The sequence below is a fragment of the Xiphophorus hellerii genome, chromosome 16, assembly GCF_003331165.1.
Source record: "Xiphophorus hellerii strain 12219 chromosome 16, Xiphophorus_hellerii-4.1, whole genome shotgun sequence".
NCBI classification, from domain to species: Eukaryota; Metazoa; Chordata; class Actinopteri; order Cyprinodontiformes; family Poeciliidae; genus Xiphophorus; species Xiphophorus hellerii.
This window is the reverse complement of record NC_045687.1, coordinates 11,670,117-11,740,856: the sequence shown is the minus strand read 5'-3', so window position 1 is coordinate 11,740,856 and position 70,740 is coordinate 11,670,117. Positions and strand designations below refer to the sequence as shown.

General features: G+C 38.2%; 6 protein-coding genes and 1 long non-coding RNA gene across 10 annotated transcripts; 1 reads left to right on the top strand and 6 right to left on the bottom strand.

The window, feature by feature from the left end:
* Positions 1-679: 679 nt before the first annotated feature.
* Positions 680-11,158, bottom strand: LOC116735187 (guanine nucleotide-binding protein G(o) subunit alpha-like). 3 transcript variants are annotated; one of them, XM_032586867.1, is made up of 10 exons: positions 11,051-11,158; positions 10,632-10,767; positions 10,462-10,553; positions 10,267-10,359; positions 9,404-9,564; positions 6,330-6,458; positions 4,663-4,792; positions 4,491-4,562; positions 1,561-1,648; positions 680-1,025 (listed from the first exon to the last, which is right to left on the bottom strand). In XM_032586867.1, exons 1-10 carry the CDS (start codon positions 11,087-11,089, stop codon positions 835-837), a joined length of 1,131 nt encoding a protein of 376 aa, XP_032442758.1. In that variant the 5' UTR covers positions 11,090-11,158; the 3' UTR covers positions 680-834. The 3 variants fall into 3 exon arrangements, with proteins under 3 accessions (XP_032442758.1, XP_032442759.1, XP_032442757.1); XM_032586868.1 differs by having other exon boundaries at positions 845-1,074; XM_032586866.1 differs by having other exon boundaries at positions 845-1,648.
* Positions 11,159-11,744: 586 nt separating this feature from the next.
* Positions 11,745-22,949, bottom strand: LOC116736094 (ethanolamine-phosphate cytidylyltransferase-like). The gene is made up of 14 exons (XM_032588335.1): positions 22,559-22,949; positions 17,589-17,677; positions 15,731-15,892; positions 15,598-15,664; positions 15,421-15,505; positions 15,299-15,340; positions 14,585-14,717; positions 14,007-14,089; positions 13,820-13,897; positions 13,671-13,736; positions 13,528-13,593; positions 13,354-13,442; positions 12,848-12,972; positions 11,745-12,817 (listed from the first exon to the last, which is right to left on the bottom strand). The coding sequence occupies exons 1-13, from the start codon at positions 22,696-22,698 to the stop codon at positions 12,858-12,860; spliced, it is 1,215 nt and encodes a 404-aa protein (XP_032444226.1). The 5' UTR covers positions 22,699-22,949; the 3' UTR covers positions 11,745-12,817; positions 12,848-12,857.
* Positions 22,950-24,098: 1,149 nt separating this feature from the next.
* LOC116735848 (uncharacterized) lies at positions 24,099-24,840 on the top strand. The gene is made up of 3 exons (XR_004342446.1): positions 24,099-24,437; positions 24,506-24,596; positions 24,759-24,840. It is a non-coding gene; the product is annotated as an uncharacterized LOC116735848 (long non-coding RNA).
* A 5,475-nt stretch (positions 24,841-30,315) lies between these two features.
* Positions 30,316-47,792, bottom strand: LOC116735739 (transcription factor MafG-like). The gene is given in 4 exon segments (XM_032587807.1): positions 30,316-35,776; positions 36,784-36,856; positions 47,229-47,266; positions 47,269-47,792. Coding segments are annotated over 4 exon segments (618 nt in total). The 5' UTR covers positions 47,323-47,792; the 3' UTR covers positions 30,316-35,323.
* Positions 47,793-48,544: 752 nt separating this feature from the next.
* pycr1a (pyrroline-5-carboxylate reductase 1a) lies at positions 48,545-53,642 on the bottom strand. Of its 2 annotated transcripts, none has more exons than XM_032588143.1 (8): positions 53,549-53,642; positions 53,235-53,306; positions 53,053-53,123; positions 52,069-52,248; positions 51,756-51,977; positions 51,549-51,641; positions 49,780-49,943; positions 48,545-49,523 (listed from the first exon to the last, which is right to left on the bottom strand). In XM_032588143.1, the coding sequence occupies exons 1-8, from the start codon at positions 53,625-53,627 to the stop codon at positions 49,355-49,357; spliced, it is 1,050 nt and encodes a 349-aa protein (XP_032444034.1). In that variant the 5' UTR covers positions 53,628-53,642; the 3' UTR covers positions 48,545-49,354. The 2 variants fall into 2 exon arrangements, with proteins under 2 accessions (XP_032444034.1, XP_032444035.1); XM_032588144.1 differs by having other exon boundaries at positions 53,512-53,639.
* A 1,624-nt stretch (positions 53,643-55,266) lies between these two features.
* Positions 55,267-57,454, bottom strand: myadml2 (myeloid associated differentiation marker like 2). Its single transcript, XM_032588145.1, has one exon. It carries the CDS (start codon positions 56,689-56,691, stop codon positions 55,780-55,782), a length of 912 nt encoding a protein of 303 aa, XP_032444036.1. The 5' UTR covers positions 56,692-57,454; the 3' UTR covers positions 55,267-55,779.
* A 1,329-nt stretch (positions 57,455-58,783) lies between these two features.
* Positions 58,784-67,766, bottom strand: notum1a (notum, palmitoleoyl-protein carboxylesterase a). The gene is made up of 11 exons (XM_032588576.1): positions 67,042-67,766; positions 64,027-64,079; positions 63,820-63,915; positions 63,466-63,526; positions 63,324-63,382; positions 63,132-63,234; positions 62,858-63,049; positions 62,662-62,759; positions 61,386-61,533; positions 61,250-61,297; positions 58,784-61,162 (listed from the first exon to the last, which is right to left on the bottom strand). The coding sequence occupies exons 1-11, from the start codon at positions 67,380-67,382 to the stop codon at positions 60,859-60,861; spliced, it is 1,503 nt and encodes a 500-aa protein (XP_032444467.1). The 5' UTR covers positions 67,383-67,766; the 3' UTR covers positions 58,784-60,858.
* Positions 67,767-70,740: the final 2,974 nt, after the last annotated feature.

Sequence of the window (70,740 nt, the reverse complement as noted above, 5' to 3'; positions counted from 1 at the left end):
TAGGTTTTCCTGCAGGATTACTTTGCAATAAGCTTCATTCATCTCCCCATCAACTGTGGCCAACTCAGTCAGTATTAAAGCAATGAAAAGCACCTAAAGACAGCCTAAAAATGCTGTCTATAGGCAGCATCATGCTGTAGTGTTTTACGGTGCAGATACTGTGTTCAGGGTGAAGGACAGTGTTCGTTTTCTGCCACAGTGATTAAATTACAAAAACTATTTCAAGATTGATCTAGGAAGGCAATAGGTTGTTCTGGGTTTGATTGCATTTGCTAAAAATATTAATACTAAGTTGCAGTTTTGAAATTTTAGTGTTCATGTACATTTGGAGACTGGCTTTCATTCTTTTCTTTTTGTTACAAACCCAAAGTGTCTTTGGTAAAGTGAACCAACTAATTTTCCTTCCACTGCCCAAATATGCACTGCTTTGGGCTTTTCTATGAGATAAAACTCCCCAAAGATACACACACACAAAGAGAAAAAGACTACCTGAAATTACTGTAAATGTGCAAACTTAAAATATGACTGGATGACCAACAGAAAACTGCAGTGTGAACAGTTATAACATTTATTGGCTTCAATTAATAAATGTTAATTGAAGCCAAGACACTTTGGTAACTCAATAATTGTTTATTTTTCTAGAAAACTTGCATGGACATTAAAGATAGATATGAGATGATCGAGACAAATACTTTATTTAAAATAATTTAGAAATAAAACAGCACCATATATACAGTTGTCTTAGCAAGTCACATGGCCTTTTGTTTTTAAAAGATTAAAACAAAAATATAAAATCACAGTAATCGCCAACTAAAGGCAGAGTGTAGAGGAGACCTACAACAGCTGGACAGCTGATAGGTTCTCCTTGATGATCTGATCGATGACCATGTGGAAGACCTCCTTCATGATTTCAGAGTCGATGGCCGTGCTGAAGTGGTGGTAAACAGGTCTGCTCGAGGCCATGTTACAGGCTGAGAACACGGCAGCAACATGGTGGGCCGCAGCGTCCACATCACAGTCTGCTCCTAGACAGGCAAAGTAAGTTTGTCTCATCTCAAACGGCTTATTCACTTTCTGAAATATAGATGCAACAAGACATTGGCTGACATTTTTTTCATCAAAATCCAAATACACAAAACATAATGCCGACACACAGAACCCCTGGCAATGAGTCTGGAATGATGCATCACCATGACCCAGACCGAATGAATAAAATGAACAATGTATTTCGATCTGTATGCACAAAGATTTCTGTTTACGTCACCAGCAAAGATGATGTTGCAAGAATCCAAAGTGCTGAATTTATAAGCAACTTTCAAATGTTAGATCATTCAACTCTCTCACACCTTTCATTGTTCAGTAACAGACATGGCCAAAGCAGGACTGTGAAGAAACTAGTGTTCTGCTTGTAATCTGCTTTCAATGTGTCACTCATTTTATAAATGGAGACTAGTATGGCAAATTCAAAACACAGTAAAATCAGATGAGATGCTAAAACTGGCTTTGGAATAAGACATTCAGAGAAAATATAAATGATCTGGGTTGTTCTCTCTACTGTACCTTCATAGCTTGAAAGGTAAAATCTCAAGTGTCTCCCAGAGTGCAGGATCTTCCCCCGGAAAAGGTCAGTTTTGTTCAGAAACAAAATCTATAAGACAGAAAAAAAGCAGTAGAAAGACCTGAACATATAAATGGATATTTTCAGTCATAACTTCATAGCAAAAAACAAATGGGTCAGAGTAGAAATGTACTTTTCTTCACTTTCCATCACTTCCATTTGTATTTGTCACTTTATAGCTTCTTGAGTCACGTTTCAAAGCATGAGTTGTGCTAGAAAATCTGTGGACAAAATGTGTAAAGTGAGTTTTTGAGAATGAAATGGCCAGTCAACATTAATGAGTTTCTTGTGGGGACTCTAAGGCTGTTTACTATAATCTCACTTTCTCAAAAGAAATGTGTTGCAAAAGTGCTGAGTGACAGCTCAGGAGAACAGAGTAGAACTAATTGGTCCAATCCCTAAAACAGGTTGAAATAAACAGTAGTTGCCAACTATGGTATTTTGTCAAAAACATTTGACTTAAATTTTATGGATTCCTATTTTTTTATGACATTACATTTCCCTAAATAAACTGACAGGGATAATTTACGGGAAAAAAAATTCTTTAAGAGTAGCCTTCACAACAAAATGTTTAAAATTGATTATTTTAATGCAGAAATGTGTGTTTACCAATTTCGTACAGGTTTTTTTTTTAAATCACTTACAGAGACACACTGGACTGGACACCATTTCCAATTAACCCATCAGTCCAAAGGATTATGACCCTTCCAATCAGAACCAAGGAACGTCTTACTGGTTTATATTATTAAAGGACGTTATGAACAGATAAGAAATGAATTTACTTCAGTTGTAAAAGTAGGTATGAAACATTCCCAGAGCTGATTCATGCTGAGTATACTAAACATTTCATTGTAATGGCATCCTTTTCATACCACAACAAGTCATGAACAGAATGGCCAAAACAACAAAGGCACAAATTGGCAATTGAGCAAAGTGACAAGCACCAAAGAGGATTCAATCATTTGCAACTTCACAAGTCAACAGCACTGCAAAACACAATCAGATCCAACACTAAAAATATGGATGAAAACTTGGTCTCCAGCTGGTGGAGTTTGCATTAGTTTATCAGTGAATTAATAAGGTCTTGTCATTATGCATATGCTGGATAACTGAGGAGAAAAATTGGTGTGTGTGGTTAATCATAATTTTTAAAACTACCTTAGAGAACACTTGTTTGATCATCAAACCCAATAAAATTAATGTTCCTGTTCAAATAGCAGATAAAATATCAAGTAATCTCCAGTCACACCATAGTTCTGTTATTTCCAGCGACCTTATCTGACTTTTTCCCCCACACTAGAGACAAAAGGAAAGGACCACATAGCATTTAGTAGAAAAAAAGAAGCTAGAAAGGCAAAACTCTACCCCATATATCTCAAGATGAACTGCTCAAACAAATGATTTCCATTCATAACCAGAGCAACACATTGTCAGTATGTCAGCAGAAAACAACAGCAGCTATTAAATGTGATGACAGTAAACTAGAATTTGTATGCCAATTATGCTCATCAGATGCAATCAAAGCTTTGTGGGAGCTGTTTACATAGCGTGTAAAATTTCTTTAAAAGCCCATGAGTGCCTCTAGCCTGCTGTCATATTTAGAACAACAGCATGAGAAAAGAGAGGTTAGAAAAGGTAAGGGTGCAAATCATTGTATACCCTTTACACTTCATCTATTTTATGCATATTTTGACAGACACAAAGTAGAAAATTATTGCAAAGTAAAATTAATATGTTGTTTTAAGATATTTTACAAATGGTAGTCTGAAAAATGTAGCATGCATTTGCATAAAACCCCTTGTCAAGCTTTTTTGTAAAACCACCTTTTCCATCAATCTTTGCGTCTCCTCTTCTGCAGATTTTTTGGGCTATGCAGCAGCTCTGCACATCTATGGACTGGTGTTTTCATGCATTCCTTGCAAGATAGCTCAAGTTAAATCAGACTGGATTAATTATGTGTCTGATCAGCAATTTTCAGAGATTCTTAATTGGATTTAGATCATGACTTTGACTGAGCCACTTTTACCAGTACTATGCTTTCATCTAAACCACGTGTTCCCTGGCTCAACACACATAAATAAAATACAGGGCCTTATTACTAGGGTTATTTTGCTGGAAGTTGAACCTCCATCCCAGTACAACGTCCTATGCAGCCTGCAAAAGCCTTTCATCTTCAACATTTCCCATCATCTCTAATCAGGCTCTATGTACGTTGCCACACCATGATGCTGCCAACACCATTTTTTTTTTGCAGTGTGGATGGCATGTTCAGGTTGCTTTGCGGTGTTCATTTTCTGCCACAAATAAAACTTTGCATGTTTCATCAAAGGGTTCCTTTTGGTCTCGTCTGATCAGAGCCCTTTCTCCCACGCGCTTGCAGTGACCTACATATAGTTTGTGGAAAACTGTATGTAATGAAAGCTAGATTTATGGAGTACGTGACTAATCAATGTAATCTCAACTCCCACTTGAGAAAGTGATATCTGCAGCTGAGTTGAAGACAGCCTTGGTTGTTTCTTGATTCCTACTCCACTTGCTTAGTCAGTCATTTTAGTGGAATGTGGTTTTGGTAGGTTAGCTTAAAGACTTAAAAGGCAATAACTTTAAAAGTAACCGTGTGTTAAATTTTTTAACTTTATCCTTGTCGGATGTGTTCTTGGGTCTTCATATTTCTCCTTCATTAATGTTCCTTAAAATTCTGAGGTATTCACTAAGAACATGTGTCATAACATTGCAAAAGAATAAACTATTTACCCTTCAGGCAACTTCTGATATAGTTGTTCACTCTGGATTTTATTTGGATGCATCAAAATGTAGAGGGTTACATTTAAATCTATGTCACACTCTTCAGATTTCACAAAGAAAAACTTACCAGAGAGGTTTTCTTGAAGACTCTGTTTGTGCAGATTGATGAAAAAAATTCAAGGCTTTCCTGAAATCCATTCTAATAAAAGAAAATAAGGGCAGGCAGATAAAGCTATAAAAAGGTTTTAAAAAATCCATACAATTAAATGTTAATATAGTTTAATACTTTAATGACATACCATTGATGGATCCTTAAACGACATCTGATCATAGCTGCTGAGACCCACAACAAACAGTAAGGCATGAATAGAATCAAAGCAGCTCAGCCACTTTCTCCTTTCACTGCGTTGGCCACCAACGTCATACAATCTGCCAACCGACAAGAAATAACATCTAAATCCATTTTTAAAAAAGATAGAAAATTACATGAAACCTTCCAGACATCATCAAAGCATATATAGCTAATCTGCAGAAGAAAAAAAAAGTATTTCTTTACAAAGTAATTTTATTCGTGATCAAGTGCATTAAAGCAATAAAAAAATCTAAACTATTCAAAATACTGAAGACATCTGTTTCAACAGAGTGGCACCAGGTCAACCTTAGGGTCTGGGTGACATGGATAATGAGTTTCAATTTGGACCAAAGAGTCTCCAGGTGCAAGATTGCCGCATGTCACCAGCGACGAGGCATTTATCTTCTGAGTCAGTTGTACCAAGCTGGAGGAGGATAAGTGTTAACTGAACTGACAGCAGCAGCTGAAGTGGTGGAGAAAAGAATAATCACTGCAGCTTTCCTGAGTTACCAGTTTAAAACAGGAGATCCTGTCATTTTATGACAAATTCTATTCAGAATTAATTCAACAAAATGTACAAAATGTGTAACAGTATTTTCATACCAAAATGACAGCAAGGCCGAAATTAGGCATTTGAGTTATTGAGCCGTTTTAACTGCAGAAAGTTTTAATCCAGATATATTAGAAAAAGAGAGTTAGATCCATAAACTATCCTCATCAAGTTTATAGTAAGAGTTCTTACTTATACACACTCACGAGTTCTCTATGAATTCTAACCTGCAGCCCACAGAAACAAATAATGTTATCCAAGAAAGTAAATAAAGAGCACTGTAAAAGGTATCTGAAAAGGAAAGTTTCAGTGGTTTACTGATACACTTCTTCATATTTGTTTGATTTTTTGTGGCTAATTAGAAAGTTTAAGGCTATCAATATTTAATGTCCAATTCACCCCCAGGAAGTTTCCTTCATTCAGTTCGCCACTGAAAGCATCTTCTGTTATCTGTTGAAATGCCTTGAAGGGAAGTCAGAGTCTTCAGAGGTTCAATAACTCAATAAGAGACAACTGGAAGATTATTTCTTATTTTCACTATTGTGGGTATAGATCAAGTTGTCTGTTTAACTGATTCTTTAGGACATTTTAAGTCGGATCACTTGGTCAGGTATTTCTTCAGTTGGCAGACGCTTTTGGACATCTGCTTAGTAGTAATCTTTAAGATGAAAAAAATAACACATGTGCTTATTCTGCGATTCAGACAGTTTTGTTTAGTGCATCATTTTTATTTTGTAAAACAGTGTTGCAGTTAACATTTTGTTGCCATCTCCCCTTGTAAAAAAGTTAAATGACCCTTGCTCAAAATGCTTAGTTAATGTTTAATGTGCTTTCAGGTTTGACAGACATCCCTCCGACACTTCCACCACTGCATTTACTGACAGTACTTGTTTGATTAATAATGCAACTTATAGTTTCCAAATTCTCTTATTCAAGATTATTAAGCGCCCATTTTAGACTCATGATTGCTTGACTCACAATGTAAATTTAGAAGACCGATTTAAAAATACACTCACCTTCAGGTTAAAGCTTTTTTATATATAATATTTATTTCAAAGTCTTACCTAAAGATTGTTTCATCTACTTGAAACTGTGTCTCAATGATTCCACAGGTCCTCACTCTGACTCTCAGGACATCCATCTCCGTGGGAATGTAGTTTGGCGAGATGATTCGACTTATGTTTTCAAAGAAGCTGCAGATGACCAGGAAAAAAGGAAGATATCTGACGATAAATACATAATTGACAAGCTGTTGACTGTGTTTTCTTGTTCTTTTTCCATTGGTTCTAGTATTCTTTATCAATTCTTAATCAGTTCACAAATATACTTTTAGAAATATTTTTTTAAAAAGCATATGAAAGAAAAACAAAGGAAGCTTTAGTATTTAAATACAAGATGGAAAATTACTGTCAGCCAATATTTTTTCAGGACCTTTGTAACAATTGTAATTTCAATCTATAGCAATGTCCTCCAAACTACAGTATAGTCACCAAAAGCAGCAGAAACACTTCCTATACACACTTGGGAACAAAACCAAAAAAAAAAAATCACCTCCCTATGAGTCATGATGGTACTTTCACACTTAACCACAAAACAATTAGTTCTTTTCATACCCAACACAAGTAAATGGGGAAAGCCCTGTAATGTGCTGTAGAACTGAATTTTGAGAATTGCCTTTGATGTATTTAAGCATTAAAAGAAAATGCATTAGAAACTGAAATTTCATCTTATTGAAGCATAAGTGAAAATTGAAATCTTTCAATGAAACTCTGCCTCCAGGTGTCTTATGCGAGTCATGCCATTAATCACTTGATGTGACTTAATATCATAAAGTAATCATTTGTGAAAAGATGAATAAAGGTTTTTCTGGAAATGCTCAAATAAATAAATAAAAAAGCTATTCTGACTATTGAAATTCTGCAAAAATTTAAATTCTGAGAAAGTTTTGCAAGATCCCGTGAAATATTTGAAAAATCCTGAGCAGTTTTGTGTCCTGTTAAAATGAATCAGAAAAAGTTAAAATTCATATATTTGAGGCCAGCTGTGAAATTTGTTCTCTGAATTTTGTTTGCAGAAACAAATTCTGCAAACAAGATTTTTATTTTGTTAGAACTGGCTTCTATATAACTGGGAATGCTTTTGACTTCTTTTTTTTTTCTATAAAGTGCTGTGAAGATGACATTTGCTCTAACACTGCACTATATAAAATGAAATTAACTGATTTTTACAAAGACTCAGAGAAAAAGCTAAACCTGTTCCAAACTGATTGCAATTTAAAACCTCCCAAACGGCTTGGAGGCTTGCATTTATAGTAGGGCTTAATTAGAACGCTTCTCGTAAACACACCTTACAAACACACATAACTTACTGTAACTACATATTTTCCTTTAACAACATTAACCGCTCACTTCAAGCCCACTCTACCATCAGAAGTCATTTTACACATTTGGGTGCCTGGGGAAGTCAAGTGTGTCACGACACAGTCTAATCCAACATTTCTGGAGGGAGAAATCAATGGCGGGTCTAGCAAGGTGAGATCACTGAAAGAGAGACAGGCGAGTCTCATATAATCCCCCAGCAACCAACTTTATCGAGTTCCAGTAATGAAGCTGTCACACCTCCGTCCTTTCTCCGTCTGACCACCCGGAGTAGATTTTATCTTGACTGATCGCCTCCCTGTTGCCTCAAAGATAAGAAGTTCATTCTGCCCACTAGGTCCACATTTATTTAAAAAGACAAATTACTTCTTTTACTTAAAGAAATAATCACAATCCAATATTTAATCATACAGCCACTCGGGTATCCAGCTTATTACCGAATATTGTGTGCACAAGTGCACATTTCGGATTGCTTTTCTGCAAACATATTCCATTCTTTACATAATGACGCAGCACAAAAGCACTCATCAAAAATACTGAACTTAGAGCACAAAGCAGAGAGGTAGGAGTTGATGAAATTTTGAAGGCCGCTGTGCTTTTAAACAACTCTTGAAAGAGCATTATTGCATGATCTAACGATAGAGCGGAGAAAAACAAGTGCTGTTCAGACAAAAACATTTTGGAACAAATGTGGGAAAAATAACAGTATTTTGCAGACGTATTCATAGCACTTTTTCACATTTTGCCATATAGTATGAATATCACAAACTCCAACGTTTTTCACCAGACTTTTATGAGGAAAACCAGCTTGATGTGTGGCAGAGTAAAAACCAAATCTGAAAGATGTGGCATGCACTTGGTTAAAGCCAACTTGCCTCTCAACTTAAGAAGTCCATAGCTCAGGTGAGAGAATATGTTGACAGGAAAACTTCTAATTGTGCATTTATTAAACAGGCTTTTATGAAAATGTGACAAGTAGTTAGATGTTGAAGTCCCAATTGGAGTTGGTCAAAAGGCAAAACAAGAAACTAATGTCAGATGAGACCAAAAATCAACATATCTATACATACAAACTACCATGCATGGCAAATACATAACCCTACAGATGGTGAGTTCTGGCCCAGAACTCACCATCTCCATGATAAAACATGGAGATGCCAACATCAGTCTGTGGGTGTGATTTTCTACAGAAGGGATAAAAAACAGCTAGTTGTAGCTTTCTTAAGACATCCCTCAAGTAAGTAAAATTGATTCCTCCACATTTTTCAGATATCCATTATCTTTCCTTTTAGTTCATAATAATGCAGTAACTTGTCCTGACATTTCACATAAATTATTTGGGTATCATCACTTTTCAGAGCAATGCAAACTTTACAGCCAAGTCATAAACACTTCACTTTACCTCAAGCTACACACAACCCCACACATATGGTGCTATTCTATTCACCTTCTCATTGAACACAAAAAATAGTCTCCGTCATCATGTACGTTTCATGTACTCCATCCCTTCCCCTCCACCTGGACATCTGCAAACAGTTTGTTTTTTTTGACGTGGTTCTAATTAGGCTTCCTATCCCATAAATGTCACGCAAATCATTTCCTGATGCGAGTTATTCTCTGCATTGCTTTTACCATTCGCTCTTTATAGACAAACTGTAACTACACACTTCTTACTGGGCAATTTCCCTTGACATTTCCACTGTCAGTCATAATTGGGAAAGGATTGTGCAATATAAATTGCCTGAGGTTGATGTACTCACTAGAGGGCAGAGTCGTTCAGATTGTACTCGTATCCTCTGGCTGCAGCGGCCCTCACCCCTTGGTCGGCCCAAAGAGCACAGAAGGCTTGAGCCACAAAAGGGAGCAGCTGCTGATCGTCTCCCAAACACTGGCTGCAGGACAGAATGGAGCGTGCCTGGATCTGGTTTAGGTATGGGAACATAATACAGTCAATAGTATAAATGCTCTGATATTATCTTTACAAGACATGCACTGCAGACAGCACAAAAGGGATCAATTAGATTTTATAGTGTATTAAAATCTCAATAATTATCAGAGAGAGGTTAATTTTTGATGTAGTTGTATCAGATACTTATGGTGATTTTTAGCTTACAGCTTATGGAAGCCTCAAAATTAGCTTTACCAAATTAAAGAACACTATATAAGATCAATAAAAAAATGTGTAAAAGAAAAGAAAGAAAAAAATGCTGTAAAGCATAATCACCAAGACTAAGAGATAAATGCTTGATGCTATTTACAACAAATCGATATGAGCTTATTTGCCTAAAGAATTATATTCTAACTTACTTAAATGTAGATCATCTGGATAAAAATAAATACATAAATCGCAAAGCAAACCGCGAAATCTTATCTAGTCTTAATGATTTCTGTTATTACAGACTTTAACACTTGGAAGTCTCACTGAAAGCTAGAACACAACCAAGTGTTGCAACGCACCCTCACTATGGATGCAAATGCTTCTTATCTCTTCGAAAAATCAAATATTATACAAGTACCGCTCATGAGACGCCATGCTTCACATAGGCAGAGAGGGCCCTCTAGTGTAATAAAAAGCAGGTGAAAGATAAACATAAGAGGAGTAACCAAGGTGTCTGTGGCTCACCTTGTTCTTATCATTTGCGAGGTTTATCCGCAGCTTGCCCATTCCTTGTAGAACAATCTTCATAGAGGTTAGAAGGTTATCCAACACTGCAGGCTTTGAAAACATTTGTCCATTTCATTCATCTTTATTCAAGAGTGCAAAAAAAAAAGTATCCGGTATTTAAAAATGTGTGATAATAGTGTGAATGTTTGGTACCTTGAAACTAAGAAGTTCTTGGCTGGAGAAGCCACGGCTGTGTAGTATCTTCATCTGTCTGATTACTGTGCTCTTTCCGCTCTCTGCAACTCCTGCCACACAAACAGCGTTTTGCAAAAAAAATTAACCAAAGTATTTGAGAGCTGCTAAACGATGCAGCATATACACACCAAGCATGAGGATTTTGATGACGTTCCTTTCAGCCCTGGCATGATCACAAAGGTCTTGCTCGATTGTGGAGCTCTTTAGTTGGGCTTTCTTACTTTCCTCTGAGATGTTCTGTTGGAGGCACATTCCCATGCAGATCTAACGGAAACAGCAACAAGTCTGCATTTAAATTCCAGAGATGTTCAAATAACCAAGATAGGGTGATTATTTTTTGCTAAATCTCCAGGAGAAAAAAAAAAAGGAATTAAAAATAATCGTCTACAGACGAATTACGTCCTATTTTTACCAATAGGACTTAATTAGTGCTTAGTTGAAATACGTATTCTGAAACAGTGAGTGGGAGAGCGAAAATAATTTCCTGATTTCAAATTTCAGACAAAACTTTCTGAAGTAGTTTATCAAACAAAGTTTTGCTGCTTACCTTCAGCGACAGAGGAAGCATTTTTAAACAACGAAACATCTCTCTGTTGTTGCTCTTCGTTTCTCAACAGCTTTGTTTTGTTGCTGCTTCTCCTGGCATGAAGCAAGCGTAACTCGGAGGTGATAATTTGCTTAATTAGGACCACACTTGTACCGCATTCTGTCAAAATAAAAGCCTGTGACCCCGGAAAAGGCGAGTCAATAAGAAATAAAGTGAGCATTTTTGTATTGGCCAGTTTTTTTTATGTTCATGTGTAAGATGTTCAACTCATTGATCATTATTTATGACAAATGATGATATCAATAGTCACTGTGGAGATGGTCCAATATTTATATTAAATTATTAATTAGGTGACTCAAGCCAATTCGAAAAGTAGTTTCATCACAATTTCGCAGTATATCAAAAGACATATTACCATATATATATATATATATATATATATATATATATATATATATATATATATATATATATATATATATATATATATATACACACAGTACAGACCAAAAGTTTGGACACACTTTCTCATTGAATTCAATGAGAAAGTGTGTCCAAACTTTTGGTCTGTATTGAGTACAGACCAAAGGTTTGGACACAACTGTGTGTCCAAACTTTTGGTCTGTACTGTATATATAACATATTTGTTCCTACAAATATAATATTGATAAGAATGGAAAAAAGTGAAACCATCCTTCAGAATTTCTTTTTTATTAGGAATAATATAGTGTAAATCCAATCAACTTTATATTATACAGTATGTCCTTTGGGAATGATCGATAACATATAGATAATATGCAACACTATCTACATTTCATTTGACAATAATATGCATTATGCTTTTAAAACATTACGCTACTATGTTTACAGCAGCTAATGGAAAGGAGTAAAATATGCTTCTACAAAAAATATATTATTTGACCCCATTTCATATCCACATGTGTTAGACTTCTCATGATTTAGGAGAAGTATGAACTCCACTTTGTCTTCAAGACAACACAATGTCATTAATTTCCACTCATGCAATGAAAACCAAAGTTTAAGCAGACAGTTCATCATTTCACAAATTTCAGTGGTTATATTTTTTAAAAATGCACGCAAAAGGCAATACCTTCAGGTCTCAACAGTGTGCATTTGTGATTAAAAAACAACAACTCTGTTATTAAAACAGAACATTTCCCATGATTTTTTTGAGCAGTCGGTGCAGAGTGGAACATATGAGGTCCAAAATATTTAAACGGATTAACTGAACAGCAGCACAAGGGTATCTGTCCGCTGATTTCTGCTGTAATTTAAAAATCCTTATGCATTTTGATACAATATATACAGATGATGATTAGTTAGGATTAGGAGTATTGCTGTGCAAAAAGCAGCAACAGCCCAGGGAAGATTTCCAGTTCTGGTTAGATAAATAAATGTTTGTCCAACTTCGCCAGCTTGCACTCTTCTTGTGCTAAAAGCCAAAAATAACTTCAACATTTTTTTCCTTGTTAAAAGGCAATAAAATTACAAAAGTTTAAAATATCCAAATGTATGTATTAGACTTTAGAAGATACAGGTACAGTACACGTTCCTTGTTCCAGCTTATGAGTGATCTTACTGCTCACAAACAGCTAATGATCCCACAGCAGGTTTGTTATCTTTCAACTCTAAAACTGCTGATATGATCCAGAGATGCTATAACACTTATGAAAAGTTGACTTTGTTATACAGAAGTTTATATTTATGTAACTTGCTAATGTTAGGTCAAAACCACAAATGGTGGTTTTGACCTAACATTAGCAAGCTACAAATGATCACAAATGATCTACAGCAGAGCTTGGGATCTTCCTTTAGTCTTTTCCTCTTCTTGTCGCTTCATAGCCTGGATCACAGCAATCTCTTTGGCTTCTTTCTTCTTGTTCCTTGCCTCAAATAGAAGCCTAATTAAACAAAAGGAAACACAAGCAACCAAATAAAGAAGAGAGAATAAATCAGTACGCCCCTTTGATGGAATTCTGCTCAAAAATATGATGTGCAATTTGTTCTCGGAGATTTATATTATTTAAAAAAGACAGTTTAGCCTCATAATGATCTGTAATTAGCAATGATAATTAGTGAAACAACTAATACTAAAAAAATGGCAAAATCTTGTGCAAGACCTATTTATTAATGGATTTGGCTTACTAATGTAAATTAGATTTGGAATCCTAAAATGAGAAAATTGGAAAGCAAACGTGCATAAGCATTAATAAATACATGAAATGTTTAAAAAAAGGACATCTGAGAGAAACCATCAAAGAGGTTGATTAAGTTGTAATCACCTGTTTTTTATTATCCTTTGCACAATTTCATCTGAAGTAAGAGTGTTCCCACTGTCTACAGTTCGTAGCATGCCTCTTCTTCTTGGTTCCTGGAAAATAAGCAACAATGATCATAAAAAATATCACAAATCATCACTGGAGACTGATGAGATGTGACAGGTCACTGAATCTTACAGCATAAGGGTCAGATCCATCCTTGTCCGGGTAGATTTCTGTCTTACCATGGCAAACAAGATCCACCTGAACACACAAAGACACAACAATTATAGAATAAATGATTGAACAGCAAGAATTTGGTGAGGTTTTTTTGCACTTGCCTTAAAATGATCCAGCAGATCTTTTGTGACGGCAAACGGTGCACCAATCACCACTTCCGAAACATACTGTAAAACCACATCAAGTCAACAAATACATGAATATATTTAATGCAGAGGAAATTACTGAATTACAAAGGAGAAGAACCTACTCTGCAAGCCAGAACACTGAGAGTTCTTTCATGGACATTCATGATGGGGTAGTTTTTTCCTTTATAACGATTCACCTCCTGAAACACAAGAAAATGTGTCAGACATGCTAGCGTGTCTTTGAGTAGAATCCAACCGATCCAGATTTTCTCTTAGATTAAAACAAAAGGTCGGTTTAAAAAGTCTCACCTGATCGAAGTGCAGCCCCACTATGATGTACGGCTTTTCGGAAAGCTTATGGACCGCTTCCAGGAAGTCCACATGACCAATGTCTAGCAGGGGTATCATCAAGGATACCATTGGCTCCCATAAAAGCAACTAATGTTTAAGTGACAACATTCAGAACTGTGGCCACAAATTGTATTAATATTAACTGATTACAAAACAAAAATGTAGCAAAAACATAATAAAATAAAGCAGAATATTTATTTATTCTGACATGGATTGTTTTACATGTTATGTTCAGTATTTATTTGTGTTTTTTTTTTCCTGTTGGGCTTAAATTGTCTTTTATCAATTTGATTGTGCTTATGTTCTATTTCCCTTTTCAAATTAGTTATAAGAAGGTTTTTCTCTTGCTGTTTTCTTTTGGTTTTTGTTGTGTGATTTGTGTTTGTGTTTTTTTATTTGGCATTAATTCAGTGCTGTTATTTCAGACTATATTGTCAGAGTGTAATTTTACAAATATTGCATGTGTTTTAGAAACTTAAAAGAGTTAGCATGAAAAGACATATGTGCAGTATCAATTGTAATTTATAAAAAGATACGAAAGAGGTCAAAGGCTCCTGCAACATAGATGATGGTGTCTCCGGGCTGAGGCTCCTGCCCTGAAGCAAACTGAATTATCTTCTGAGAAGTCTGCAGGAACTGAGATACTCCTGTCCAGGGACTGTGGCCCTTCTAAACATATTACCATTAAAAAAAAGCAAAATATGGAGCAGATTTAAATCAGACAAACTTCTGATATACAGCCATATTCAATAAACTAAAATAAGCATTCCAATGAATCCCTCTCTCTTTATTCTGGCATTTAGCAAGTATAAATACATTTGGGGAGTCTAACTAATCTAAAACTAAAATGTTTAATCTGATTTATTGCATTTGCTTTTCTAGAGAGGCAATCTCTATGCAGCATCACTGCCCCCTAGTGGGGAGAGTAGTAAAAGCAACCGGTAAATTTTAAGGTAACAGCGCAAAACTGGGCAACAAATTCAAAATTCATCACTTGCCAAATGACCAACATTGTTCTTCCAGTCAAGAGACCCTTAACTGCCTGTGACTAAAAGCTTTGTGGCTCTTACTTACTCTACTCATTCAGGAACAGAAGTGCTATTCACAGTTTGCTGGCAAGGCCTTCTAAAAGATTAGTAAGCGGGTCTAAAACAAAGCCCTTCATTTAATATCAGCTAACATCTGGTGCAAATGCCAACTACTTTCTGCTTGTATGACAAAACAGTCGAGTGAGCACGGCAAAAAATTACCTTTCCAAAGTTGTCTGTGTGCTGCTGGTAGTCTGAGCTGTCCTGAACATAAAAAATGAAACAAAAAAGTTGGCAAAATTGCTCATGTTGGGGCCTTAAAGAAGAATTTAGTAAAAACCCACAATGTTGCTGTGGTGTGCTTTGGTCATCAGAAGCATCCTGCCAACAAGGTCTGTCGTGGAAACTCCCTGCGTCCGCTTGCACTCTCTGCAACAATCCAGTGTAACATGCAAGTTAATGAAACACACAGAGAAGCCCACCCTGACTTTCTTCTGTGTTTGGCAGGAAAAGAAACTCACCTATAGCGTCCTGACTTCTTTACCTCCTCATATGTATCTTTTCCATCCACAGTTAGTGTTATATCATCTGGAACAAAATGACACAGTCAGGACTATAGCACTGTCCCACATAGCTGAACAGAGTGTTTAGTACCTCCATGAACACAGAAGTCGCAGCTGTACTTGTCGAGCGTCCCGAGGGTCGTGACGTAAGGGGCTCCTTCCACCACTTCGTCCACCCACTTTATGGCCCGTACCATCTTGTACCTTTCTTCCTGAGTGAAGACTGGCGGACCCTTGTGCTTTGAAATCTCACCTTCAAATGATAAAGCAAGAAAATTAAGAAAAACACGAGCCAATACGTCTGGGGTAAGCGAACATGGAAACAGAAATCTCGGTTTTAAGAAGCTGATTACAACAAAATAGAATATTACTGGAAGGTTCATTTATTTCAGTAACTCAATTTACCAAATGAAACACGTTATATAGATATTTTCAATTCTTTATTTGTGTTAATTGTGATTTCCTGCTTACTATTATTAAAAAAATAGAACTTATTTAGGCTAGCATATTACACCAGACCGAGAAAAAATCATATAGAAACGTGGTTTAATGAAAAGTACCCGCCTAAAGGTTATTTCAAAAGGTGCTTTTAATCTCACAAATGAGTCTCAATGGAACACATATTCTAATACATTGAATATAACAGTACATTGCACTTTTCCTACTGTAGGCTGCTAAGAGATTATGTGATAAGTGAAAATAACAATGCAATTTAATGCATGGTATTTCCACAAAGAGTTTAATTGTGCAACACGATCTGAATGTTTTATTGAAAACAGAAATTATTCTTACTGCTGCTACAAAATGTGCCATAGTGACCATTAAACTTAGAATAGTGCAATATACAGTATAACATTTTAGATACAAACATTGTGCTGAATTTTAGACCTTTTTGCCATTATTCTCTTTGTTGCAACCCACAAGTCTGTTGCTGGTCAAGCTGATATTGGTCAGCTATTTCAGTTCTTGACCTACTTGTGTAGGCTCTGGGTCGGTTGGCTCCTTCACTCATTTGCACCTGTATGCTTCCCTCTTTTTGCAATTTGATTCTCACCTGATCCAATTTCATGAACTCATGTATTATTAATGACTGATGAATGACAATATTTTCTTTCATACTCTGTTTGTATTGATTGCAACTCTGATCTCCCTTTGTCCAGATGATTAATAAATATGGCAGATTTATTTAGCCTTGATCAAACCAAGGTAACTCTTGCTGATAGTTATTATTTATTGGATTCATAAGGCCAGAAAGACTATTGAGATAAATCATTATATTGTCAAAATACATACAAAACATTCCCAAGATGGGTACAAACTGATGCAGGGTCAGTACCAGAATTTTGTACCAAAAAAGGTGAAAAAGGTGGAATAAGTTTCTACTTTTCTAGATAAACAGCAATCTGGGTCCCACATTCTTCTCTTCCGATGTTTAAACAGTTGGAGGTGAATGATGGGACCTTTACAGCTCATCAAGAATATTTGCCTTCTTACTTACTGCCCCTTGTTCTAGCAAAGGCCATGACCCAGTGGATGAAATCTTAAACCAAAGGTTAAGAAATTGTCAAAGGGAGACAAATTTTGCAAATACCACGGTGGGCATTAATAAAAACTTTAGGTAACTATTCTGCTTATTTACTGGCTATTGAGTTAAATATGCCATATTTAAGAGGTAACACTGATGTGTCTAAAAGTCAGATGAACCACAATTCAAAAATCCTGAACTATTTCAATGGCTTTCAAGGAAACAACACCAAATTGTACTCTGGGTTTATCACTCATTTTGTGTTATTTGGCGACAGAATGTGGTTTAGTCAGAGGAACTGTTTGTTCTATTCTGGACCAACACGCCTGAGCAGCCACTACAATTGAGGGCTTCATACTTTAGCAGTATGGCATTGTAGTTTTATGCTAAATTAAGTATCTCTGGCATTTGTTTAAGACTTAACTGTCTGTGTGCACTCCAACGATGAGGTAATCTCCCATCGCTTTGGCCTGTCGCAGCTGGTTTGAGTGGCCATAATGCACCATGTCATAGCTAAGGTGGAAAAACAGAAGAAGAAAGGAGTTAGACATGATAGAATTATATGGCAGGACTGGATTTAAAATTTTGGAAGGGAATTAACAAAAAAGACCAGAGTTTCCCCTAAATGTACAGTATATGTCTCTTGAGCACCTTTTTCTTTCTGACTTTTTCCTCTCACTCAACTTTCCAGTAAAACGTTGGATACATTGCCTTGTGAACAGACAGACTCTTTAGCTGATACATTTTGTGCAGAGGTTGTCAGCCATTGTCAGCAGTGGTCCTCATGATTGCGTAACATGATCCCAACTTAACATCTGGATTTAAGAATCATTAGTAATATATAACAGTTCACTTTCCTGATGATTTATTTTTGAACTTCATTAGCTGGAAACCATAACCACGAAAGAAAGAAATGTTTGAAATGTATCACTGTGGAGTTATGATTAATGCACAACTTCAACTTTTTGACTCAAGTAAATTATGTGCACACTTTGCTGGATTACAAAAAGTATCTAAACCCAAACCTGTTTGATGAACTGTCTTCCTTCCATTCTGCTTGTTTATCCTCAGCTATGATAGTGTCTCCAGTTAATTAGATTAGGACAGATAAAAGACCGAGAGTGTAGCACAGTAATCTCACAAAGAAACAGAACAGATGGCTGTTAGCCTCCCTTCAGAGGCTCTTTAAAGCTCTCAGCCTACATCACACTGATATTCATTTTGTCTCTTGTCTCTGGGCGAGGATTTGTGTAGTGGAAATAAAAGAAAAAACAGCAGGATATTTGCACATATTTCGGTCCTCTTGATTTATTTTGGTATACAGTGAACAGCACTATAAATAGCATGCTCAGAAACATCAATAGGAAAACAACACTATTATTATTAGATTACATCCACAGCGCAGGCAGTAAGAGAGCCTTGTGGTGCTTCCAGACCCTGATCCTACTGATGACGGCTGCACCGACTGCTATGACGCCCAGTCCTGCTGCAAACAGACTGAGCTTTGCTTTTTGTAAAGTGCAACAACACTTGAAATGGACTTTTAAATCATAACTTTGGGTGAAAATCAGCTCGTTACCAAGAGTAACAGTGGGAAATGCGCCATGTGTTGTCAAATCATTGGAACGAGATTCAGGAGCTCTAAGGTGACTGAGGGGGCCAAGAGGAATGTAATAAACAGTGTTTGGAGGTGACTGAATGAAAGGCCCTGAGTTACATAAGACCTTTCTGTGTGTGGGGTTTATTCCAGCACCATGCCCAACAAGTGGCCCTCTTCTTCTCTCTGTATTTTTTAGCAGGGAAGCATCATGAGCGTATCACTGTGGGGATGATGAAATTTTAATTAGAGAAGCCTGTTAACAGACACCCAAGTGGCACCTAAGCTTCTCGAGGGCAAAGGCTTTGCAGACATATGTGCACACGGCGGGGGACCATTTGGGCGTGTGTAGGAAACAGCAAACAACAGGATTTTAGTCAGTAAAGTCTAATGTCTCCAATAATCAAAGATAACTGGCTTTGAATCAATAAGCAAAGCGCTGCTTATTGGCTGAGTCTTTACAGTCCTGCGTGTGCACAGCACCATAGCAGATTATGAATTTGGACTTTGCACTCTTGGTTGATGATGCTTCTCTGACAGCAGACCTTTAACCAGGTTGACTAATAGGAACAGAATGTGCCACGTATTGTGGCACATTACGTGGCCACAATACGTAAAAATAAAAACTACGACTTCCTAGGAAATTTCCTTTCAAACCGCCAATGAAGGGATGAGGAAATAGTAAGAGCGAGGCAGGAAGGAGTCAATTTGCTGGGGGGCCTTTGCAGGTGTGCACTGGGAGGTTAATGACATGAGCTCTGTTGACATTGGCTTTCTTTGCATGCTCACCCCACCGGTTAATATTCCGGCATCCCAAATATTCCGCGACATGCCGCCAAAGCGTAGATATGCAGCCACAGGAACAGCAGGAATTCTGCGAGAGAAAGCCACCGTAATCCTGGTCTTCATGCGCAGATATTCAAAACATCTGTTCAGCCGCTGCAGGATGTGTCCATCAGGGGTCAGGTTTTAACATTTTTGGTTCATTTGCAAATGAGTCAATCAGGGGATTTTATTTAAATGCTAGCTTATGCGAAGATTCAGTATTCTTCAACTTTGAATTATCTTTTGTTTTATTTATTAATTTTTTAAAAGTCAATAAAAAGGTAAAGGAACTCGGATGGTTCTTAAACAAACATAGATAGCCGTTCTAGCAGCTGATTTTTAAAGCAAGTGTAAAAGGAAACGAGTTAAAACAAATCAGATCAGATCAAAAAATACTCTTGACTGGTACAGCAACGTCATAATATGTGTTTTCTGTTTCAATTGACGTCAGTATTCAGCTGCTGAGTTGGTTTAATGCAGATGAGTTGTTTAATGCTGCAGTCCATTGTAGTTTTATTTTATTATGTGAAGTTAAACCAGCCTTTTCTCCATCCTGGCAAAACACTTAAAAATAAATCCTTCTGTTAAGAAAGAGAAGGCAAGTGGATTAGTTATTAATTTAGTAGTTTGGCCATATCCTTGTTTTATTCTATTTTCCAAGATGTAGAAATTTGAGTATTTAATGTAGTAAAGGAAACCATGTGATATAGATTTGTGTAATGACAGAGGATGTGGCCTAAGGGGAGCAAACCCTTTCAGGTGAAACCAGATATCTGCATTGACAAAACCATTTGCCTTTACTGTCTGATATTAAATGAGATTTCAGTTTTCCTGTTTTTAGGTTGGAAAAAAGGACCTGAAACAGTTTTAGGATTACCAAACTTATTTCTATTTGCTAAATAGAAGAATAAGGGTGAAATATTTTCAAAGCATTCTTTAAACTCATAAGTTTACATTTCCTTACTTGGTTCATTCCTCCTGACAGAACTGATGTAACTGAATCAGGTTTGTAATCCTAGCGTCAAAACTGTCTGTTCGATAGCAAAACAAATCTGTAAAACACGATGCTGCCATCACCATGCTTTAAATTTGGGAGGATTTTCTCAAGCTTACAAGTTTCCAACTTTTTCCTTCAAATGTAGTGAAGGACCAAGCAGGTTGATTTAAGTTCCAAATCAAAAATCCAGATCTTCGTGTGCATTTGCAAACCGTAATTTGGCTTTTTGTGTTGCTTTGGGACCAATAGCTTCTTCCTGCTGAGTGGCCTTTCAGTCCATGTAGCTGACGGATTTGTTTCCATGGGATAATGACGCTCTCTTAACAGTTTCAGCCAACATCTTCACAAGGTGTTTTCTTTATATTCTGGGGTTAATATAAAAGTATATGCCTATAAACAGGATGATTTATAAAGATTTTCAGCTAAGCAACAGAGCCTTGCTTAGCCGAAAATCCCAATATACAAATCACAGTGTCAGGTTGTTATTGTTGTAAACAAGAATTTGTTCTTATTACATCACTTACTTTAGTAAAGGTTAAATAAAAAAAGATGTAATTAGAAAGGCACTGTTGGAGAATTATGCACTTTAAGCATTTTGGTATAGCATTAAAAACCAAGGCAGATATGAACTAATGTGACAAGGCTATGATATTAAAAAACACTGTTGTGTTTATGTTATAACATGTGTGACTGTTTACTATCCTGTTTTGTCATGCTGGAAGATTATATTTAGTGTGGTAGATGTGTGTTTGAGGTCACTCCCAGTTTTCAACACTATCTATTTCAAGATAAGCCATGTCATGGTTGATGTTGCAATCTGACAATTTACAGGCTGGTTTGGATGTGTGAGAACAAGAGGACTTCATAAGAGACAGTAATCGAAGAAATTTGATGACAACCTTGGTTATAAAAAACAATAGATACAAACAGTTACCATCAGCTCCAAAAACAAACCCAAATGTTGAAATGGACCAATCGTTGTCTTAATTATCTCCTGTCCAATCAACAAATATTTAGATATAACTAACAGCTAGCACTTTTTTAAAATCAGACCCTGATTTCTTTAGACAATACCTGTTATAACCATATTATACTATATAGATATTTGTAAGAATGTTTGTTTAATGTATAAACATTTTCTTTGCACTTTTATCTTAATTGGGTTAACTTTGAAAATTTAAGCAAAAGTCGAAACTAAAAGTACGGTAGGCCAAATATCTATTTTTGCTTAGTGCCTATAGGTCTTTGCTGCAATTTGGAAAATTACAACTAAAATATATAATACATCAATTTTAGAAGTGTTGTGTTAAGCGAGAACTAAATACATTGCAACTGCAACCTGTTTGTATAATGTCAAAAGATATATAAGGAATCATCATGAAGATGTGATGTTATATTTCTAAAATGCTCAATAAAAACTCGTAGTAGATAAAGTATAGATACTGTGCTGATCTTAACCTTTAAAGTACATACTCAATAGAATAATAATAAACACCTAAGAAAATACAAGTTTGTACAAGAGAACTCCTGCATATTGTAAAGCAGATTTATTAATTTTGCACAAATCTAATGATGCTATTTTGGCTTAATAAGCACTTTATGATGAGTTCAGAGCAATCGGTTATGGGCAATAGCAGCAGGAAATAATACATCTATTCTTATAACGTGTTTACTAAGAAGGAAAGGCCAACTGTATGTAAGAAGGTGAAACGTCAATTGGTTTGTATTATAACCCATACACATACACATAAGGCGGTTATCCCAATGAAAACAGGTCCAGGACATCTGCTGCAGAATACTGTATTTAAAGTTTTGCCTGCGCTGAGCTGATAAGGTGTTAAGCAGCTTCCTGCAGCCTGCATGGAGCAGGCCTGTCCCGATGTGACAACTTCTTCATTCAAACAAGAATCAAAGGCTGGGGACAGCGCGGTGCGATCTTCATCACACCAATCAAGACATCCAATCAGCAACTCACCAGCCGTCGCACCACACGCGGATCTTTCGCCTCCTCTTCTCCGGACTGCATGTCGCTGCGGCCAGGGTCGTCCCTGCGTCTTTCCCCGCAGCTGCGCTCACTTGGTGGAGGTGGTGGTGGTGGTGACCGTTCTTGATCATTTTGAGGCTTCTCTGCTTCGAGGGATTAAAACGCGCACCTTGCCGTAGCGGGTCGGTTCTGTTTTAAGCGAGGCGGTTTCTTTCACAGCAGCCTGGCAGGTGACAGTTCCAGTCTCTGTACAGGACGGCCGGTTTTGAGAGTAAGCAGCAGCAGCAGCAGCAGCAGCAGAAGCAGAAGCAGAAGCAGAAGCAGCAGAAGCGGCAGTGATGCGATGCGCCAACGCCTCCTCCACCGGCGACGCATAGACGCACGGTCCACGGTGCGTCAAGCCGGCGGAGCACCGCAGAGGAAGCTCACTGAGCTAAAAAAAAAAAATACACCCTTGCGCTGTTGAGCGAGAGTTTTATTTTGAAAAATTTGAAACGTGCCTCTTTGTTTTCACTTGACAAAAGTTAAAGAGCAAAGCCAACCGACACATCGTTACATAATAGACGTTGTCCTCCGTCAGGTGACCATCTATCTATCTATCTATCTATCTATCTATCTATCTATCTATCTATCTATCTATCTATCTATCTATCTATCTATCTATCTATCTATCTATCTATCTATCTATCTATCTATCTATAGATATATCTATATATCTATAGATATATAGATATATAGATATATCTATATCTATATATATATAGATATAGAAATAGATATATCTATATATACTAAGTATACTCCCTCTACTTAGGTTGAGTGAGTGACCCTGGGTCTCTCCCTCTACTGGGTCCACTCGTTACCTGTTATAATTTTGTAAGCAAAACCAGCTTAGTGGTACTTGTACAAGTTCGAATCGATCGGTTGTCACTTGCTCGGTTGGCACAATGGAGAGTGTCTGTGCTTTGGACACGTGAATCCTGTGTTCGAGTCCAGCTTGTGAAATAATGAGTGGTGTTTATTGGCAAATACTGAAGATCATAATAATATGAATGTAGGTAGTTAATGTTAATATATGTAGCCACAGTGCAGCATTTTCACTATGAATGACACAACTGATTCTCTGTGTATTTAGGATTAGAGCAGTCTATGTATTTGTTTATTTATCTATTATTATATAAAAGTGTAGTGTCATCACAGTAGAGTGTGTCTTTTACATACATAAATATGTAGTGAATTTACCACACATTAAGACTCAATAGACTTGGTCCAGAGATGTTTCATGTGACCTCACAGCTTCCCTCTCACTGTCAGTAGTAGCTCTATGGTGGCAGGCAACAATTAACACAAAGCCTGGGGATAGCAGACAAACTCCTCCCTCTTGAGAGTCATCAGGATTCTGTATGTAGAGTTGTTTAGGCCATGGTGTAAATATATTATTTTGTCATTGATCTACCTTAAAGTATGTTTCAAAGTCAAATGTGGTCTCAGCTCTTTCTGTGGGCCTCTAGACTCCAAATGAGTAAAAGAGATGGCGTTAAAGTTACTGCTTCCTTCACCTCACTTCACTCTGTTATCAATACATGTAGTAAATAAAAAGAAATTCCTCAAATAGAGTAAGAATAACCAGAAAAGGTTTCAGGAAGAGCTACGTATTAATCTTGTAACACTAAAGTATGTTAGAGCATAATCTGCTCTTTAAGAACATGGAGATTATTTTGTGAAATGAAGCCTACTTTGATAGGAATCGTTGAAGAGACAGTGCCATGTTCTTAATGCAGATAAAGAATGACATAGTATGATGGTTTGCTTCAGAAAAGAACGTCATTACAAAAACTGAAGATGTGCAATGTAGAAACTCACTAAAAAAGTAAGCAGTGCTGCATGATGACAGTAAAGTCAAACCAGCTCTCTTGTAATGTTATTTGTGACTTGCAGCTGCACCGACGTGAATCCAGCTGCAGCTCAGTGCACAGCCAGAACCGCCTGCTGTAACCGGGTCGCCCTGCAGCCCGTCATCACAGACCTGGTACAGATCACGGAGAAAAGTTCCAGAAGTTTATGCATATGTTTTTTAATGAAAGTGTGACTTTAGCAAAGCATTATGAAGGAAAGAGTTACACAGTGTCATTGTAAGTCCAAGGAAGCAATTAGTAATGTTTGAAATAGTAACATGATCTCTGTTTTGCAGGTGCAGAGTCTTTTGCCAAGGCTTAGTGGGAAGGTGGACGTCGTCCTCTTCAATCCTCCATATGTGGTCAGTCCATCAGAAAGCAAATTTTGCTGAGCGATTAATTGTCTCAAAAAATTATTGCGATAAACGATAATATTGTTTGAAGACCTTTTTACACTGATGTAATGGAAATGAGGTAATAATGCATGCGATTTCCTGCCAAAGATAGATACACTTTATTTTCAAAAGAATATTTAACACTGGAACTGATAAACAAAATAAACAAAACAACCAAAAACAAAATGGATTCTCAGTCTCCATTAACAAAAAATGTACTTGATAAAAACTAAACAACATAAAGCCAAAGTGGAAATAAATACTGCATTCAACCTAAAGACTGCAGATTATGAAGTGTGTATACTATGTTGCCCTTCAGTAATAATTAGATTTAAATAGAGAAGATGGGCACATCGACTACCTGATGCAATAGTTCACACTACATGATTTTTTGCTCCTATTTTTCCCCTTACAACAATCTTAAAACGTTGGTCTTTCTAAGATTGTGTGGTGTGTTACGGTAGATCGTCGTTGCCGCTCCGATCCAAATCAGGGGTTTTCCCCGACTGGGAGCTTAACGCAGCCTGTTGAATGTGACAGGCAGCCAATCAGAAAGCGCGGATTCTCCTCGTGCTTTCTGAGGGGAAATTACGTCGGGGAATCCCAAACAGCTGAAACGGCGCAACCCGAAGTCCAGCGGACATCGGAGATGACATGTGGAAACAACATTAATGTTTATTCAACACGCAAAGAATATAGAAATGACAAGAGGAGGAGTTGGGGCGAAATTGCTACCGCAGTTGATAAACCCGGTAACTTTTCAGCTGTTCTTCGTTAACGATGTAAGTAGGTTCTAATGATTTTCATTCAGTCAGGACTTTACGCTGACACTAGCCACATGCATTGCAGGTAGATTGCAGTAAAGCATTGATTAATGCCTGGTTTTAAAATTAGTTCACTGGACTTGTAGCCATTATTTTGTGCCCATTGTTGGACCACACCACACGGCAGGAAGGAACCCGATCGAACAGTTATACCTAGGATTTCTGTCGGCTAATGTGTGGTCTGTCAAGTTTTGAAAATGGGCCGACAATCGGCCGCCAGCTCTAAGATCGTGTCCTGTGCGCTGGGCTTTACACTAAGGAAATGAGAAAGGAGGGTCAGTGGAGAGCACCGGAGTTGAGCCTTTTTTCATTCGGTGTCATCAACAGAAAGAGAAAAAGGCCGGAAGAGACGATAATGCCGATAATTGAAATGACATCGATAGTTTTAATTTATGGTACGATTAATTGATTTATCGTTTATCGCACAGGCCTAGTTAAAAGGTATGTTAGATTCCAAATATCGGCAGGGTCTAACGATGGCTCACGGCGTTTCAAAAGCCGATGTTCTCTCCGACCGTGACGACGGTAAGGTGTTTACGTCCAATGTATTTTTTCAAGAAAACCAAAAATCTCTCAAGCTGGTTCTCTGGTTCTTTGGGATCTGCAAAAAAAAAAGCACAAGATCTTTGCCGTTTACTTTTCTCTACTCAATATGCCACCCCATGTCCGATCAAATACCGACCATATGCAGTTGGTCTTGTTGTGTAGAGAGAAGGATTTCAAGGAATTTGGCCATTCCAGAGTTTTTTCAGAACTGTTGACTGACTTGAAAATACTACAGGAGAATGGGATAACTATGGCAGATGAATCAGTTGCGAAAGGAGCACTGTATTGCATTGCCGGAGACAACCCGGGCTCTCGCCGCATCGGGGTTTTTACGGAAAATGTCAGTACATCTCAGTACTTCTGCAGATATTGTCTGATTACTCGGTCTGAATTTCAGAGTGAAAATCCAGCTATCATTGGACCAGAGCGGACTCCAGAAACGTATCGATCTGCCACTAAACAGCTGGAAAGAGAGGATGTGACAGAAGTACAGGGGATTAAGTTCAGGTCAGTGTTTAATACTTTAGAGAACTTTAATGTTTGTTCACCAGGCATCCCCCTTGTCTTGGCCGTGACATCTTCGAGGGTGTCCTCTCATATGATGTCGCCCTTTATCTCAAATACACGATTGTCCAAAAAGAAACGGCTGACATACACAATTTTGAACAGGCGCATCAGACAATTCAAATACAAAGCAACAGATGCTTGTTCCAAACCTTGTGCTGTCACTCCAAAAGCACTGAAACTCAGTGGACAAGCAGTACAAAACTGGAATTTCTTGAGACTGTTGCCTCTGTTAATTGGTGATAAGGTGCAGGATTCACAAGATGATATACGGCAGTTAACATTGCAGCTTAAGGATATTGTTGACCTGATTTGTGCTCGGCAAATTTCCAAGCCTCAGGTTGCATATTTGAATGTTCTCATCCAGGAATATTTGGAAACCAGGAAGGTATTGTTTCCAGATAACGCACTGAGACCTAAACATCATTATTTACAGCACTATCCAGGGCCGATTCTGAAATGCGGTCCACTCATCAGGCTCTGGACCATGCGGTTCGAGAGCAAACATAGTTACTTCGAAAGATGTGCCAGACAACTGAAGAACTTTAAAAATCTGTGTTTGACTCTTTCAGAGAGACATCAAATGTTACAGGCCTTTCTTTCTGCTGGAACAGTGACTCTCCCAACCTTGCAAATAAAAGATGGCTCACCATTTTATTTAGAACTTTACAGTGAGGATACAATGACTCCCACAGATGTGCAGTATAATGGAATAACGTACAAGAAGGTCCAATTTGTAGTCAGTAGGAATGATGAGTCACTGGAGTTTGTTGAACTCATCCTTACATTGGTGAAGGATGAATCTGCACTTCATGTTCTGATGAGAGTGTATCGTGGAGAATTTCTTCCACACTACCACATGTACTTTGTAAAGGATGAAAGAGGAAGATTAGAATGCAGACGCATTAGTAAACCGATTGACATGTGGCCATTATCATCTTACATAAAAGATGGGAATCGGTTTGTACCATTAAAGCATAGTGTTTTGGCAGCGTAAAAGCTTGATATTAATGGTTCAGAGATCAACCTTTTTTTAGTTTTCTGTATTTCAACAGATAAGACGGATACACAAAAGGACATCCGCGATGCCATTCGAGCAGCGCTTCCTGGTCTTTCACAGGAAGTTTTGGCTGCTTTAGAGGATGTTTCGGAGAAACTCGGCACTACAACCGCAGACGATTTCCAGTGTATGACCGAAGGAGACTTATTGCCTGTGCCGAAGCCCATTCAGGCCAGAAGACCGGTTGCTGCATGGGCCCAAAATAGTAAGTATTTTGAGATAAAGTCTTGTGTAACTTTAGCATAAAAACATGTGCTTTACACCTAACTACATATCAAAATTGAAAATGAAAGGTCAACAAAGTCAAATTTCAATCATATTTCATATGTTTGTTTATTTGACAAGGACAACAATGTACAGCTTCTCATTTACACCTGGTGGTTCCTGCGCAGGGGACACACAACAGTCTGCTAGAAAAGGAAACACTCTACATTAACAATTCTCTAACATTACTTTACACAAGTAATTTTGATATCACTAACACAATTTAAAAGATGAAAAGCCAAACCTATGTAGTGGTATTTGTAGAAGTTTGAATGCATTAGTTGTCAGTGGCTTGGTTGGCACAATGGATAGAGTCTGTGCTCTGGAAACATGCATCCTGGGTTCGAGTCCAGCTTATTACCTGGTATCAGACTTTTTTGTAAGTCAAACCTATGTAGTGGTATTTGTAGAAGTTGGAATGCATTAGTTGCCAGTGGCTTGGTTGGCACAATGGATAGAGTCTGACTCCTGTGTTTGAGTCCAGCTCGTGACCTGTTATCATAATTCTGTAAGCAAGTCCAGGTCTTTTAGATCTTATGTGAAAACGCTGTAGTATTTGTATACGTTGGAGCGACTCATTTGTTGGGCGCTCTGGTGGCACAGTGGTTTGAGACTGTGCATGTGGCCCAGTTGCCCCGGGTTCAAGGCTCACACACACACACAGAGAGAGAGAGAGAGAGAGAGAGAGAGAGAGAGAGAGAGAGAGAGAGAGAGAGAGAGAGAGAGAGAGAGAGAGAGAGAGAGAGAGAGAGAGAGAGAGAGAGAGAGAGAGAGAGAGAGAGAGAGAGAGAGAGAGAGAGAGAGAGAGAGAGAGAGAGATACGGTGTCTTTTACCCTGGGTCTCTCCCTCTACTTAGGTTGAGTGAGTGACCACACCATCACACAGCCTCCTCCAAAAGCTGTTTGGCATCAGCAGAGGACTTGGCAAGTTTTGGCTGCACATACTCAACACTGGGTTATGGCACAAAAGCCTTTTTCTATCAACTCTAGCGCCATATAAGGGGAAATAAACAGGGTTTCCTAGACTATTGTCCTTACTTATTGAGCTTTGTTGTTTTTTCCAGCAGAGGGAAACCTAACTCCACACAGCCACTTCCTACCAATCAGTGAACTGAATATCCTGATCTCTTTTGTCTTGTATTTTTCTTTTGCATCCTTTATCAGGACAGAGGCACACGATGTGTAGCGCAAACCCTTAACAAATCATAATACTTAGAATCAATAATATTTTTATATTCAAGTAATCTAAATAATTGTTGAAGCTGACTGAAACTTAAATCCAAATGTTAAATAAACCTTTCATTAGATGTCTTAGCAATGCACAGGCATGTTCTGCAATACAGGGATCTGCAGCATGTCAAAGTTCAGCAGGTCACATGTGGTGAAAGTTTACCCCTGCTGACGGAGATGGCAACATTAATTGTAAGTGCAGGTTGTGGTCTGAGAACTGGGGCAGGCACCTGCTGCAGAAGTGGGTGAAGATGAAGAATGCTGTCCTACATAGCCCACCAGCTCACCTTAACCCAACCCGCCAAATTAATCAACTCTTCAGAGGCCGTGTACTCGTCTGGGGCAGCCGTCCAAGGAGAGAGGCAGAGCCTGTTTTAAGGCACAGGTCACACAGACCTGTAGGAGCATTTAGGAGAAGTGAAGAACAATATTGCTTTAAAATCACGCCGAAGCAGCTGGGGTTTGGAGTTGCCCTCAAGGATGAAACAGTAAGATGTAGCCTGTCTGAAGCCATCTGTCTCTTTGTCTGAGCAGCTTCTCTCATGAGATGTGTTTTGGTTGAAACGCTGCTGAGGAGCCTGATGTTTGATGAGGGGGGTTGGTTCAGGAGCTCCACAGGGAGCTAAGATGACTAACTCACAACTCCTCCTAATCTAGGACAAGCACACCTAGACATCCTTCATGACTCTAATGTTTTACTCGTGTCGGGCCAAAAATACGTCCGCTGAGGTTAGTCAAAGTGGGTCGCCCAGCAGCTTTTTTTGGATCGTGCAAAAAAAAAATTTAAAAAAAAAATGGAAAAACGAAAAAAAATGTGCCATCTAAATGATCGCTGTCTTCTGAAACCAACCCTGGACGGCAAAAGCCTTCCCAGTCAGTTTATTTTTACAAGTATCAAACTGGGTCAATGACGCCACAGAATAATGCAAAACCCAATTTCAAGAACTCCGAATGACAGCAACGCATAAAGTCCTTTTCCAAAACATTTTATTGGTCTTATAGAAAATAAAGAAAGCTGTATCAACAAACATACAATATATACATCAATAACTTAGACACCTCGGAGAATCACATTTAAATCCACAGCTGATACTGTATAGGAATACATAGTGCTTATCTACAGATTGCAAAAAAGTACAATAATTTAATTTATAAATAGTTACAATTAACTATTGTCTGTTTTCATACAAAGTACTGCAATATTTTATTACAACCCATACAGAAAAATAACAACAGAATATTAACTTTGTATTACTCACTTATATTCCGTTTGAAACACAAACCCACTCCACAGAGCAAGAGAGAAAACAAAAATATAACCCTGCACAGTCAACCTTTTACAAACTCCACTTTTTAAAAAAATCCCAACATCTTGAGAGCTAATAAATTCAACGGCCACACAAGTGCTGTTATTATCCTCTCCATATGTTGCTTACAAAGAAAAACAAGCAATGATCAATTATAAAATTACATCTGCAGAATAAATTACAGTGTTGAGATCAATTAGAAAAACGCCGCATAATGAGGACAGAAAATGCTGTGGAGGATGCAACAGAAAATAAGGAGCATAAATGACTGGTGTAGCAGCAGAGGAGGACACACACGCACACACACCCCTACATACACGCATACAAATATATATAAATTAAAACAAAAAACGCAAAAACAGATTTTGCATTAAGCCCCTGGGACAGATCCTATAGTTGCAACCACATCACAAACATTTGTAATTCCATGACATCTAAGCCAGTTAACCTTGAATTTAGAAATTCGTAATCTGAATAAGGATGGATGTTTTATGGATTCCAGGGCTACCACATGGTTTTTAGGTTTGAATTCCTTACAAAAAAAGAAAAAAACAAAACAAAACTTGGTTGAGCTTTATCTTTCTGAAATGATGCCAAATTTGTAAGAAAAAGAAATTGAGCAGCAGAGTTTAGTTTTGAGTTGTGTTCATGACAAACCTGCCAAGTCCTCACTGCCAATGCTGAACAGCTTTTGGTGAAGGAGATATGATGGTATGGGGTGGCAGATTTCTCATTGGAAAAAAATGTCAGCAGACTCGGGCTACGACACCTTAAGTTTAGCATCTTGTGTTAAACTTAGTTAACACAAGATGCTTTTTGGTGGCTTTCCTACACACCAATAAGGTTCCTAAAACAAGTATATTGCCAATATGTCCAGTTCAATAACTGATCACAAGTCAAAGGAAAATTGAAAAGGACCAACAAGCAGAGAGAGAAGGAGGAAATTAAAAGCATCTCTTCAACTGATTATAATGGGCAATTAAAGAGACAGATTTGACAAATTTGGACAGAGTTGCCCATCAATAAACACAGTTTCATTGAGGCGTTTGTACATTTTTACACCTTTATTCAATTTGTTGGAGTTGAAAACAGATTCTATTAGTATTATTATAATTTTGGGGAGGAAGGGTGAGTGGTTTTCCAGGGGATTTTCTCACACAATCACTCTAAAACTTTAATAAAAATTGTGATGTGGAAAATCAAACACAAAGGACGCAAGTTTAATCTAAGTTAACTAGTTGAGAATTTTTTTCAAAAATAAATTAGGTTATTGTTTTTTTTGTTTTTTTTCCCCCCATATTTGGCAAATTTGGAAAATAATAAAAGTTTGTTTCAAGACAGTGCAGAAACCCTGGAATCCTTTAGGTCAAAAAAGGGGCCAAATACTTTTACACTTACTCAGGATGCAAAACGTCAGAAAAACAACACACAGTTTGCAAAAACAAAAGCAAAACAAAGCAGCAAGAACATTTAAACAACAGACTAACAACTCTGACAATATTAATTTAACCTTACACATCTCTCCCACATCTTTCCACTGAGTTGCATATTAAGGGTCACTTTTTTACAACGATCATCAGTACCTACTGCAGCTACATACTATACACCAGTATGCGTGATAAAGAGTCGTCGCCTTCGAGAGGAGATTCAAAGATTGCTTGACAGTGCCACTTGAACACCTTTTAAAGACACTTGACACGAAAAAAGATCAACTCCACAAGACGGCCACGGTAATAAGGACGCCAACATCGATACTGGGCTATGTCAAGAGTCACAAATATATTTTCCCACAGTTAACCCGTCACCGCAGATAGCTAAGCATGTTGACAGAGAGAGGATAGGACGACGTGCGCGTAGACAGTGTAACCAGCACCCAGATCTCAGACGTGGAGTTTTGCTGAGATGTTTGTTTTGAGAGCGACTGTAGATTAACACCTCAGTGAGGGCGACCCCTGGATGAAGTGTGTTCTGTTAATGACGTTGAACAACTGCGTTCACCTTGAGGTGTACAGCTGCTTCAGCGACGGTTCTCCTTCTACACAACCAGGCGGTGTGACGCTCGGCACGGGGGGAGCGCTGCTGGCAGCTGCTCTTGATTGTAACTACATGTTCATGCCGTCTCTTTCTATGTGTGCATTGAAGCCCTTTATGACAATAAAAAAATAAAATAAAAAGGAGAGAAAACAGAGCTGCCATCCATGTTGCCACTTTGCTTCTTATCAAGAACCGTTTGTTTTATTTTTAGTGGCCTGTTTTGTCCTGAGCAAAACAAGCAGGAGCTTAGTGCATACATACAAACCCTCAGTCGAACCATGCCACCTTTAATCTAAAGACCCACGGGTCAATTTATGGAAGATCTGCCTCTTTATTTGGTGGATTATCCAGATATAGGCTTAGGAAACTGCATATTTTAAATATAATGCATTTATTTCTGCTATCTACAGTTGAAGTTATACATATGCAAGAAGGACAAGAATGGCACATAAATTTTGAGCTTTAAATTGTGCATTTATCCAAGGTAATTATGCAACAAAAAATACGAGTCAGGGCCTAAAGTTTCAATTTATTGTAGATATTTAAATCTACACAAAGTCAAAATGTGTGTTTTGTTTAATTGTCCTGTTGGAACACAAAACTGTGAAGATGTTTAAACTATTTTACCCAAATCATTACCCACAGATTACAGAAGAAAATAGTTCAGATGTCCAGAAAAAAAACATAGAAACAACTATGGTTGTTTCTATGCTGATCATGAAGTGGAAGATTCTAGGACAGCAACAGCGTTACTGTTCACAGTGGAACAAGTCTAACATCACTGTGGACTGAAAGGTAAAGATTGAGCTACTGGGCCACAATAACGAGTCCAAGAAGTTAAGCCGAGGAAAGAAATCAAAGCAATTTAGATTAACGCAATGATTTCTACAAAAGATAGTTGTAAAATATTCAGTCAGAATGATGCTAGTCTGCTGGTAGCTGCAAAACGTATTTGGTTTGTCGGCACCTTGCTTAGGAAAATCTAATTAAATAGTATTTGGGGTGCACACGAATTTGTCAATTCAATTTTTAGTTTTAAAAAATATAAAAGTTGTATATTATATTGTAAGTTTACCCCAGAGGAAGGAAAATTATCATTAATAATAATAATAATAATAATAATAATATGGAAAAATATACATTAAAAGATTCCAATTAATGTCCTTCATGTCAATGAGTGTATGTAAACTTCTGAAAGGAACTGTAGTTAGCATCAAATAAGTGGCTGGAAAACTAATGAAATCTTCCCAACAATAAAGTTCTTTATTTTCAGGTCACAGAAGACATATTTTGAAGGTTTCCAACATCAGGTGCAGCATATTTTTAGTTTAAGCTTCATTTAAATTCACAGACTATTTCATTGATATCTGTCTTACACTGCTCGCTGACGTAAACTCTTCATGACAATATGATTGGTAACTAACACCGAGAAAGCAGAGGATATCACAGATGCCAATACGCACACAGACAACTGACCTTGTTCACACCACCTAGTTTAGCTCTACAGATTAGTTTGTTTTTTTTTTGTTTTTTAAATAGCACAGCGTTGACATCTATACAGTGAACAACACCGCCAACTTGCCACTTATACGTCACATTACGCGCTACCCCACTGTACGCGCCTAGTCACTAGAAAAAAAGCTATCAGACTTCAATAATAAGCCACTTTCGGTACAATTGCAAAAGAGATGTCACAGGATTTTTTTAATGAGTTTTCTTTTTCTGTATTTCTATAAACAATGGAGTTTGATCTACCAAGTAATAAAAACCAAGAACTCAGTGATAGACAAAGTTTTCTACACTTTAACAATTCAAACAGTAAAGCTTGTGTAAAGACGTTCTTTTGGAAATATTTGACGGACATGTTAAGAAGTAATTACAAAAAAAAAGTAATATTTATATAGAGAGAGATATCTTTTAAAGAAAATGACGTATTTTCTCTATGACCAAAATGAGTGTCCTCACAAATCGTGAGGGTATCACTGTATCAACATTCAGGTTTTCGGATATTGTAGCGGAATCTTGTCATACTGGAATGGCACTCAGCTCTGGAACGATATCGCTAAGATAAATACGCAAGATCTCTTTTTTTTTTTTCCATGTGTGTTTTCAGTGCATACATATATTATTGCATCTACCAGTCATGTCGATAATGACAACTTCACTGAAGCCTTTCACGGATGCATAAACTGAAACGAACTCTAGGTTTGTCAGCATTGTTTTATGCCTACATCACTGAGAGACACCTAACACCAAAACAAAACAAACTGAAATATCACAAGTTGGACTTAAATTGCTAGTTTTGGGTTAGTTGTTTTGAAGACTTCTGTAGCATTAAGACCAAGAAAGTGACTTTCATTATTGATCCTTAATCAAGTCAGTGCAGAATAACAAACAAGAGGGCCTTGAATTGTTAGATTTGATTGAGTCAATATTAAGAAATTAGAGGTAAATAAAGACAAACAATATCATCTTATATTAAAGAAAATGGACGACTGCTGTGTTGCATTGCTCAGAGTGAATCAAGAAGCATTTTATGACTGTTAAAATAAAATAAAAAACACAGAAGACCCTGGACCATGTTAAAATGCACTGACTAGTTCAGAAGTGAAAATCATCCCTCTGCCTGTTCTGCTACTACGACCTGGCCTCCGTTTTGGATTTGACGATGGTGATGACACTGGTGGCAGCTACTTTACCAGGGATGAGGGGCCCTATCACAGAGGCCATGGGTCCCCTTCCTGTAGTGACGGGGCTGCGCGCCACAGTCCTGGCAAAGCTCTGGAGGGCTTCATACTTTGAGCGCAGAGCATCCAGCTCCACCTTCATGCTTGCATTCTCTGTTGCCAGCTTGTCCACTTCCTGTTGCAGCTGGGCTTTTTGCTTTTCCAGCTCCTCCTTCTGGGTGACCCGCTTCACCCGGCAGCTTGCAGCATAGCCACGGTTCTTCAGGGTGCGTCGCCTCTGCTTTAGCTGCAGGATCTCTTCTTTAGAGAGCCCCCGTAAATGCTGGTTTAGTTCGCGCACCGACATGGTGACCAGCTCATCGTCCGTTAGACTGGTACCATTTTCCCCAGGCTCCCGCTTCACCTGCAGAGGCAAAGCAATTATAAATTATCTGACATCAAAACTGGTTTAATAAAGTCATCATAAGAACTCAGGGTGGGCGACGTAACAATATTAGATCATGGAGGGTGGGCAATTATTTTTCTCCATTTTTACTGAAAGGCCACATAAGCAATTGTGACTGTTATCAATGATCAGATCATTAGCTGAACACAACTTTTCCAAGTACATATTTGATAATAAACAGAAAATATACATTTTATCATCTTCTGGCAACAGTAGACATTGCAACTGAACAATAAAATGTGACCCACCATCCTGAGAACTGAAACGTTATACTTGTAACCCTTGGAAGTCCCTTCATTTGTGCTCCACCTGTGTCCGTTGGACACAAAAAAATACTATTTTAAAGTTTGACAGAAATTTTTAACAGTGAGCATGTATCAACATATTTTTGCAAAGAAGTATTCAATTATTTAATTCAGTCTTCATTACGCATGACAAATATATAGCAATTTTTTAAAATTTTAGCCATTGTCCAGGTTCAGCCCTCCTTTGAAATACTCACTTCAGAGAAAATAAGAGAAGCTATTAGATTCCTCCTCCATCCCATAAATGCAAACAGTAGTTAAGGAAGTGTAATCCAAAACTGGTCATTTCAAAAAGTGATAGCAACCTTGACTGATAATTTTATTGTATTTGTGCCTTATTTATAAAGATTGATGGGCTTCTAGTACATATAAAAAAAATATCATTTCTTAGTGGAAAATAAAACATCAAATTTAAACATCAGGGAATGATAGAAGAAAAAAAATAAAATTACAATGATGGTTTATTGAAAAGTACATTTCGAATGTGTCACTGCAAAAATACAAAAAGGACACAAATTACTCTACTTAGTTAAAAGGCACTACGTTTTGAAATGGAAAAAATAATAATAATAATAAAAAAAAAATTTCAACACCAAAAAAGAAAATCACAAATTAGGCACAATCCTAATAAAACATTTTTATCAGACATTATTTTTTTACCTTTAAGGCCTTGTTTCCTTTGTTTATGGTATTCATGCCACAAGAGAAGCCTCCACCTGTACTGCTGGTTGTTCTGTGAAAAGTCATAATAACAAAAAAAATATTGCTGTCAAAAGAGCGAATTAATTTCAGTGCAGAATATTATATTTCTGGCAAATAGGCTCCAGCCTGACTTTGACCCAAAAATATAAAGTAGGTCAAGGACTTCAGACACCCTTCTCAGTGATACCAAGAGAGTTGAATGAGAACTCTTTATGCATCTGTCAGAACAAACAAATAATTTGACGCCGCGTCTGCCTCAAATGTGAATCAGGTTGATTTTAAACAGGATATGCAATTCAGAGGAAGGTAGATAAACCTTCTTGTCTTCAACAAGGATTATTGGGAGTTGAACTTAAGATGCTGTTAAACTGGCTGGTAGCACTTTGCAATATCTAGGAAAACAGAATTCCTTCTCTCAGGTACACAGGGCAGCGAGCTACCCAGTCTAGACAGTCGCACCTGTCTTGGAATCAGCTCCGCTATAATCCCACAAATCAATAAAGGGGACGTAACTAGTGCAGAGCCCAGAATAACCAGGCTGCAATGCAGTTTAATTTTTGTTGTGTCAGTACAGAGGGAACACCCAGGGAAGCTTTGTGAGTGAGAAATGTAACCAAGGGGTGTAAAGACAGAAGGTCGAATGCTGTCTGTCGGGTGAGCTCCATCATAAGACAAGACACAAAAACGCACACACACACACACAGAGTTGTGACTGTGAGTTTTGCTCTGCATGCAATAAATGCTGTGTCAGCGACACCCACCACAGTCTGCCCACCCAGCACACTGCCTCTGTAAGCTGATTTACACAGCCAGCAGTGTTACTACATAAACAAACACATGCTGGATTTCTTTTTTTTTTTTTTTTTTTTTTAGACAGCATCACACCAAACAAAGCACAAAGAGCTACAGCTACTGTGTGTGATGGTGTGTGCACGCAAGTGAGTGTTTTTGGCCTCCAAGCACATTAAGCCAGTCACGTATGATGTGTGGAGAAAGCTCAGTGAGGTAAGACAAGGAAAAAACAGATGAGTCGCAGCTCTGAAGTGGACTATAAGAAGGCCAGGAGATTACCATGGCAACAAAAGGGGAGCTACAGGTGGACCGGTCACCTGAGCCAAACAGGGAGAGACAGACTCTTGTTAAAAATGACCTGAATACGACACGACCGCACAGACTGGGGACATAACATGGGGTCAGATTGTGACTGGAATTTTTTGATGCTTTTCACTCTAAAGATGAAGTCCTCTTAAAAACAGCAGTGTTCCGCTGTAATGTGGTTGCATCCCACCCCGCCTTCAGTGGACTTTTTAAATGTGGTGTTTTCATCCCTGATGGGCTGGCTATGAATAGTCGTCTGATAGTAACACCTACTTTTTACAGGCCTTTGCAGTGACTCATTTCCAGTAAGCATTTGGACCACAGATGCAAAGCATAATGGGATAATGGTCTGTCTGATGATGCACAGATAATGGACAAACAGACAGGAAAGCATGAGGCTAATAGCTGTTAGGATAAGAGCGAGAAAAAAGAAAGAGCTACGGCTGCACTGATCAGGCTTTTCACAACCAATACCAATTTCCTCCTTTTTATTATTTTTTGATGAATAAAACTTTGATAAATTTATTTTCTTCTAATTTTATTACAGTAACTATTTTGTTCCAAGGATAAGATTATCTTCATTATGCATCTTAACATATGTCCCTGCCATTTTTCTTATTTTTAATAAACTGATGACAGGGCAGAACAATACACGATATAGGTTGATGCATTTATAAACTAAAAATTGTAGGAGTTCTTTGACATGTTTAAGAACAAAATGCAAGGTACTTCATAAATAGCAAAATCAAGTAAAAAAATGGTTGCTAGCAATGTCTGGTAGCTAGGTTTAAAAACTGCTAACATTTTCCACTTTAATAAGATGTTAGACAAAGTGTTTGAATGAAGAGGACTTTCTTCTGCCTTATAAATCACAGTCACACAGTACAGCCCCTCCCCTACCTGTTGCTGTTCAATGCGAGTCAGATGACTTAAAAGAAGAGTTTTCTCTCACTTATAATAAAGAGGAATTTGGTTGTTTGAAAATATTTTTGTTCAGAATTAACAAAATATTTAAGGAAACTAAAGGCACACCAACCCGCCACATAAAGTTACACTCTTTAAATCAACGGTTGACAAGTAGGGCTCTGTGTAATACATTTGTTTTCCTCATCTTTCAGATCCTAAAAAATAACAAAATGGATCAAATAAGATGATACATAAGAAACAACTCCATAAAGCAGAATACTGAGAAGATAGCACAAATAATTCCACAGTTACTATAGAAAAGTTAATTTAGTGATAGAATCATCACAAAATGTATCAATTTTGTTCATATTTTTTCACATATAAATCATATTGTACATAAATTACAAGTATGAAAAAGGATTTTAAAAATGGTTATGACACATTACAAGTTTGCAGTTACAGAAAGTGCAAGGTAACTACCGTACATCTGCCTGATAAAATATTCTAATAAACACTATTATAACAGTGATAACAAATCTGCGTTTTTAGTAGGAGTAAGTATCATTTTCTGAGTTACTTTTTTTTTTGGATGTAAACAACACAATATATGGTGCTTTATTTTTTTTTTTTACCCAAGGTTATAAAGTGGGAATATCATGCTACCGTGCCTATTAAAGATACACGTTCTGTCACACAGCTGTGCGAAGGCATGGCTTGGCATTCTGAAAGCTCACCATATGACACCAAGGAAAGATTGTGTCCAGGCTGCAAGCCTCCAGCACAGGCTGCTGCCAACAGACGGCTAGCTATGACAGGGCATGGCAGAACAACACAGACAAGGTCCAATGCACAGCTGCTCCCTTCCACTGCCGGGCATGTCATACCTCACAGAGACAAAGAGGCATCCACACAAATAGAGAAGCCAGGGAGAGGAAAACACACCTACAATTTTCTGCAGAAATGACAAGGGGATGTCAGAGGTGCTCCAGTGAGTTATTTGATAGCGACAGGATGGCTTTAAGTTCAATAATTCAAACAAAAACAAAAAGTCCTGCAGCATATTGCCTCGCATTAAAAATTCCAGGCCTTTAGTGAGTATCTAGCCATCGGAGCAGTAGGTGAGATCTGCAGCTCGGAGAGCAGGGGGCATTGCAGGTGGGGGCATTGCAGGTGGGGACGCAGACGTCTTTTGTGGATGCTTGCTGAATTTTTATGAATCGCCTGGAAGAACGCTGACAAATCAGGGCTGATTGCTTGTGGAGGAGAGACATCACACCCACAGGAAATAGAAAAATGCTGAGTGTGGTCACCCACAGAAAAGGAATGGTGAGAGACAGACAGAAAGGGAGAGAGAGAGAGAGAAAAAGAGAGGACGAGATGAAAAGAAAGAGAGACGAAAAAGCCTTGTGTGAAATGCGTGGTCGGCACATTTAGAGGTGCCTGAGTAGAGCAGGTTGAGTTAAAAAAAAAATATACTGATCTCAGCAAGGACCAAAACCAAGGTGCCAATTAGAAGTTGTGAAGTTGAGCCAACACAATAAGAGCAGGCCAGCCGACCATCAGAAGCAGTGTCTGTTCATCCAAATCTACAAAGGTAAGCTCAGGTTCATATTCAAGAATGATAATAAAACATACATAGAAAAATCTGCTCTTATAAAGGCTGATGTAACATGATAGATTTGGCTGTAAGCCAGCGGCCTGCCTTATAGATCTCGTTACAGGATTTCTCCGGAGGATGCCAAGGATGAACACCATTAGCTGGGGGACTTTTTGTTGATGGGGATCCAGAGCCAAGGCTCCCGTGCACTGTGTCCCGATGGTGAATATTTATCACTGTCGTTTACAGCCTGAAATGGGAGGGGGATGGTGGTGGGGTGTACCAGGGGTTTGGAAGCAGAATAGAGATACTCAGGAGGTGATTCTTCAAGGATACATCCAAGGCCCTTCTATCAACAACTGTCTCAAAATGGCGGCAGGCTGGTGGGGGCTGGGCGGAGGTTATATTTCTGGGGACTGGAGGTGGCACGCATGGTGGTTCGGGGCTGCAGGGAGAGCCATCTCCACTTGACAGCAGTGTAACGAGATTATCAGGGCCATAAGAGCAAACAAAAACCCCTGAAACCTGCCTCAGAATCCAGATTACGACAGAGCCTGCTGCCTGAATACTAAACAAAGCTGGGAAGGACTAACAGGATACAAGATTTGCTCAGCCAAGGTAGTGGATTTCACATCGTCTAATACAAAAGGTATTTGCAAAGAGACAGAAAACTAAAACCACACAAGTGCATACATATAAAAAAATGCCATGATCAATTCTTGCAAAGCAGCTTCTAAACACTTGTTTCTGGCAGCTTGAAAATAAGTTAAATAAAACTAGACACTGGAGATGCACGATGAGAAAAGTTATAAAACTGTACAGCTTAAAAACATTGGAATGTTTTTATTAAAATTGATGCCACAGTTTAAAAGTGCAACTAAGCAAATGCCAGATAAAGTGCTGACAGGAAGTCTATTTCTTTTCAAAGATCCAGCTCTGTGTGTTGGCCCCCTTAGATGGCCGCTGATTGCCTTTTATTTTTATTAACAAAAGTTGTTTGATTGTTATATATTTATTCTCAAAATGTACATACAGTGAGGGTTTATTTCTCACTGTAGAAAAGTAGGCACAAATATTGTCATTCATTGTTAGCCTACAGAGTAAAAACAAAACCCTCAAAATAAAATGTATTTGATTATTTAAATAAAAGTAAAAATTAGTGGTGCATAAAGAATTTTAAAAAAAATTGTATATACAGTATATTTTCAACTACCAATGCTTGGACAATATTTATTTTTACTTTTTACTGTTGAATCAGCCTAACGTAAACAAATCAATATTTTCAGCTTTTTGTCATTCCAAATCAAACCCCGTAAAGACAACTGTTGATTTGAAGTCGATAATTTTACTGCTTATCAAGCTTTCCACTTTGTTTTTATTAACATAAAAAAGGCCAATGTTGATTACCTAAATTACATTAACAGGCAGGCAAAGAAAATTAAAAAGCTATACTAGCCTTTTCTCACTGAGTCAATCTTGCATCTCAACTTCATTTGCCGTCTTATTCGATTGTTCTTACAGAGTTGAGATGATTTAATGTAATCAGCCAGCATTTTGAAGCCGTACGCCACAAGCACCCCAGCTCAAGAACTCATCGCGCCTGAACAGACGCCCTACTTTCAACACCTCCCTTCTAATTCAGATTCAAAAAGATCACCCAGAAACTCAGATCTAATCATTTCTCCTGTCAGCTGAGCTAAGTCAATTATCAAGCAAGCTGCATGTGTCGGGAGGCATTTAACTGCAAATTAAAAATCAGACTCCTCTGATCGCTCTGGAGGAGAGATATGGGCTGAGTGGTGCAAACTTAAGGATGGAGAAACTGTGTACGAGTGCATCTGAGCAACAGTAAGGTACGATGGGAAGAGAGGTGGGAAGCCATTAACTACTAAGTATTCAGAGCGTGAAATAAGACTGACAAAAACAGCAAGGAGGGAAATCATTCAGTAGCTTTCAGAGTGGAAATGTGATCTGCTTGTAGTAAAAGGGAAATACTCATCTATGTTCTTTTGTACAGCAAAGGCTCTAAAAATAAAACTAATCACATTTTTATGTGATCTGTGTTGTTGACATAACATCTCAAAATGAAGGGCCAGTGGACGGCTTGTCAAACATTTTACTAGATTATTTGCCAGTCTCTGCTCAATTGTCTGCTACAACTGCAGTACTGCCATACAGTAACAAACATTAAACAGACAACTGTTACAAATGATGACAATAATATGACTGTGTAATTATTGTGACAGGCATTAGAGTGGCTGCCAGTTTAGATCCTCTGTAAACAGCACTGATTTGAACTCCAGCAGAGAAAGGAAACTTAGCCGATAATTTAGTTAGTTTTTTTTTCTTTATTATCAAGCTCTTCTTAAAAGGTTTTATGTCTCCACAGCCTACAAGTACACAAGTACTGACACCTTCACCTGTTGCCTGTTCATCCCAATGCCTGCAAAAACATGGGCAACTAGCTTTGATAGCTTATATGTTAAAAAGCTGAACTAATATAGACTTTGTGTAAAATTGGTATAAAAATATTAGGTTGACGTCTAAAAATAAAATAAAAATGTACAAATAAAAAAAACATTTAAATCAGGTTGACGTCTAAAAATAAAATAAAAATGTACAAATAAAAAAAACATTTAAATCAGTTTTAAAAAGTTACGCCAATCATACCTGATTATATATTTCAACATTCAATGCTTTCAAATCAAATGCACAGGAAACATAAAATTTCCAGAATTATTTCAATTCACTTTTTTCCTTTAGCAAGTAAATTGAAATATATGCTGTTTAGTGTGTTGTTTGGGTGAGTTATAATCAGGTTTTAATATTAATTAAAATAAATGTATAGATAGGAGTAGTAAAATATTGAAACTTTACATGAGAAGATTAGTCTTTAAAATACAAATTCTGTAAAGAAAAATGGTTTTGTCCAATTTCTTGTGAATCCAATTGTCTTCTATGATTATTTTCCTTTCATATGATTCCAAAAGTTTGATAATTTAGGAAATAAAATCAGCTAAAAAAAAGATATTTGCCAGAACTGTAACTGAGTACATCAGGGGTACAGCTCAGGTTGACAGCTTCTGACACAAAGTCAGAGAAGCAAGGCAGACATTGCTTGAACATTTGTGGAGGCAGGTTAGTGGATATATTGGTGAAAAGGTGTTGAATATGAAGCTGCCATGGAAAAGGAGAAGAGAAAAACCACATAAAAAGGTGCATGGGTGTAGTGAAGAAGGATATTCAAAGATTGGTGTGACAGAGGAGTGTGCTGCAGGCGGGTTCAGATGGAAGTGGAGGATGTGTTGTGGCGACCCCTCAACAGTGCAGCTAAAAGAATAAGAATTTGCCAGAATTGTTCCTATTTTGTGTTTTCCCTTGTTATAATAAGGTAATTTATGGTGATCGGATCACAAACAAGAAAAAAACCCCCAAATAAACAAAGAAGCTACCACCATCCACGGAATTTGAAAAAAAAAAAAAAGCATGCGGCACATTATCTCAACTTCTGCATCCAGTTCATGTTGGTTTAAAGTGAAAACATGAATCACTGCCCTCAGGGACGTTATTGCATTTTTTTTAAAGTCGCTCATAAAATGAGGTTTATTTAAAAGGACTAGTTTGTGCTCTCCGATGTTTTCTAGTCTTACAGAATCTATTTTCAGTCTCGGCCGCCACTATTTACTCTCCGAGCTGCTCCGTCAGTACAAGCAGCAGGCTAGAAGAAGAGACTCTGGACCTTCAACTGTATCTGCCTGGAGGACTTGCTTAAACAGGAAGAGAATATATTGTGATACTCTGGCAGAGGAAATAAAGGTTGAGGGCAACCAACAACGGTATACAGACAAACCTTGCTGCTTACTGTAGCACTGGGGTTTTTGAGAATATATTGTATTGACCTGACATCGTAACCTTTTGAAGCACAAATGCAGACCAGATTTATTAGTAACATTTCAATAATGAAAACTTCACAAAATATAAAGGTATAAAGACAAGTCACTTTTTCTCCTATAGTGTTTTTCATTCAAACTGACTCAAAGAGCTGAATTTCTACAGAAAAAATACAACACAAACACAAGAGTTTATTTACATCTAAGTGATTCTCCCTAAGTAAAACCTGATATTGAAACAAATTTATTTGAAAAATTCTAAATATCTTACTTTAGGATAATTTTTGAATTTTGAAAACATTTATTTGTTAAACCAAGCATGATCTACCAAAATTGTCTTACATGTTCCTTACTGAATCCTTCAAAAGACGACTGCACATATTTTTAACGCTCCCAAAAACAGCATTAGGGAGCATAATTTTTAGCCCATAAAAGGAACCCAATAGCAAGTGGTTCAGTATTTCTTTTAAAAAAAGTATTTTCTTTGGAATATCTGAGTTGATGCATACATGGGGAAAATCTTGAAATTCCTTCGTTACTGTTAGAACATAAGAAGAAGCTGCAGCACGTTTGTGTTTTATGTGCAACAGTCCTTAGAAAAACAGACAAAAAGTAATCTGTCAAAATTTTAATTGTTAGGTCAGTCGTTAAAAAAATTCTAATCAGTACTGGCCAAGAAAAGTGTGATGAGTGTAATTCTAAATCCAATGAATACTAGCAGTTTGTAGTTCTCACAATTCTCCAATGTATCTTCACAATGTGGTAGCTTTAAAACAAGCTCCTACCATTCTAAAGCTTCTCAGAAAGTAAGACATCTACTAGAAACAGTCCTAGTTATGTCTTTTTAAGTACTTGAAAAAAAGCAAGGAAGACTAACTCTGAGCCTTTCACTAGTTTTATCTTGACTTTATTTTTACAGCACTACAGGGTTTTTTTTTAAATCACTTGCTTCCCCATAAGAGTTTAAAGCTGATCTGTTCCGCACAGAATTTAGTCAAGATAAAGAATAAAAGGTTAGCCATGAGAAAGACGCGCACTTATGCTCATCACGTTTATTGCACTAAATTCTGAGTAAACAGAGAGCCCTAATGAACACAGCATGTCTAAGTCAAGCTCCAAGAAATCCATCAAACACACTTTTTTGACTCTATCTGGATGAAAGTATTACTTTGAGGAGTGAAGGGGGGCATATCGCAATGCTTAGCAATCCTAATCCGCAGCACACTTGCAAGAGGTTTCATCACCAACATTCCCTCCCTATTCCAAAAGGAGAGGGCTGAAAAAAAAAATATTGATCTTTTCCCTTCCTTCCTCCAAGGCATTTCTATTTCCCTGTGCAGCTTAAGCAGCACTTTTGTGGACAAATCCTGCATTTGTGTTCCTTTCTGGAGGCTAATAATTGTCCTGAATAGGCGTAACGACTCCCAAAGCGCAGCTGAGTTGGCTGTACAGTGGTGTTGGTGGCCAGACTGTACCTCTGTGCACAGCTAAGTCTTGCTTCGTGTTTCATCAACCTCACATATCCTCTTCCACCCTCCGCCGCCTGCCCACTACAAGCAACGCCACTGGGTATGAGTTGTGCACTCAGTTCACCTCTACAATACCTAGCTTTATTTTATCCTCACCACCTCAATGAAAGAGGAGATAAATCTAAGAGCTCATCTCCGCCATTCTCTGCCTCCGTCCGACGCTTATATGGACCATCATCTTTCCTCGTTACCTGCAGAGAGAGGCAGGGCAATGGGCATTACGCTTTATTGCAAAGCCAAGCTTCTGATGTACGATTGCCCTGTCTGCTAAACACACTTCAATGCGCTCCCCCTCTCTTGCATGAACAGAGATGATGAAATAAGTTGGGATATCTGTGCAAGAATGGGCAACTTCTATGTGTTTTAGCCCTGGCTATGTGTGCTCAACAGTTTCCAAGGTGACTTTTCAAATTGCACAGAGACTATCCATGGATAATTCATTACCTGCAAGCCCTCTATAAGCTCTAATAGGCAGCAAATTTCATCATGTCACACTCAGGGAAACAAGAGCAGCTGTCATCCCAAAATTAAAGTAATTAAGAGCTGCAAGACTTTAAAATAAATCATAAGGAAGGTTAATCTTAAAAGATATGATTCACATCATGCCTCATTCAATATTAAAATATAAATTTAAATGCTAATTTTCAGGCGGTGTTTTTGTATTTTATTTTTTTTAATCATACAACAATTAGATATGACCCAATATTAAAACGGCACTTGATTAAAATACTAAAACACACAATATCTGCTTATTGTGCAATTAAAAATAAATGGTTTTGACATCGCGGTTGACACCTAAGCATTTAGTCTAAATCTGTTTGTTGATGTACATCATGACAGCGCTGCAATAAAAAGCCACATTCTCAGCGGAATGTCGATGAGGCTATTGATAAATTGCCTGATGGGTCATCACTTGATGCTGATGGCTTGAGGAAAGATGAGAGATCAGCAACCAGATCTCCATCCGTCTCCTACTAATAACGACGGGCTCGGTGATAATCATCGACACTCATCTGGCGAGGAGACCTTTGTCCGGTGGTGCCATATTTCGGGGTGGATTCTGACTAAGAGAGCGCCTAAATACATCATTGTGATGATTCAGCATGATAAAAATATCGCGCCTCCTAGTTGGGATTTTAAAATGAAACAATATTGATGAGGGACGCAAAACCGACTGGTCTGATTTGACGATCATTTCAAATAGTAGTGAAATGAATTAAGATCACTCCAGGTGAAGCAATTCAATACGAAAAGGATGGTGTGGAAGCGATTTCCTGGAAGATCAAATTCATGCACATACAAAAGCGACATCATCATGCTGCGATTTCTAGTAATCGCGTTCGCGTCTGACCAAAAATGTCACAAAAGGACACTGCAACCAACCTGATCTGGCAACACCGCTGGCTGGCTCGGCTGCCGCTCGTTCCTTCGCACAACGAGGTGATGAAGCAGCAGGTTTGACCAGCGAGAAGCGCATGAGTTGACAAACCCCACAGAGAGGCGCTCAGACACGGTGGGCAAGCAAAGCACACCGGGCGTAATAACACAAGAGCAAACTAATTATGGCAAAGGGGAACCTGCACAGGTTACACGCTGGCTACACGCTCCTGACATTCCGCGACTCAACCCCTCGGCGCCCCGCTCGTGTGAAAGTGGCAAACAACTCCCCGCCTACAAAAACAAGCAAGCAAGCAATGCGATGCGAGCAAGCGAGGAAATCCCCGTGCCTCTGTCTGCACATTACAACTGTGGCACCGTGCCATTCTTCGCGGGATGGGAATTGGCCACCAGGTGCGAAACGGATGGCAAATCCCGCGCCAAGAGCACTAAAATCTGAATGTTTTTTTCTTTTATTCGCATTTTACGAGCGTACAAAAGATTAGCCCTGCATAGTAAGAGCACAACCTCGTCCTGCTAAACCACTATATAACGTACCAGGTTTGAACTTTCAAAATAAACCTCCTAGTAAGAACACAAACGCGTGTTTTAAGCGGTCGAGTGCAGCGGACGCTTTAGTTTGAAAACCGTTTGTGGGAGCTAATGTAGTTAGCTTGACGAGCTAACTGTGCTAATACATCTCTGCACACTCAGCACAACAACAGCGAGTCGCTTCGCTCTCCAGACTCACCTGAATGTAAAACGATGCAGCTCCCTGAAGTCAGAGCTGCCAAACTCCTCTTCTCAAACCGCGGTGAGGAGGAGTGAGCATTACAAATACATATTTATTTGGTTTTAGCAACAACAAAAAAAGCGATTTCCAGATATCAGCTCGTGCGCTCCTTGTTGATTGCTTTCTTGTACCAAAGCCAGACGTCATCGTGTTTGGTCACGTGTCTCCATTCATGAAAGGTCTATTTTCCTCAAAAGAAAAGCAAACATTTCAATAATAATAATAATAAAAAAACACTTTGCACCTATTGTTATATTGAAACACTGCTTACATTTGCTGTACCTAAATAAACAGACTGCAAATGTACCTTAAATCAATCAGAAAACATCATTTGACATAATTATTATAATTAATGTAATAATTAAAATATTACAAAAAATTATTTTTATTTTTTTCCAACTATAAAATTAACACAAAATTGTCCCTCTTTTAACGGCTTTAATGGCTTTTCTAATGTTTATAAAGGCCATTTTGTAGGAGGTGGTTGAATTGGATAATATTACAAGGTATCAAATTAAACTGCACATCACATTGTTGAAATTTTTATTGAAGCATTCTCCACCAACTTCACACCCAGTACTTGGTGTTGGGCAATCCCAATATATTACATACATTTTGTCATTGTAAAGTGATGAAATGTGAAAAAAGTACTGGGGTTATCTATATTTTGGTAAGGCACTGCTAAAACAAGCAGACCAGATAATCTTACATGGTTATGTCAATATTTTAAAGTTCATAAAACATTGTGATAATATAAATATAAAGACATTTACTTATGTTTTTTTATTATTCGCAAATATAAGGACCTAAACAAATGGATGAAAAAAAGTGCCCTTACTTCCACTTTTTAAAACAGGCTATAATGATAGTCTTTAGGTATCTGATTATAAAATCCCAAAGTGCCATCTAATTTGTTACAACTAAACCTTGTACCAAATCTTTACACAAAAAAATCCTAATACTTTTTTTCTTTTTTAGAAAAATAACAAAAATAAACCTTCTGCCCTCACATTAAATATATAAAAAGCTAAACATGACAATTTCTGTAGGGCAAAGAAGTCAGTAGCATCATACCCAAAGGGATTGCCAAGCTTCCACACAATGTCAAATTAAAGGGTTCAACTATATTTTGTCAATTCAATTAAAAAAGAATTCCCACAAAAATAATTATTCACATAATTTTCCTTTAATATGGTCAAAACCTATATAAATCTGATTTAATCTCCCTGAAGTGACCACTGCTCTACAGTGTTAAATGTTATGGGTTCATGTTCGCAAACAGTGGTCAATAGTGGTTCCTAGACAGTGTATATACTGAACGAGGTATTTCAAAAAAGACTCAGTTTTTCTTGATCTTGGGGTTGGTGTTGTTAAAAATATTGATTCCACGAGTTCTGACACCGACAGCATCTGCAGTGACGCCTGGCTGCTGAAGAACTTTATCCAGAGTTGTTTTCTTTATCGCAGCTGGGGAGATCTTCTCTTGGTCAGCCAAAAACTGAAGCTCCCTTTTAAAAGATACACATAGAGCATAAAAAACAGGATGTATAGCTTTCATTGCAGTGTGAAATCAGGTACTTTAAAATCCAGAGAACCAAGAACATTAAGAAATCTTTAAAATATGTCTGCATAACAGCTCCATCTGCTGTCTGAAGTTCATATTTAGTTTAGAATCAATTTACGGTACATAAAAAATGGTTAAGAACTACATTTTTGTTAGGTGCCAATAAAAAAAAATGTTTCCACTTCATCTGATCAACTTACCTCGTTCTTACACAAGAGGCCTCAACTGCATTTATGAGGAGGCTGCGGAAGCCACCACTCTCCATGACGTGAAGGGCGTGGATGGTGGCGCCCCCTGGTGAGCAAACGTTGTCTTTAAGCTGCCCAGGGTGTTGCTCTGAGTCCAACAACATGCGAGCGGCTCCCTTTAGAGTAGCATAAAGAAGGAAATGATATACAGAGCAATGTTTTTTCTGTATCGTTATTCAGCACCTGAGCATCCAGATTCTGTCTGCTGTCAGCCGAGACTGGCTTAATTAATCTCCACTGGAATGAAAAGGTGCTTAAATAAATGCCATGACTGTCTATTGCCTGGAGTTTCCAGACAGAATGTTGGAATTCATATTTAAAAATGTCAGTTTTTTTATAACAAAGAAACAAGACCAATATATATATATATATATATATATATAAATTTAAATCCCAAGAAAGCAATTAGATTAAGTCTGAAAAACTAATATAGATAAATCATACACAAACATGTACAGCAAAGGCCAGTTTACATGAACAAGTGCCAAGTAAAAAATAAGAACATCATATTACAGTTTGGAGAATCATTATGCCAAAACCATTTCCTATATCTTAAGCTTGGATGCGTGAATGCTCAGGCAAAGCAAACCTACAATAAATTTCATTGTTATTCACTAATACAAAGAAGAAGCAGCAGTAAGTTCCCCTTTACGGCTTCCATAAATGAAAATACATGAAGAAGCCCACAGTGTCTTTCAAGCTGTTCCTACCCTGTTACACATGCATATGCAAGCATCCTAACTAATCCATCAGAGCTCTGTATCTATGCTCAATACTGCAGTCTTGATGGGAAGTGAACCGCCAAAACTTAAGTCTTTTTTCTGGGATCATATGTATTTAATGTCAACCATCTCTGACTAGCTTCACAGTCAATACTAAAGGAATGTATCCCCATAGAATGATGGAGCCACCACCATGCTTCATGGTTTGTTCAGAGTAATGTGCAGTGAAAGTTTTCTACCACATAGCATTTTGCATGTATTGTATTTTACATTTCTGTGTCAACTAACCACAGCATCTTCTCCACATCGTCTCCATTAAGCAAAACGCTTTTCGGGTTTTCTATTTTTCTATTACAGCTATCTTTTCCCCATACTTCCATATAACAGTTGTCCTGATAATAGATTTGTCCCCCAGAGCAGTGAACCTTTGCAGCTTCTCCAGAGAATAGGGCATCCTGCTGAGTCCTCTGATTATTTAATTAGTACTTCTAAAGGCAATTGGTTGCACTAGATTTTATTTAGGGTGTCAAAGTAAAGGGGGATGAATGCACTGAATGGACACCACAAATTTCAGACTTATATCTGTGAAACAAATTTAAAAGCATGCTTTTCAACCATGCAGTGGAAATCAGCTGTTCCACTGATTTCAAAATTATGCAAAACTATGTGTTGTCCTATCCCATAAAATCTAAATTTTTGTGGCAATAGAATGACAAAATGTTAAAAACTCATGACCATCATTGCAAGGAACTGCATGATCAAATGTAACATAGCTATATAAGAAGATTTTAAAGAATTATTCTATCCTGAATGCCTTGTTAACAGAAGGAAAATAGTCAAGGTACTAAGTGATGATGCAAAATCCAAGAGCTACATATTAGAAAGGATACAAAAGTGTGTCCTGTTATTTAACAAAACAAAAATAAATTACTAGCATTTAGGTATACATTTTGGACCAAACTGTGCCATCGACTTTATTGTCAAATATGAGGGTCCTACCAGCAGGGCTTGTGCACCGAGGCGTACAGCCAACCTCCTGGGCAGGCCCATTTTTACTCCACCATCAGAAAGGGCATCCACAGCTAGGAATGCCTGCAAGACAACAATCATACAATTACAGTGACAGAAAAGGGGCAGCTATCCAGAGAGAATCATATAAGAGGTAAGGCAGCATTTTCTAAATGCTGTTAAGCAAAGCAAGCTCACATAGGCGGGTCCACTGCCGCTCAGGCCTGTGACGGCATCGATCAGGTCCTCCTCCACCTCAGTGCAGTAGCCAACGCTAGCCATCAGCTGTTCCAAAAGTTTCCCATCCTCCACCTCTGCATGTGTACCTGTTGCGTAGACGGTGGCCCCTTCACGCACCACCACTGGAGTGTTGGTCATGCAGCGCATCACCTTTGGAGAAGTACGATACTGCTGCAGTTTCTGTGAAGAGGTAACAACAAAATCTTCAAGGACCAGTTCTCTTAATCACATAACATGTGAAGAAGAAATAAATGCAACGGCTAAGACTTGCCTTCTCTATGGAGCTGATAGTCACACCCGCAGCACAGGACACAATAAGGTGGCGGTCTTCGATATCTGGCCCAATCTCATCAAGAACAAAGGGGATGATATGGGGCTTCACGGCCAGAAAGAGGACATCACTTCTGCTGACTGTCTCCTTGTTGCTGGTGGTAAAGTTCACACCCAATTTCTATAAATACAGAAGTTGTATACAAATCAGTTCAATGCAAATAAAGAACTACAAAGTTCTGACAAAAACTTTACATGCACTCATCAGTGGCATGAATATCCCATTAACCCAGGGCTTTTATTAATGAATTTGAACCTTTATTTTTTTCAAGAAAGGATTGATGAGTTCTACAAATATTCAAAACAAGAGATGGATGAGATTAAGCCATATTTTGTATGATCCACACAGGTTCAATATATGTATATATATACAGCATATACTGTATATAGTCTTAAATATTGCAAAACATTGCACATAAGGGGTGAAATCTCCTGAACAAATCTGGCAGTTATAACTGGACCCAAACACACATAACTGGTTTTAGAGTAAATAAAACATTTAGCTTCTAGAACAACCAAATCAAGTGAAAATAGTGCCAACAGTGTCCAAAACCACTTTCTGTGCCTGCCGGTTAAAACAGCAATGTCATTTTAGTAGTGAGATTAGTCACATCGTCCTATCAGATCCAGCCATAACTTTTCCAGAGTATGGTTGATGGCTAAAATATGGTTGATTTCTTCCACAACCTGCCCTGGAGGTTTTGGTGTAGGTGTATGTATACATTTTGTCCTGTAGAATTTTTACCCTGGTTGTAATAGATAAAATAAATTCTTTAGTCTGTTCACTCAATTATAAACAAGATTTATTTATTTTTTTTACTAACCAAATATACTTGTTGAATATACAGAACTGTTCAAATCTAAAATTAATAGTCTGTGACATTCATGGACATGACAAATACATGTACTGTATATATGTACCCACCCGCAGCTGCTGCACTGTGGGAAGTTCAGTGTCTGGAGAGCTCGCTGTGATTCTGTGGGTGGCAATCACGCCTTGGAGGGGGGAAATGTCCAGAAACAACTTCAGTGTATGATTGCAATCTTCATATGTCAAAAATACAAGTCAAAACCTATTAAAACACAAATGTAAACGTCTAAATTTACCTGCAACCGAGAAGCCTCTCACCAAAGCCTGCGCCAGCTGGCCAGCTCCTATGAATCCGACACTCATTATGCCTGAAAATAGAATAGGTTGAATATTGTATCATACAGTATGTTTGTTATTTGTTCCGCCTGTTTTTCATGACTTCCACGAGTACGTTTCTTCCTGAGTACGTAGTAAACAAACCCTTACTTCCTTGTTTTCCGAACGCATCACGTCACATAATGTATAAAATCATATTTTGACAAATCGCATCTTTAAAGCAAAACATAGACTTACAAATGAGGAAGATTCTTCGAATTAGCAATGTACCTACAAAATGTTATGATTCCACAGTCAACGTGTTCCAGCTTCCTCTTCACGTCCAAGTCGCTACCTGTAAAAATACCAGGCATTGGCAGATGTAATCAGCCAATGAGTGTGTACCTTTGGGTATACGTAACTCGTGTAACCAATCAACAACCTTAAGGGGTGGGACGTGGAAAGCTGAAGAGCCAGTTGTGTCGGTCTGTACCACACATCAGATGCCTTGACCCAGATATTGAAGAGCCATACTGAAATTGTCAAAATTAGTCAAGAGAACGATATTTGCGTGATTTCTCACGCGTTGACAACACCAAACATGCCAAAAGTCACTTGTTCTGTTCTCAATGTGTGCTTCACACTGAAAAATCATTGGTTTTTCACCACCGTCTTCCCTCTTTTCCCCATGTTAATAATATTTGTAGTGGAGAGAGCAAATTATTTGTCAAACCAAACATCCAACGTCCAAAGATCAACATGGTGCTGACTGTGGTTATATCTTGTACTCAGCCAAAAGAAGTACAATATCCAAAATTTAGAAGTTGTATTTTACAGTTTGTTTATCAAGTTTGTGTAACAATAGACAAAGATCCATCTTATTGTTTATTGCTTCTCCTGTTGGAATATGAAACAAAAGCAAAATAGACAAAAAATATCAAAAAGATAATGAAACTCCTTTTGTAAGCAGGTGCATCCTGATTGTGAAATTCTCTGCCACTGGTTTTACATGTGTCAATTCCACTGATTATCATTATCACAGAGAAAAACCAATTTGTACAGACAGGCTTTAAATTTAATTTGATGTTATTTTTGATGCGCTTTCCCTACATGTTTTGTGAAGCACTTTGTGAGTTTCATATGTGAAAGGTGCTAAGCAAAGACAATTTTACACACTTCTACTTACATACTTGCAAGAAAACCCCACCCCCAAAATATTCCTTTTGTAACAATGTAATGACACTGTTGGAAAGTACAACATGCACAGAAATTAACAAGCAACATTGTTATTAGCTTGTGTCGTTAACAGCCATTAGGTTGCTCATATTAATCAACAAGACTCACCGGTTTTCAAGCTTGGATATAGAGCACTGTTCAGTTGGATTTGATTTAATTTCTAAAACCAGATTATTGTCAGACAGTGTAACACAGGAAAAGTTGTCAGTAGCATAATTTTCTTTTCAGCCACCCACTTCAGTTTGTACTAGGAGTCTTCAGAATGTCCTTACTGAACTCTTTCAGCCCTCCCCCGGGTGTATCCTTTATTGGGAATGAGTGGATGAATGAACTTTTCTTGAGTTTTTGGTTCTTAAATAAAACATTTTTTAGAGTGTTCAGTCCACAATCTCTGCATCACAGTTATTTTCTTGTATTTATTTTGAAATTAATTTACTAACATCTGTAAATACCGCTTCAGGACAAATAACTGCACAATATTTTTGAAGATGCTCTGTCAAACTAATAAGTTATGTCTTCAACAGGTGACCACATAAGTCACGTTTATAAAATGGCTATAGATTACTTTCAGCAGCTGCTACCAAAGTATTTATGTCTGTCTCTCTAAACAAAATCAACAAAAAAACATAAATGAAGGTTATGATAGAATAAATGACAATCTAGCATGTTAAAATGCTTATAACAGAAAATAAATACAATCTTTTAGAAATCAAGTTAAAAGTCAGCCTGAAAAATTTTAAACTTCTTCAGATAGAGAAAGAGATGCAAAACTTAACATGGTCTGTGTTTGGGCATTTTATTGAACACTGGAAATATTAAAAAATATATGGAAATAAAGAATGCCACATTCATTCAGTGCTAACTGTAAGGTAAATAGAAAACAATTAAATACTCAGTTAGGTTACGTCACTTAGGTTTTAAAATGTATCAGCTACATTTACATTTCAGTACCAAATTGCAATCCACCAATTATATAATGCAATAAGAAGAGGAAAAATAACATAAAGAGACAATTCTTGAAGTCTAAAACCAATATCCAGTCTTGGTGCACACAGTAGACCTTACATATTAAACAAATCTCTAAGGTATATTTAACTTGTTGAAGTCTTTAAAACAATAAATAAGCTGCTAGGTCTAGAAATGTACATTTATGGGACCAAATAGTGGCAAATGGAGAAAGCAACATGCTTAATACTGTCTAGCACTTTTAAGGTTTTTAGTATATAACACTATTAAACTATGGATCAAATATTCTTCACAGAAACTGGAGTAAAAGTTTGTTTTTCTTTTTCAGACAGCAGAGCTGGAGACAAATCGAATCCTCTGAGAGTAGACAAGGTCAATAAAATATAACACAAGGTTGACACAAGTGAAGACTGCCACAACCAGCTTACTGTCCCAGGAACATTCTCCCCGGGGGCAGTCCTCAGGACGAGCAGTGCTGCCGTACTTTTTATCAAAGCTGAAGATGGGCCAGATCAGTGCAGTACTGAGGTAGAGGATCACAGCAAAGAACGTGTAGACGACCACAAAGCGGTCAAACGGGAACCTCAGCGCGGCAGTTCTTCCGGACACTGTCACTATGATGACGATCACTGTTACAGAGAAACAGAGGCTGTACACCACCACGCAGTACTGGGTGGCAATATACTGGTTGTATTCGCTGTCATTAGCAAGAGCCCCAAAAATGATACAGGCCACAAATCCCTGGACCACCTTAAGCAGACCAGACACAGTGGCCATGTAGCCCACCACAGCTCCCGGTTTTGCTCTGGTCAAGAATACTTCCACTCCATATGGGAAACAGCAAACACTGGAACAGACGGTGACGGAAATGCGATAGATTTGTATTTCGTAGTCCTCGTCAGAGTATTCTGTTTGGAGAAAGTATACTGGGTAGACCACAGAGGCAGTGATGTACATCAGTGTTGCTAACATGGCGAAGGCGACAGTGAAGTTGTCCCAAGAAATTGGCATGCAGCTGTGGAGCCTTGTGATGTCCAGGGTGAAAATAACCAGTGTGACGGTGAAGCTGAAGCACCAAACAAACATACAGAAGGTCCCATAGTTTGCACTGTAACCTGCGCTGTGGGACACCAGGGCGATTATGGTACATCCAAGCACCAGCTGGCATATTCGGGCTGCACCCAAAGGTGACAGCACAGCATCCTTGTTGAGGTAGTGTCCCCCATGTGGATCCATAACGCTGCTAGGCTTATGAAGTACAGATGTCTTCCTTTGGGATATTCTTGTTCTCAGTGTTGGTGTTCTTACGGCCTACTCCCCTCTTTCACACGGACCTCACCCTTTCCTGGTTTGCTCGTAAAGATGACCACTAATTACAAATGTCTGAACTTGCTTTGTAATTAGAAAAGCTTGCTTGAGATCAGGTTACATTTACAGACAGATATGTAGAGATTTCTCTGGAAGACTCCGGCAATCAGATTTAAAAAAAGATTTTGGAAAGTTTCTTCTTTGCCACACAACTCGTTAAATTGCATTCATCTTAAGTGCTGAAAATTCATTTAATAAGGCAATAAACAAGCCATTTTTTCCTTTTGTCATTATTGGTACAGTAGACGTCCATTAAAGTATATTCTTTTCTTGCTTACTGTCTTCCTTTGTTGTTGTCCAATGTAAAAAGAAGTTTCTGTTCTCACTGAATTCCTTTAAGAGTCGTATCCAGATTTAGGTCTTCAGCAATAGCTATTTGTGATGAGAGGTGGACAAGTTGTTGTCCTGCCTATCAAGTCCAGTAGGTCTTTAATTGTCCATCAGATTCAATCTTGTTCTTTGGCTTGCTCTTCCAGTCTCCTTCAGCCTCTCTTGGATTAGTTTTTTTTAACTTTTCTCTACCTGAGCAGGCACATTCTGTTCCTCCGTGTCTGAGTGTCACTGTGCACTTGGTGGACTGCTAGAGGTGACTGTTTAAATGAAAAGTTTGTGTAGAGCCCAGGCTCACCAGGCCTTTGCCAGCTCTATAAATAGGGGGTCTATATTCCACAGAGGGGCGGGAGGCTACATGTGGCTGGCAACCTGGGAGTCGTATTTCTGGAGAGGCTGACTCAGAGCTCCCTTCAGTATAAGAGACTGGCATTTACATGGAGTGTAATGACAGGGAGGGAGGTTAGAAACTTCCATTAAGGACATAAATTACACATGAGTTGAGAGAGATGATTATACACGAGTAATAGCAAATTTAGCCTAAACACGTGAGAGGGAGGCAGCATTTCCAGAACAAAGCTTCAACATGTAGGATCAGTGTACTTTTATTTTTGATTTATGAACCAAAGAATGTTTTTTACTGGGACGACTACCCCAAAATCTTTTCATAGCTGTTGACGATTACCAATGCATCTTGATCCAATGCAACTCTGCTATATAGACAATATTAAATGAGGATTGCTTAGAAAGCAGAATCTGGGGCATTTTGCAACACCTACAAATTTCATAAGTGAAAAAAAATACACTGGGATAAAAAACCTGTTGTGGCTCTTTTAAGCCTGGTAAAAACAAGCCCTTTGTCTTGCGCTATTTGCTTTGTACAGAGGGTCAGGGATGTCAGCTGTTGAGAAACGATTGCTTCCTGGAGGCGTGGACTGTGTTTAGGTTTTAAATTTTATTGAATTGCTAATGTTTGTTCATAATCTAAAATGCGCCAGTTCGTTGCTAAGAAGCTTATTGCAAGTTGCTTGTGCTGTAAACAACCATCCTCCACTGCAAATACAGTTATATTATTATTTGAAAGTGTGGCCAACACGGACTGAACGGCTTCAATCACATCCTCTGCTGCCATTCCTAAAACAGTGCAGAAAATCAATGTTATCGTTTACAACTTCTCCTTCTGTTTGCTGATTGGCCCCGTGGAAAACCTACTGGACACAATCTATGTCAAAGGGAGAAAGCCCAGACTGTGCTGTAAGTGAGAATTTTTTTTTCGAGTGTTGCACAAGAAGGCAATGGCCAAAGTAGGCTCTTGTGGGGGTTGCTCAAAACTGAAAAAATGCCTCAGGAAAAGCTTGTGGTTCCAGACCAGCCTGGAAAATCTGGAATATTATGGTGTTTTTGACCATTTCCAGTTCAATATATAGAAAAACATATGTTTCAAGCTTTTTATCTCTCTGTCCATCCATCCAGGTGAATCATCCAAAGAAAATGGAGGGAGACATCTTTGACAATCCCAATTTTTTTGTTTCTTCTTCCTTCGAAGTAGTCGGCAAATAACTATTCTAGCCCTTCTAAAACTTGTTACCAGTGATCATATAACATGTAAATAATAACAAGAATGCTCAGCAATGTTCACCTTATAGTATATGTAATGTCTTCCTTTTTGGGTGTGATACAAAGACATGCAATCAGCACAAAGCAAAGAACAGCAATGTATTTACAATTTACAAAGAATCACTTCTCTGTAAAAAAAAAAAAACAATAGCACTTATAAATATGATTTACATAACAAAATAAATATGTAAAAGTTACCAATGTAGCTTGAGTTACTTTTTTGTTAAAAAATATGTTACAGAATAAAATTACAATTAGTAATACTTCTCCTTTCTTCCGGTGTGATGAAAAATAGAGGTCCTTTACAAGCATATTTTATAAAGTCATCATTACATACAAACAATGTCATTATATTAAAATGTGATCTCTATGATGAAATAAAAGAAGGGAGTTACAATGGTGAACACTTCCAAATAATCTATACAAATACTCATAAAATATACAATACACAACATTTGTCTCCCTTTAAATGTTCATCGTGCATTGAGTTTGATGACTGTTGAGCTGTAGGGAGTTGACCTGACATAAGTGTGTGTCCTGTGATGATGACACAGTCCGTAAGAAAGAGGTATGGATGCAATGGCACTATAATATGTATGTGTAGCTGTTTGTGACTTGTTTCCAGGTCCACCTTAGCACCATTTCAGAGTACGATTAGAACTACAATATGTTTTTATGACTTCAGCTGCAAAAATTCGCATGTCCGATTTCAACTAGGTGTAGACCAGTTTCAGGTATCAAGGTATATCAATGTTTTATAAAAATATAGTTTCAAAATCACCAAAATGTTTCATTATAAAGTTCCTACAGCTTAAGGTCTTTTAAATGACATGCCAGGGTCGGTGGCATGTGGTTGAAGATTTCTCTGACTGTTTGGAGATTGGAGAAAACAGATTGGTTGCAAAAATCACAGACAGTCATGCTGTGTAAATAAAAAGGAGCATCACCCATCACTTTTGATTAAGGTGGCATTGTTTTAACACTATAGTTGGCAACTGAAGAGCAGCATGACTGAAGGCAGCTGACTACAAGCTAGCCACCTGAGCAGAAACCTGAAATGACTAACCAGTCATTTATTTTTTCAGGTTATCATACTGAAAAACCTCTTATCCTGTGTCAGTGGTGTTCTATTATTTATAAAAAATATATTTCAATGGGAAATGGGAGAGGACATTCATCCTTTGTAACTGATTTCTCTAGAGTTACTCTGTGTTTTTGCTTGGGTCAATGTATCAGTCAAAATAACTTCTATAAACAAATTTAATAGATTTAGCTATGAAAACTGTAATAATGATCATGTTAGATAATTTTAGCAGCAATTGAAATAAATGTTGCTTCTTGTTTAAATTCAAATCAATTTGATCATGATATACCTTTTTGCTAAAACGTGATCATATCGTAAAAGTCTCAATCAAGCTCATGCAAAATTCCAGCTTTGCTTATTTTCATAATCATCGCAATATTTAGTGCAGGTGCTATCTGACAACTTATTTTCATTAAATAAAATAAAGGCAACTTACTTTCTTTTTACTTTTAAGAGCTTTACTGACTGTGCTTTTCTATATCGTTTTACACTGTTTCTGCTAAACACATGACCCGATGTGTTTTTCTATTAGAAACTATAGAAATACATCTCTAATACACAAGAGGTAATAGGATTTTTTTTCTATTATCAACACTATCGACTACCTAAAATATAAAACAGCATTTGTTGTACCATTAATGCGTTCACTACATCTATTCAGTACAAAAGGATGACAGCACTCAAGACATAAAGTCAGATAGCATCTTTAAAACTGGATTACATTCATATTATTGTTGTTTTTCTTTTTTCCTTTTTAAAAAATAAAATATAATTTATTGTAGCATTTCTGATAGCAAGACGTGTTGCCTGGTTATGGTGGAGCCTGGTGTGTTAGACCTGACTTCAGGGTCAAACTGAAGCACCTGGGATGGAAGGAGGTCTGAAAGCAACAGAAGGGGAACTGCAGTGAGGAGGGTGAGCAGAGGTATCAGTTATGGGAGACAGGCCAGAAGGATCATCCAGTCCTGCTTGGTTCTAGCTTAAAACTGGACGGTGTGTCCCTTTTAGCTGCCACTGCTGAGCATGCCCAGTAGTTTGCTCGGGTCCATGCCTTGCTGCTGGGCCATCTTCTGCACATCGAAGCCCATGTGCATGAGAAACTGCACGACGCTCATCTCTTGCCCTGTGAATTGGTCCCGGATGGTCGGGCAGGTGGGATTGCAGTGAGGCCAGGGGCAGTTGTCAATCAGATGCACAGGACAAGCTTTGGGCGGTGGCTTGTTGTTCCTGCTGTCATGGAGGCTGCGGTCCCAGCAGTGAAGGGCTCTGGGCAAAGAGGTCCCTTTGACTTGCACGTCGATCCAGTAGCTGAAACACAACACAAGAGGGCGCTGTTAGCTCATAGTAGAAAAACAATGCATGCAAAGTCCCCCAAGGACAGTAAATTTCACTCACTTTCTGGTGATAACTTCATGTGATAAACATGCTGGAGCAAACATAGCCCTGAATAAAAGAAAACATGATAAATAATGAGTAAATAAAAATATATATTTTTAAATTCTCCTTCTAAATTGCAAGAATGCAGCCTTACGGGACATCTTTGAGTGTGTTCCTCAGCTCAATGCCCAGGTTCTGGATGTAGCGCCACTGGCCTTCCTGCACAGGTTGACCTGTTAGCTGGATGTTGTCCACTGTCAACTGAGCCTCATCAAACAGCCACTGGACCACAAACACGGGACCTGCACAGAGATAAAAAAAAAGAGAGAGAAAAAGGCAAATTAATTTAAAATGTACACCTTAAAAATAAGTGTGGATACAGATATTTTAGTATAATAAAAATAATCCTAACAGAGCCAGCCCAGGTTTGGAACAGGTTGTCGTTTTAGGACTGGCGTCCAGAGAATCCAACAAGCCACTGACCTCCTTTTTATCTTATTAATGAACCCCCTTTTGCTTTTACATTTATTTAACATTCTTTGTATTTTGCATTGGATTCAATGCAGTCTCACTGCACTCAGGCAAGAAGAGCTAAGTTTATTGTTATGTTCGCCAGAAAGCATGGAAGAAAGTTTCTATAATTGATCATTTTGCCACTTTGCACATGTGTGCCTTTGCAGAGTAGGTAAAAATTTAACCGTCTGTCACAAGACGTTTATTCTGATCAGGCATCATTTTATACCCACCAGAGAGATGCTCTATAGCTGCTTTTTAACTGAGGAGTTAAAGTAACTTCTCATATTCTGTATATTGTAGTAATATAGCTCCAATTAATAATACATACCAGTCGGCAGTTAGTCAGTTACTTTGGTTTGGTCTGAGGTCATCATTGGATATATTTCATATAAGTGAAGTGTGAAGTGGGAAAAGCCATTATGAGGGTCACAATTAAATGTGAGATTTTAGCATTTCTATGGTTATTTGTCTGAACAATTAATAATAATAATAATAATAATAATAATAATAATAATAATAATAATAATAATAATAATAATAATAACTTAATTACAAAGAGGAATAAACTGATACTCTTTTTTTTAGTTCATGGGTAGGAAGCAATATGTTTATGGCTACACAACAGAAGAAGACAAGGACAAAATTACATACCATACACACACTGTGGAAAGTACTAAATAATTTTACTAACCGATGCACTTATGATCAGAAATGTCCTGCTAGCTTAGATACAAGATACAATCATCAATACAGCTTTGAATAATGACTCTGCTGTAAAAACAAAAACTGAACTGACGCTGGGAAGAAAATTTAGTATGTGACATATAGTATGTTAATTTATCTGCATGTCCTCTGCTTCTTCCAGTTGTATTGGTCTAACCAGGCCAGCAGGGGGCCCCACATGATAAACTCACTTTTAATTGATGGGAAGACTCTGTATCCAAAGAAACAATTCCACTCCTCTCCTTCATGGCTTTGCCTGCACCTATCAGGCACCACACTTCCCCAGTACCTTATAGGAAATTCAACAAAACAACGTAAGCAAACATGTTCTCAGTTGCAAAACAATCAATTATGAGACGAATTTTTGATTTTATATTTATCCCCTACTTGATTCCTCTCTTGATAGTCTCTGTGGGCGTGCAACCGATTGTGTCCACACAGTCCGTGCAGTGGTACTGCTTGTTGTCCAGGAACCAACCCGAGTCGGACAGGCCTCGCACCTGTATCCCAGCGTAGCCCATCCCCTCCAGGAGCTCAGCTACACGATCCACATTCAGAAGAACCCCCGTGCCACCAGCACTGCAAACATCAACAATTCACATTTGTATCAGCAAGCATACAACAAAGCTACACTGATATGTAAGAATTTCAAATTAAATACCTGCTTCCTGCTAACAGAAGGACCCTGGCATTGTCTAAACCTTTGCCCAGAAGATTTTTTACAACTTCCTGGATAATCAAGGAGCCCATGAAAGCATATCCATCTGAACAAAAGAGTAAGAAGAGGTTTAAAATAGCAATTCCTTAAGGATGAATACATTGTTATGACTGAGAAGACTTTATAATTTCTTACTCTGCTCTGTCTTAGGAGTAACACCACTCCACACGTCACTGGAGCAGTAGGGAATGAACCTGCACAAATGATGCAAAGTTAAAACTGGCAGTAGGGAATTCAGTGAAGCAGTCACTGAGCATAGAAACAGCAGTCAACTTACACCATGTTTGCGTTCCACCAGTGAGGGTTTTCCTCAGGCAGTGGAGACAGGATCCCCGTGCCTGCAGAGACAAATGTATCATTAGCCATCCTGGCTCCCCCCCAATCCCCAGACACATCCTCCTCTTACTCATCATCATTACCAAATGGATTATAGTCATTACACTGCAATGACAGAGAAAGGAATCTATGCTTTCTTAGCAGTGGGCGCCAGGTAACTATTCTGAAGCATCTCATGACTGGATGCAAGGTCTTAATAACACTGTAAATGGGTGCATGTCATATCCGATCTCATTTCATTGCAAATAAGTCAAGGCAGCTTCTACTTTGCACACTGTGGTGCAAACAAACTGACCTCTTTTAGTTTGGGGCCACTTGGAAGAGCTCATAAACCGCCTCATGGTCTCGTATCGGCTGTCGCAGTTCTCCTTGTTAAAGCAGTACCAGCCGCCTGGAACATAATATGTGAAATGGGATGCGTCACAAATCAGTTCTCTCATCAACTAATTCCTAATTTGATTTGGAGATGGATTTAGAAGTGAGAAGTTGGTTAGATACACACCTTCAAGGAATATCAACCAGCGTCTGCTGCCCCGAGACTCTTTCAGGTAGTACCTGTGGGGGAATAAAAGTCAGTATGAATTGTCTGCATAAAAAACAAACAATGTAACAACTCACTTTTAATTTTATATAAACATTTCTCTAAAAATGTGATACAGATAGAAACCTGCAAGGTAACACTCTAAATACTCTTTCACCAGCATAAAACAAAACAAATGTGACTTCATTGCTTTAAAATAAACAAAAAGTCCTTTCACTTCAGTTGATTTTAATCTGTGAAAACTGACAGAAAACAGCAACAGTGGAGAACAATGAGCTTATGTGTGTTTCCTGCTCTGATGCGACGCTTGAACGGGAGATAAACATCACACCAACCCCTATCCCAGGTTATACCATCATTTCTCAACGTAGAGCTCATCATTCTTCTGTCTTTCCCACAGTGTGGATATAAGTCGAGAAAAAAAGTAAGAGAAATTAAGAATTGTCAAGATTCAAGTGCACTTTGAGGCATAGAAAAAAAGAATTGAAAGTAGTATTTTCTCCAAACAACAACTACAGAACAACTTAATTAATGGTGGGACAATCAAGGAGAGAGCATGGCTATGATTTTTGGATGCACTTGTTAAAAACATATGATTATTTTATTGAAAATGATCTAACCTGCTATGTAAAGAAGAAACTTCTCAACTGGATTTCATTTTTTCTATTCTTTCAACTTCACCAATGACTCAACTCAAGAGACTGCCAAAAGACATTTCAATGACTTTAAAGAGGACAGACTTGGCTTGAACCTTCCAGCTGCTTGTTCAGACCGCTGAATCACACTTCTTGGCTTCAGATGATGCTTAATGCAACTATTCCCAGCTAGAGTCAGTGCAGTGATGCAATTTCCGAACAACAAAGCATTTATTGGAGCATTCTTGGGAAAGTTAACAAGCTTCGCAATGAAGGTGTCGTGTTGACCCACTCACGCTAAACAAGTGTGATTCTGGGAGGTGAATTACAACACCATTCCTGAACGATTAACTTTAAGCGCTTAATCTTTGGATGTCTGTAGCTGTGATTAATAGCTCTCAGGAAAATGGCGTTTATTTGAATGAAAGGTCATCTGCCAATACCATGCTGGGTCTCCAAAGCGCTCAGAATCTTACAGTGAAAGCAGCCTGCTCTTACCACATGCCACTTTGAGATTTAACAGGAGTCAGACTGGATTCTAAATCCATAGGTACATGAAATTTAGTGAAGGTGATCCATGTCTAAACTCTTCGAGGATGGGTTTTCATGAACTAAAGCCAACTGAAATGAATACCTACGGGAGCAGAAGACCCATGTAGTTTATCGTATCTTTTTTTATTACCCTTTATAACTTTTATTTTTTATTATCCTCCACACACCCAAGTTGGTGCTATTGCAGATGCTGATATTTTTGGTTGATTGATGTCATCTACCACAGGTCGCTTCCAACTGCCATATGCCTCAATTCATACCCACCAGGGAGATTTTGGCTTGATCCGGGGTCAAAATATATCATATTTACTGGAGCAAGCAGAGATTACAACTGAAACTGGTTTTTGGAAAATAAAATGTACATAAATTGAATTATTCATTAGATTTGAGAATTTATGTGATTATTCAACTTCAAATTCCCTAAAAACTTCAAATGAAAGCTTAAGTACAACATAGTTTATATTGATTAAAACAGGAAGTTAGGAAGGACAAAATGTCAATCCACAGGGACAAATTGGGGAAAGGCTGAATGGAAGAAATCTCACTTGTATCACCTGTCTAATTTGGGTTTTGTTGGGGGGGAGGGGGTGTTAAGTTGCAGGATGAATATCTCAATTTCCCCCTTTTTAAAGAACAAATCTCACCTAGAATGCGAGGCAGCCATACCTACCATAATGTTTTTTTATATTGCCAGAACAGGACACACTTAAAAGTGATTTATATAACAAAGAAAACTACAAATAATAACTAGATGATATGTTTACAGTATAATTTATCTCAGATTTCAATTATGTGCAGATTGCATAATATAAAAACCGCCACAAACATACATGCTATTTTTGTGATTAAATTGATGCACAAACATACATTTTCATGAACTTAATTTTTGTAAAGAATCTAGATATATTAAAATTTTTCAAAGCTTGCATCTCCTTTTCCAATCAAACACATGACAGGTTTAGCTGTCAGTTGCAGAATAAACCAGAACACTTCTGAAACATCCCAACTCCACTGTTTGGGTCCCGTCCTCAAACATTCTCTGTCAGAAAGTGACGTGCATGCAATAGGCAGGGGTTCAGCAAACTTACACCGAAGCTTTCTGCAGAGCAAATCCTGCATTCTAATTCGAAGCAAAGGAAATGAAGCATGGACCATGTGGCTCCCCGCAAATTTCACGCTCCGCTGACGCAAAGCAGCTGTCCAGATCCTACCTTATCCTGACCGAGCCTCCGCTTTTTGTACTTTTGCACTCTTTACACACGTTTGCCAATCATGTGTTTTCCAACCGAGGCTGCAAATAGTGCGACGTCGTTTGTGTCGCAAGATTAATTAGTCAAGAGAGGGGTGGAAAATGACAAAACGGAACTTTTTTTTTTTTTTTAAGTCCATACGTTCAGTGTAAACGAAGCCAAAGGAAGGACATCAAAAGTCAGGGTTGGTTAGCCGAAAAACAAACCCTAAACACTTCAACCACTTTTAGACATCTCAGACATCTCAACAGAAAGCTTTTTACGGCTCACTTTCATAAATGACTTCACTTTTCTAAGTATATATGTAAAAAGCGAAAATAAGAATCAATTTTACTTTTTAATTGGGGAAAGAAACTTGATCAAGTTCCGAAAGTTAACTTTTGGAAAAGGAACTTTCTTCCTCAGGTCAGATGCGACTGACTGCAGGTGACCAGGAGCAGAGAAAGCCCCGGTGAAGGCAGAACAACAGCAGCTCAGGTGACCCTGAACCTAAATTTGACCACATGTGTGTCTGCGCTCTAATGTGAATTGCTACGTACCCGGCGGGACTCCCGTCGTTGCAGGTGACTGACGTGTTCACCAGAAAGTTCAGCTTCATGTCGTGGTCAAGCTTCTGTGCCGAGCACGGGTACAGGGACTGCGCGAGGTTCTTCACCTGCGTCATGAAGTTATCCATGTTCTCCTCCACTGCAGTGAAGTCCAGAGGGAAGCTCTCCGTGGTATCGCCCCTGTCCGCCCGGTGCGTGGGAGGAGGCGGCGAGCGGCGAGGCTGCGGGTTGCGGCCGCCCCGGAACCTCCGCGCGCACAGAGCACCGGACTGCATCAGCACCAGCAGAAACAGTACCAGGAGCAGTGATGGGACCATTCTGGCGGCTTTCATCTCAGATGTTTCAACAAATACAACACGGACGGAGCGATGCGCGCAACTTTCCTGAGTAAATCGACGGCTGTCACGCACGGATTCGACGGAGCTTATCAAGCTCCTAAGATGTCAAATTTAAAATAACCTAAAAGCAAATAGTCCTAAGAGACCAACAAGTCATCCACTAAACTTTCTGGAACTGATGCGTCTCAGACAGCGGTCACACCTCTGTTTTACAAGACGGACTGGAGTGCCTCTGGATCAAGCACACAAGCTTGAACAACAACACTTGTGCCATGCTCTTGTATTTTATTCAAACTTTCCCCCCATGTGCGTCCACCCAGCCAATCGCTGGTGCGGGGGGAGGACTTAGGGCACGATCAAGCGTGGCAGACTAGCCCCACTATTTTTTTTTATTTTTTTATTTAAACAGGAAAAAATGTCGATGCGTTGGTTCTTTTGATCCACAATGTTTTATTTGATGTGGTAGCTTTTACTGGCCTTGAAATGCCCATTTCCCATCCTACCGCAAATTTATGAAGTGAGAATACACTCAAAGAAAAACAACTGAGAAAAACCTACAAATATTTTTTGCGGCAAAAAGAAATCATTTAAGAAAAAAAATATATTATTATTATTAGTAGTAGTAGTAGTATTATTATCATCATCGAATTTGCACTTGTTATTTATCTACTGTATTTGTTTATGTTTATATTTTATTGATTCCATTTCTGAGTTGCTCACATTTCGTAAAGGAAAGGACGCTTCTGTTTTTTCATCCAGACTGGGCCTCTGAAGATCAAAGCAGCCATCACTCTTTCTTCCCCTGTTTGGGTCCTTCCTCCCACTTCAGTTCTTCCCAAACTTTCCTGCTGTACTGTATATTTGAAGTGGAGCAGAGCATCCTGATGGGAAGCCGGCTTTTTAACACAAGAATGCCTGGTTATGGTTGAGTTGAGCTTCCAGGGAGCAGCTTCCCTCTTGTCAATGACACCTTTGGGTCAAAGCGTATAACTTAAGGGGCTTACATGATCATTTTCTACAAAATAAAAAGGCATCCAAAAAGGGCAGGCACACGGCACCAAGAATATGGCTAAAAGTTTTGCGAGAGGGATGTGGTTATGTTGCGAATGTTGAATTCTAGCATCACTGCAAAATAATTTTAAAAAAGAGGCAAAAGTAAAGATTAATCCATTGAGGAGGGGGAAATCAGAAGTGTCATCTGAGGACAGTTGCTTGGAGACCTAACAAACCAGCACCCAGAGATTTAAAAGCACTTGGCTGCTTGTTGCAAACCTGTAGTTTGAAAACTAAAGTTCTTGCAGCATTCGGCTAGATGCTGGACTTATTTTTCTTTATGTTCAATTAGCTCTACAAGGGTGAGCATCAACACTTCAATTTCTTCAAACAACTGTGTCACCTGGGGAGGTGGACAGTAATGGTGCCAGACCCTAGTCAGTCAGTATTTCACCCATGGGGGTTCAACTGCAGTGCTACTGGCATACAGTAGTGACTTCATATTTTAGTGGGATGACTTTAAAGGCTCTTTTTGTTCAATAAAAGTACATTTTAATATTAGTTATCAGCAGATTTGGTCAAAAAAGAAACTTCCAGTTCCTTCTTGATGAAATTATTGATGATAAAATTACTTTCTACTTATGTTTAGAGATCTTTCACAAAACAAGACCATGACAAAACATAAAGTCTGATTGAAAAGCTGCAAGCAACCTTGAGCAGCCTTCGCTCAAGGTTGGTCAGTGGCTTAATCCAGGGCTCTGCGCCACTCTTCAGTAAGATCAATCTCTGTCTCTCAATAGGCAGTAAGCTGTGTTCCTTGCAAGACTTTAACAAATGGATTCAATCACAAATAATGTCTGATGTGAAGGGAAAAAAACTTAAGTGCCTCATTCATTTAAGCCAACTTCCTGATTGGTGGTGAAGGATTGGCATGAACAAACAAATAAAATGCAATGTCATCAGAAAAAGTGTGACTCTAATATAATTAACAATTAACGAGGAACTTTCAATTGGACATTTCATTTCACTTTCTCAGAGGCCAGGACAAAAACCATATTAGCAAATTACGACACAGATGTTGAGTATGTTTGTTTAGCAACAGAAACTTTTGTGGCGCTCAAATCTTGTATGTGGGAGACACAGCAATCTAAGATATTCTAAAGGATGCTGTGGATCTACTTTACCATTTGGCCTGGAGTTTGACATTTATTCATGCTCAGTTAAATATGCTTTGGATGTTATATGTGTGATTTGGAGCCACATTTTAACACAGCATAAATCAAAATCTGCCATGCTTCCATGCCTACCCACATAGTGCCTGCCCTCCAGTGAAAAGTCATAGTTCTTAATCCTGTGCAACCTCAACTATAGCTATAGTTAGAATGCCTTCACCAGTAAAACATGTCACTTCCTGTTCTCAGTAGGAGGAGCTTGCTCACCTGTTTAAAAGAGTGATGCCACGTTGAAATTTTGATGTCACTCACATCTTGTTGACATCATACCACTTTTATCAAACGTTTGTGTTTGGTACATCTGATACATTAAAATACATAGAAGAGGCCTGTTAAAATATAACTTCTGTAAAATGACACTTTTTTTTTTTTTTTACAAAAATGGCGAACTTCCTGTTTTGTTTTAGGCAGTCTTCCAAGAGACTATTGTTTGTCATCCAGAGTTCTATTACTGTGCACATTTCCATAGCTGTGTGTGGATTTGGTTTGAGGAGCAACACTTTAGGGGTTGCTTCAGAACAATTGAGGTAGCATTTAACCAATGGCTTTAGGTTATCTGAAATAAACAGCTGCACTGTTTGCTGTTAAAAGTAATGATTTCATTGTGAAAAAAACAAAAAGTTGATCAAAATGTTTGAAATTCCAAATATATACCATCCATCAAAATGCCATTCAAAAAGACAACACGACCAAACAGCTTAAAATACCCTAACTTAGCCCTTGTCTAAATGACGTGAAGCTGCTGTGAGCCAGGAAAAATGAATCTGATGGTGCTCGATGCGAACTTCAAACACATGCTTGGATAGATTAAAACATGTGCTAAGGTCCAAGAGTAGAGGTTCTGTCACAGACGGAGTGTATAGTCACTTTGACCCATACCTCCCTGTTTTATCACGCATCATCTTCAAAAATGAAACCCTTAAATCACTCGTAGATGGACTCTGGCCTCTGACACACATAGTGCCCTGGCGAGAAAATGTTCTCTGACCAAAGAAGAGTGAATTGTAGATGATTGCATCTAAAGTTCTATGTATTAGGCATGATAACAGACTTAAGAAATTTTTTAAAAAGGTTACAACTTCCCACCATTGTGTGAAAGGTGGGTTTTTCTGCATAGCTTTGCTGAA

Coding starts and splice junctions, on each gene's coding strand:
- LOC116735187 (XM_032586866.1), bottom strand. CDS start 11,089: ATGTTTCGTTGTTTAAAAATGCTTCCTCTGTCGCTGAAG. Junction 6,459..9,403: donor CTGAACGACTCTGCCCTCTA/GTGAGTACATCA, acceptor GGTCATCTGCAG/CTTCTTTGAAAACATAAGTC. Junction 1,649..4,490: donor TCTTCAAGAAAACCTCTCTG/GTAAGTTTTTCT, acceptor TCTGTCTTATAG/ATTTTGTTTCTGAACAAAAC.
- LOC116736094 (XM_032588335.1), bottom strand. CDS start 22,698: ATGATCAAGAACGGTCACCACCACCACCACCTCCACCAAGTGAGCGCA. Junction 15,893..17,588: donor CGTTGGAGTGCACACAGACA/GTTAAGTCTTAA, acceptor TATCATTTGAAG/GTGAGATTTCAAAGCACAAG. Junction 12,973..13,353: donor CAAAGGATAATAAAAAACAG/GTGATTACAACT, acceptor TTGTTTAATTAG/GCTTCTATTTGAGGCAAGGA.
- pycr1a (XM_032588143.1), bottom strand. CDS start 53,627: ATGCCTGGTATTTTTACAGGTAGCGACTTGGACGTGAAGAGGAAGCTG. Junction 52,249..53,052: donor CCACAGTGCAGCAGCTGCGG/GTGGGTACATAT, acceptor CTGTATTTATAG/AAATTGGGTGTGAACTTTAC. Junction 51,642..51,755: donor GCGGCAGTGGACCCGCCTAT/GTGAGCTTGCTT, acceptor GTTGTCTTGCAG/GCATTCCTAGCTGTGGATGC.
- myadml2 (XM_032588145.1), bottom strand. CDS start 56,691: ATGGATCCACATGGGGGACACTACCTCAACAAGGATGCTGTGCTGTCA.
- notum1a (XM_032588576.1), bottom strand. CDS start 67,382: ATGAAAGCCGCCAGAATGGTCCCATCACTGCTCCTGGTACTGTTTCTG. Junction 63,916..64,026: donor CTGGTTGATATTCCTTGAAG/GTGTGTATCTAA, acceptor ATTATGTTCCAG/GCGGCTGGTACTGCTTTAAC. Junction 61,534..62,661: donor AGTCTTCCCATCAATTAAAA/GTGAGTTTATCA, acceptor ATCTCTGTGCAG/GTCCCGTGTTTGTGGTCCAG.